The 61,113-nt window shown below is 53.5% G+C and overlaps 1 protein-coding gene across 1 annotated transcript; it reads right to left on the minus strand.

The window, feature by feature from the left end:
* Positions 1-4,778: 4,778 nt before the first annotated feature.
* On the minus strand, positions 4,779-34,413 carry Tgm2 (transglutaminase 2). Its single transcript, XM_042694497.1, has 13 exons — positions 34,357-34,413; positions 30,025-30,204; positions 25,853-26,095; positions 21,966-22,084; positions 19,561-19,689; positions 18,920-19,097; positions 16,483-16,618; positions 15,834-15,937; positions 14,389-14,631; positions 12,186-12,464; positions 8,461-8,621; positions 7,228-7,364; positions 4,779-6,539 (listed from the first exon to the last, which is right to left on the minus strand). Exons 1-13 carry the CDS (start codon positions 34,364-34,366, stop codon positions 6,389-6,391), a joined length of 2,070 nt encoding a protein of 689 aa, XP_042550431.1. The 5' UTR covers positions 34,367-34,413; the 3' UTR covers positions 4,779-6,388.
* Positions 34,414-61,113: the final 26,700 nt, after the last annotated feature.

The following is a 61,113-nucleotide window of genomic DNA, read 5'->3' on the forward strand; positions in this document are numbered from 1 at the left end:
ATTGGATGCTGGTGGCTCACACCTCTAATCCCAGCTACTCAGGAGATCTGTGGATCATGGTTCAAAACCAGCCTAGGCAGGAAAGTCTGAGACTTATCTCCAATTAACTTCCAAAGAGCCAGAAGTGGAGCTGTGGCTCAAGTAGCAGAGCCACTATCGAGTGAAAAAGCCAAAAGAGAGAACAAGGCTCTGAGCTCAAGCCCCAGTACCAGCACACACACACACACGTGTGTGCGCGCATGCACACACACACACAAAGTGCCAGAGTTCACCTCTTCAAAGCGTGAGATCCAGTGACTCTAAATATATTTAGGATGCCTTCAACGATCACCATGATCTAATTTTTGAACTTCATCATCTTCCCAAGAAAGCTCTCATTAATAATCAGACCTGTCTCCTTATCCTCTGTCCATGGCTACTTTTTGTGCCCTTGTCTATTCTGGGTACTTCATACAATGTATGCTAAAGTCCCAGCCAATATTGTGAATGTACTTTTTTCTTTTTCATTGCAAGATAGTATTCCAACAAACAGATAGACTGTTTTATTGTTGTTGTTAGTCGTGGAACTTGAACTCAAGGCCTGGGCACTGTCCCTGAGCTCTTTCCCTCAAGGCTAGCACTCTACCATTTTGAGCCACAGCTCTACTTCTGGTTTGTGAGTGGTTAATTGGAGACAAGATTCTCACAGACTTTCCTGCCTGGGCTGGCTTTGAACTGTGTTCCTTAGATTTCAACTTCCTGAGTAGCTAGAATACAGGTGTAAGCCACCAGCACTCAGCCAGATAAATCATTTTTATTTACCCATTCATCAGTTGATGAATATTTGTATTGTTCCCCTTTTATTTGTCTGTGCATCTGTGGTGTAGACTCAGGACTTCCGGTTTACTAGACAGGTACTTCACCACTTCAGCCCCACCCCAGCCTTTATCACCTTCTTTATGGCATTCTTTGACTCATAGAGGTTTTTCAATGTTTAACAGTTTGATTTATGAGCCTTTTCTTTGAGGTTTGTATCACCTGCTCTATTTCTTATCCTGGGTGCTATTCCCCTGAGTCAGGTTTAGGGTGTGGAAACTCACCCAGCTGCTAAGATCTCTGCATTTTTCTGCACAAGTAAAACTTCAATAAACTGTTTTTTTTTTCCAAGTATCACAATGTTTATTGATAGATACAAGTATATAAAATCAGGGCATGAACATGACTTGATAAAGTAAGTAGACTTAATTTCAATACTATGATAAGAGGGACCAATGAACTGTTTTTTAAGTGCTGATAATATCAGCGGTTTCCTCCACTGGCTCATTCTGAGGGCTGGGGTGGGGCATACAAAGTGTCGGTGCATAACATAACAGTGCTTAGTACCAAGTCCCGCTCCGCCTTCACTTCACCATGCTGGCCCCCACTCTCTCCCTCTGTGGAATGGGCCCCTTCCCCAGGGCCTCTGGTGAGACAGGACACGACTTGGTGATGTGGACAGCCTCCCCTCTGCCTCCAGGAGGCCCCACAGAAGCGTGGGTCTGTGAAACAGTTAAGAGGAGAAAGAAAACCATGAGATCCTGATGGAAGAGACACAGATTGCAAGTTCTGGGAGGGTTTGGGCACATGCCAGGAGCGGGGTGTGGGGCAGCCTGGGGGAGGCCAGCAGGGCCGGCCAGGCCTAGGAAGGCATGAAGGGGGAGTCTCAGAGATGGCCTGAGGGTGCCAGGCGCTTGACGTGGGTAGACCAGTGCTCAGCCTGGGCCTGGCTGGGCAGAATCAGAGACCAGACCTGCCAATCCTCATCCCGCACACCTCTGGGAAGCCCTGTCTTCCTGCTTTTGCCCCAGCGACCCCCTCCAGACCCTTTCTCCCCAGGGGTCCCACTGAGGAAGACTTCTTTGCCTTCTCCCTGCACCGGGCAACTCCGCAACTGCCTTTCTCAGGCCTCCCCACTTCCCACCCAAACCCCAACATTCTTTCCCTTCCCGGAGCAGCAAGGAAAGTCAGTCCCAGGCCTTCTACTCTGCAGGGAAGAAGGCAGGAGAAGGTTTTGGGGGAGCCTGACACTCATCCCACTAGGAAACAGATTCTCATTCAAATCTCATGTGTACAGAAGACACGCACAACTGGACCATTTCCCACACTGGACACAACCTTGTGGACCAGCATCCAACTCAAGACTCAGACCAGTGTTAGCAGCACCCCAGGGGCCCCCAGTTCCTGGCAGCCCTTCTCCAGTGTTACCCACCCTTCAAGGGAGCCCCTACCCTGACTTATCACATAGCTTGCTTTTAAAAAGCCTGGTTTCCCTTGGGGAAGGTAGGGAGGGAAGGGATGGTAGGGGGAAAACAATGGAGGGGGTAACAATGCTCAATAGGAAGTGTACTCATTACCTTGCTCATGTAACTGTAACCCTCTGTATAGTATCTTTACAATAAAAATAAAATAAAATAAAATAAAAAGCCTGGTTTCCAGCTTCCCATGAACACAGTCCCTGGGGGCGGAGAGGACTCTGGTGACCAGTCTTCATGTGTGAGGCTGGGCTGAGAGGTGGCGATGCTGTGACCCGCTTTCTGTTCCTATGATGTCACTTCCGTGAGCAGCCACACAACTTCCACATCTATTCTTCAAGGGCTGGACTTTTAGATTGTTCTCAGCTTTGGGACATTTTGAGGGAAAGCTTCCAGGGACATTTTGGCTCATGTTTTCAGGAGAAAGTGTAGGCCTTTGTCTACTTGTCCATCCGGGGACTTGAACATTATGTTTAAGAGGTGTGGCAACTGAACACCCCTTCCAGTGTGTGTGTAAGTTCCCACTGCTCCACATTTCCCCTGACCCTGTAGCTGTGCATGCACGTGTGTGTGTGCATGAGTGTGTACATGTGTGAATGTGTTATAATCATCGGTGGCTTAGAACATTGGAACTTTGGTGGGAGTTTCAGATGGTATTTCCAGAAAGCTCAGGAGCTATTCAGCACATGCTCTTACACAGACAGAGCATGTATAAGGTAGGCTGGGCTAAATGCATTTTCAACATGGTATGTTTTTAAATCTCATTTTGCTTAGTGCCAGACCTGGACCTTGAAGTCAAGGCCTAGGTACTGTCCTGGAACTTTTTTTTCTCTCAATGTTAGCCCTCTACCACTTGAGCCACAGCTCCACTTCTGACCTTTTGGTGCTTAGTTGGAGATAAGAGTCTCACTTACTTTCCTGCCCAGGCTGGCGTCGAACCACCATGCTCAGATCTCAGCCTTCTGAGGTCTGAGGTATGAGTCACAGGATGCCAGCTCAACATGGTATTTTAAACTCGCAATGGATTTGTTCTGCTCTAATTCATCAGAAGTAGACAAGTGAATTTTTTCTTCTTAATTTCCCTGAGAAAACTGACTTATCACATTATAGCTTGCTTTTAAAAAGCCTGAAAAAAAAATAAAATAAAAAGCCTAGTTTCCAGCTTCCTGGGAACACAGTCCCTGGGGGCAGAGGGACTTTAATTTCTGCTTTAGTTCCGAGGGATGGGATTGAACAAAGAAAATCCAAAGCTAAAATCATGACTCTAAAATTGGATACAAAAGTAAATATTTATTAAGATGACCCCATCCCCCTGCCAAAAAGAGAAAAAAGAAAAAAGAAGTCATGACAAATTGTTAGAGATGTTTAAAGCTTTCAGATTCTTCTGTACTTTCTGAGGCTAATCCCAGTAAGGCTTTGTGTCAAATAGTTCCTGCAAACTGAACTCTCTCCCTGTTTGGAACACTCCACATCTCCCCACGACTGCCAATCCCGGGTGCATACAAGCTCATCTCCTAAACTCATCTCCCAAAGCTTATGTGTCCTCAGTTTAGTAGGGAACAGGCCTTGCTTACCCCCGCCTCCCGCCATGTACCCCCTCACACCCAGCACGCAGCCCCTCCCCCAACTCTCTCCTGACCATCTCCTCTGCAGACCTCAGCCTGAGGAGGAGACCAGCCTCCTCCTCACCCTGGCTGAGGCCACGTCATGTTACAGAGGACCACACAGCAGTTACTCCAAACCTAGCTGGCCTGGTTGGCTTCCTGGCTTCCACCATTTTCTAGCTCAGTGACCTTGGAGTTGGGTGATCAATCGCCTGGGCCACAGAGTTAAGTATCCCTGGAAAGAAGGAACTGAAAAGATCTAAGCCATAAGATTCCCTAACCAAGAAATGTTCTGCATAGATACAGAACCTGGACATCCAGAGACAGACAGTCAGACAACAGTAATCCTTGCATCAGACAAGCAGACCTCCAAAAAGGTGCAGGTACAGTAGTCCATCACACCTGCATGCTATAGTAATATGGGGCAATACTGGTCTTGAGACACATAGATTCACTAATTCACATTTGTTTGTCTCTACTTAAGAGATACTTGAGGATTTCAGATAGGATGGGGGAAAGGACAGAACAATGCAGGACTGAAATTCACAGTGATAAAGCGTTGGCCTATTTCACAAGCCTGCCGGGACCTGGGAAGAAATCAGAGAATGCTTCATAGAAGAGGTGACTTTGGGGCTAGGCATTGTAGGGTGAGTAGGAGTTTACCAAACAGGTATGGACAAAAGAAGGACACATGTAAGAGCTAGGAGGTAGACAAGTGCATTGGGCATTCCGGGGAGATGGACATTCACTGTGGCCCAAGCACCTGTTGTGGGTGGAAGGGGCTGCAGATGGATGGAGTCTGTAGAGCTTTGAGTGCTCAGAAAGCCTTGGGTAGGTCTGGGTGTGATCGAGCCACCCACCCACTCACCCACCCCATAAGAAACTCACAAAGGACGAGGCCAGGCTTGTTTGAATGTGAAAAATACTCTTATTTCAGTGCTTGCTTTTTATGGCTTAAAAGCGCATCTCCTGCCTGCCTGGAACCCCAAAGCTTTGGTACAGCTGTAGAGAAACAGCGTTGTGTTTCTATGGGACAGACATGGGGGGCTCCTCTGGCTATTCCTCTCGCTGTGAAGCAGAAAGTATTAGAGGCATTGGCGTGATCCCCCCGCCCCCTGCTCCCCAGCCCCCTCTCTGGGATTCTGGGCACCCTAGAGACCATGACCACCCCATGAATTGAGATCCTGCACTCTTCCAGTCTGAGGGTGGGGGCCTGTCATGCAGCCAGGGTGGGTTTGAGCTCACAGCTGCCGCTCCTGGGCTGTGAGCTTGCTTGGGGGGGGAGGGGGCGGAAACGGGGACAGGGCTGTGTTCCCGAGGCTGGGCTGGGTAGATGTGCTGGTTGGTGGCCAGCACCCGCAGCTAAGGCCCTTGGGGTACCCAGGCATGGACATGAGCATCCTGTGGGTAGGACGGGGCCACCTAGGGCTCTTGCTCCCTAGAACTAGACCTGGAGGGGAGGCTGCAGGGTGGGGCGGGGACCAGCATGGTGGTCGCAGTCTTACTCTGAGCTGTCTGGGCCTACAGAGGAAGGGCCTGCGTGGAGCAGGGAGTGGAGCCCGTGTTTATTTTTTAAGGCTAGGCCACATGGGGCATCAGAAACACAGGGCCCAGAAGGCGATGAGCCACTTCTGTTACTGCTAATCATGAGAACAAGGACGCTTTGAACAGGGAGAGTAGATTGTGGCTAGACTGGAGGCTCACACCCGGGGCGCTGATCCCTAGCTTCCTACCCCGTCAGCCTCTTCCCTACCTCTTTGCCTCAACTGGGCCTTATGAGATGGGTTCCCCAATAGCCAGGGCTCTGGTCCTCTCAGGTCAGGGCTGGTGTCACAGAGAGAGCACTGGACTGTGAGTCAGAAGACTGGCTCCAGCCCAGGCCCTACATCCTCCACCCTCGCCCATGCCCACAGCCCCTGGGGCACGGAGCAGCTGCCTCCCTCTCTGAGCTCAGCCTCCTCATGCAGGAGGCAGCTCCCTGCCACCTCTGCTTGGGCCCCTGTGAGCCCAGTGAACCCAGGAGGCATCTGGCCCAGGACAGGACCATGGCGATGGGGAGCTGGGTGGGAGGCTGGGAGCCAGGGCTGCTGGCATGGGAGGGGATTGGACCAGGCCTGCTCCCCATCCTCATCCAGCTCTGCTCCCCAAAGGGCCCATGGAGGCTGGGGGGTGCCCGCAGGAGAGGCACAGGCCACCTTCTGGAGAGTTGAGCTCTTCGATCCAGCTAGTGGCACTCTACCCCTTCCAGCCCCCTGCAAGGGGCTGCGGAAGTACTCACACAATATTGGCGGGTGATCAAGGGCATTCCAAGGTCGACATAGCCACCTGACACAGAATATTCCTCACAGCTAAGGCGGGCAGGCTCAGAGTGCAAGAGGGGCCAGAAATACATTCCCAGCCAGACACCCCCACGGCCCCACCCCGCCCTAGGGGCATCGGGTGCTGGCTATCTTGCGAGAAGGGCTAGGTAGAGGTGCAGGCTCTCTGGGGCTTTGGTGGGCTGGGGCGAGTCCCTTAGGCGGGGCCGATGATGACGTTGCGATAGCCCTTCACGGCCTTCAGCTTGTCACAATCGAAGTTCACCACCAGCTTGTGCAGGCCCATGTCAAACGGCATCAGGTCCACCCTCACCTTCACTTCTTCCCCTGCTTCTACAGGGTCAGGGCTGTGGAGAGAGGAAAGGGTGAGGACAGGGGTCCCAGATCTGGTCTCCATGGCAGCGTGACGTGTGACCGAGCGGCCAGGCTGCGTGGGAGCTGAGCACCCGGCCTTGGAGAATGGAGTGGGATGCGCAAACAGAACAGCGAGCCTCATTCACAGCCCTCCACGGGGCTCTGCTGGAATGTAGCACAGGTATATTGTGTGCCGTGTGTTAGCGTGTGTCACTGTGTGTGCATGTGTGTGCAGCTGTGTATGTGTACATGAATACACGCGCATATTGTGCACACACCTGTGAATGCGTGTACAGGTGTGCACAGGCATATGAGTGTGTGCATGTAGGCACGTGCACACACATGCCCCGTGTGTCAGGAGTCAATAAGCAGTGTATGTCTGTGTGTACGGACATGAGTCTATGAGGGCACACCCACACTGATGAGTGTACATGCACACACACACACACACACGTGCCAGCTCCCTGACTGTGGGTGCCATCTCTGTCTGAAGGTGGAGCTTGGGGACTGAGGTCTGTGGTGAGGTGCCGGTAGGGGCAGCTGGGGGAGGCTCGCGTGGGGTGGGAGGTGGGTGGGGTGGTGGATGGCACCCAGGCTGCAGGCCGAGGGCTAGGAGAGGAGAGGAGCTGGGGATGGGCTGGGCTAGAGCCCAGGGGCTGAGGGTGGGTGAGCAGCACTTACACCTCCACGATCTTCTGCTCCTTGATGAGGCCGGCTCCCTCCACCGTGAAGATGCAGCCCAGCAGGGGCACCGTGAGTGGGTTCTTCAGGGCTACCTCGGCCACCAGCTTGCGGTTCTGCTTGGGTTCCCCCAGCATCTGCGGGCGGAGGAGGAGAAGAAGGGGGCAGATGGTAGGGGCAGGCATGGCGCAGGCTCAGCCCCTGCTATTCCCCATCATTTGGCCTACTCTTTGCTAAACAAAGCCCCGCCCAGCTCTGTCCCTGCCCAGCTCCACTGCTATGCCTCAGTTTCCTCATCTGGAAAAAAAAAATAATAACCCACCAGGCCAGGTCTCTTCATGGAGCTGCATTGTGGCTCCATGGGACTCAAGGATGGAGGTTCAAAGCGTCTCCCTTGTTCTAGGGTCTGGGCACCATGCTAGTCTCTGCCCCTTTGTCACGGTGTGATCACTGTGACCCTCTCTGGCCTTTGACTGGTTCATGGGAAAAAGATGCTGGAGAGGTGTTAGTGAGCTCAGACACACAGCACCCTCACAGCCTTCCTCTGAGTTTCCTTTATTCCTAGCAGCTGGGTCACTGTGGCGAGGAGATGGCGAAGATAATAAGCAATCAGGTATGGAGTATTGGTTTGTTTGTTTGTTTGGGGGCACAAGGTCTCATTATGTAGCCCAGGCTAGCCTGGAATTCTTGATCTTTCTAGTGCAGGGCTTATAGGCATGGACCACCCAGCCCAGCTCTCAGTCACACTGTTATCATGCCCTTCTAATGAGCTGCGGATGGTTCTAGGTGCTTCCTGTGGACCTGCTTAACGCACTTAGAATGCTAAGACACCTCAAGTGTTCTCATGAACCCCACCTTACAGATGGGTGCACGGAGGCCACAGAGGTGAAGCCATGTGCCCAAAGCCCTCCAGGCACTCAGATGCATGCTTGTGTGTCTAGCCACCCTTACCATGTCCCTGGTAGCACTGCCCAGTGCTTGGGGTCCAGCCCCACATCTCAAGCCCTGTGATTCTAGATCCAAAATCCCACATGAGGGTCCCATCTACTTTGAGAGTCCAGTAGTCATTCCTAGAAGCCACAAGCCCCAGTGTGGCCTTGAGATGCTTTTCTTCCATGAGGGCTTCCTAGGACTTGAGGAGCCCGGGAGAGGTCAAAGGTCTTAAGGCTGTGAGGACACGGGCGTTGCTGCTCTCCCAGTTCTGGGCTGTTCTGGCACCTAGCCTGCCCTTACCCGGATCTTGATTTCAGGATTCTCCAGGTAGAGGTCCCTCTCAGCCAGCAGGTAGTTGTTGGCAGCTGGTTCGATGAGGAGGCCTCGCACCTTGATGAGGTTTGACTCAGTCAGGTAGTCGCTGTATTTCTCGTAGAGGATGCGAAGGGGAATGCTCTTCTCTGCAGAAGGGGAGAGAGAGGGTGCTGTGAGGACTGGATCCTTGCTGCCTCCTTGTCTCCAGAAGCACAGAGAAGAAAGAAGACATTTAAGGTCATAGCACAGGCTCTCCAGGGGATGCCCAGGAAGGCGCAGGGAAATGTGGCAGCACAACAGGTAGGGAATACTCCAACTCACCCAGGCCAGGGTTCTAGTCCTTCCTCTGCCCTTTCTAGCAGGTAGTCTGTGCAAGCCTCCTTCCCTCCCTCCCAGGAACTGGACAGTGAGGGTCTGAGAAGGCTGGGAGACACCTGGCACTGTGGAGCTGCCGCTTGGGGGAACAGAGAGGCAGCTGGCTGCGGGGCACTGTGCTTCTTGGGTCTTCTGCTTCATCTTTGCAATAGCCCAAATGGCACTGTGTTTGCAAATGAGGAAACTGAGGCTTGGGCAGGTGTGCCCACACCCACACACAGCTGGGCTGGCCATCGGGATCTTCAGTCCCCAGCAGCATGACCACCCTGCAAGCGAACCTACCTTCCTGGAGCTGGACCTGTTCTACAAGGGCAGAGCTGGCTGCACAGGAAGTACTAAGCACTGGGGACCGCTCCCAGCCCCCACCCCCCAGCTCTGTTCAAGCTCTGGCTAGCTGGGTGGCCCTGGGAAGATGGATGGCCTCTCTCTCGGTTGCCAGTGACCTCCGGCACCTGATGACGAGGAGAAAGCTAGGGCTGCAGCAAAGCCACACAGCGGTGAGGGGCAGAGAAGGAAGCGATTGGGCCAACCCCTGGGCTAGACCACAGAGCATGGTGTGGCTTTAGCCTCCTGCCATTTTCTGGCCAGAACAACTGAGACCTGAGGGGCTGGCGTTGGCAGAAGGCAGAAAGGGACAAGGGAAGGCGCATGGACTTAAGCCTGGCGCCTACTCAGAGACCCTGGGCAAGTCCCCTCACCTCTCTGTCGTTGTCCGGAGCTGTGTGGTCTGTCCTGCCCTCCATGCCAGGACGCCACTCCCGCAGCCCAGCCAGTCACCACTTTTCATGTGTCATGATTTACACGTTGCTTTTCTTTCAATGAACTGGTTTTATATGTTAGCCCTTTCCCCCTCCCTCCTTTTAAGGAAACACTTCATCACTACACGCAGCAAACACGTGTCACTCACTCGTCACAAGCAGAAGGGACCCTGGGAAGAATAAACACATGTGCAGATAGCCATGCTGCTGCTGCCGGCTGGAGGCTCAGAGCCTGAGATCCGAACTTCCAGCGACGGAAGACGATTAGCAGGGACCAGGGAGCCAAAGCCCAATTAGCCCCCACTGGGTCCGATGGCCATGGCGCACTCCGGAAAGCACCGCTCCGGCCTCCCCAGCCCTGTCAGGCCAGCGTGTGTCTGCCCAGCCTCTGACCAGTTGACGTAAGCTGAGGGCGAAAAGCAAACGTCTATGCCAAAAAACACAAAAGGAAGGTTAAATCGTGCATTAAAAAAAAAGACAAAAAGGGAGGGACAGTGACCAGCTCAGGAGCTGGCGAGCAAAGCGGAAACCCTGACCAGCCTCTCAGGAAAGAAGCAAACATGGGCCTCCAATAGCTGACTTTTCCAGGAGGCTGAGGCTGGGCCAGGCCTGGGCCTTGCAAAACCACCATTCACAGCCCAGTGACCACAGTTTGGCCTCGGGCCCCAGGCTGGCTGGGAGGAGGAAACAAATGTGGCTGGCCTCAGTCACTCCTTGTTCTAGAAGGTACCCTAGCTATATTTCCACTGACCTACCTATTTGGTGAAGTGGCGAGGGATGGGGTGAGGACAAAAGAGGGAGAATCAGCCCCCTATGGAGACTATGGGTGGGACTAAAGCACTGCCCAGCTGTCCTGGGCCTGGCTTCCTGTAAATCCTCTCATGGAAATTCCCAGATCATATCATCAAAGTATGAGGCTGCGTGGGAGAGTCTGTCTCAGGTTGACTTGGGCTGTGGACGGCTTCTTGGCCCAGGTCTACTTCCAGCCAGAGGGACATAGACAGGACCTGTGTCCTCACCTCCCTCTCTCTGCAGCTTTGTCCCCAGAAGGCAGGGCATCCTCTGCCGAGCACCCCCCCCACCCCGGGATGATGAGAACAGAGATAGGCCCAGGTGAACCCTGTAGAACAAGGCCGAAGCGCCACGGTATCTGGGAGGCAAAGGGGACCCCACAGAGGTATCTCAGGCCCAGGCTCAAGTTCCCCTCATGATGCACAGTGCAAGGAAGAATGATTGAGCTTGGACAGAGCAGGGGTGCACAGAGATGGAGGGGGCTTGCGGGTCCTTTAGAGACAAGCAAATGGTGACCTAAGGCCTCAATGAAGAGAAATGCCCCAGGGCCACAGCCAGCCACTAGGTGGCAGCAACAAGAAGCAGGTTGTCCGGTCCACACGCACCTGTCCAGAGGGACCTCCATGCCATCAAGGTGGCAGGGACCCACGGAGCCCTGCGCAGCACCGGAAAGGCCCTGGGGTGTCTCAGACTCCCCTCTGCTCAGCGGGAATGAAGCCCCCACCACCCCTGCTGCAACACTTCCCAGGTGTTTCCTGAGCACACATCTGCTCTGAGCCTTCACAGGTGCCAATCAACCAGGTGGGCGCATTGCCACTGTGGCTGGGCTATGGGAAGCTGGCAGAGGCCGGAGTCAGGCAGGTCTGGCTGGCTCCAGCACACCCTAGCCCTGGTGCCGAGCGAGGGGCTCTGCTCCCCAGGAGATGGCCATCACAAGGGCTCTGCCCAGGCCCCCACAGAGGGTCTGCTCTAGAGAGGGGCCCAGGAGAGAAAAGCCTAGAGGTGGCAGGTACATAAAACACCACAGATCAGGGCTCCAAACCCAAGCTTGCTTTCCACCAGCCCTGAGGCCAGGTTTGGGGCCAGAATAGAGGAAAGGAGACATTCCTGGCTTGATAGGGAGCAGCAGAGGAGAAAGGGAGGATCACGTTCCCCAAAGAACCCACTGTGTAGTGCTCTCTACCCTCTCTGCGCAGATCCTCGTTTGGAGGAAGAGGTGAACACCTAGGCAAACAACCTCCAGTGTTAGATCCTGACTCCCAAGAGGCGGATGGGGACACTGAGGGTCATGAAGGTCACAAGAAGATGAAATGAAACAAGAATACGACATTTGCATTCGTGGCTCACACCTGTCATCCTAGCTACTCTGGAGACTGAGATCTGAGGATCACAGTTCAAAGCCAGCCTGGGCAGGAACATCTGTGAGACTCTTATCCTTCAATGAGCAAAAACAGCTCAGAGATAGCACCTAGGCTCTGAGGGCCTACACGTGCACACGTGCACACGCACACGCACACGCACACGCACACACACACACACACACATCCCTACAGTTGCTCCGCAGCCTGGTTCAGACCTCAGACCTGCCACTTCCTCACTGTGCCACCTGGGGGAAGTTACTTAACCTCTCTGTGCCTCTGGGATACAATCCATGTCCATCTGCCACAGGCATTCAATGCCTGGTGTTCCTAAAGCACTGAGTGGGCACCATGCCAGCATCCATGAGGTGCCCAGGGTGATTCCCACCACACCATTAGCCCGCCCGCTGGGACCCCAGAGCCTTACCACAGAAGGGCTCCAGGGTCAGATCGAGCGGGTCCATGGTGCCACACTCGGGCCCCAGGACCCCATTGTAACTGACAATGCGGGCACAAAGCAGGAGGCGTGTGTCACGGCTCTCGGAGGCGTTGTTGGTGATATGGGCGAAGACGTCGAAGTCGCTGCCTACAGCCATGCTCTGGCCCACGCGGATGCGCATGTCCACCCCCTCCTGTACCTCCACCTTCTCCTCGAGCCTGTTCAGGTGGTTTGCCTTCGTGAAAGCCTCCCTCTCCTCCGGGGAGCCTGCAGGGAGAGGAGAGGAAGAGGGAGCCGTAGGGGAATGGGTGGGCCCGGGCCAGCTGGCTCTCAGAGCAGCCCGGAAGGAGCTCCCTTCCCTGCATCTCTGTACCAGAAGGGAAAAGAAGATCCGGTTCATTTCTGCACATGTGAACTGTGTGGAGACCCAGCACCACACAAACTTTCCTCTGACTGCTCCTTCCTCAGCATGTTTTCTTTCTCTTTTTTTAATTTTTTGTCAGTCATAGGGCTTGAACTCAGGGCCTGGGCGCTGTCCCTGAGCTCTTCAGCTCAAGGCGCGCATTCTACCACTTGAGCTCAGGGCTACTTCCAGAGATAAGAGTTTCAGGGCCTTTCCTGCCCCGGCTGGCTTTGAACTGCAATCCTCAGATCTCAGCCTCCTGAGTAGCTAGGATGACAGGTGTGGGCCACCAGCACTGGTCCTTAGCATGTTTTCTGTTGCTGTAGGAGCCAAGATGGTTTTATCTTTAAGCCACACCCAGTGCCTTTAACAGTCCCTGACACACAGGAGGTGCGAATTTAATACAAACTTTCTTGCCTCTGATTGTTTTCACAGGGATTCCTTCCACCTGAAATCTGTTTCCTCCTCGTTTCTACCATTCATTTCCTTGCATTCCACTTACTATTCTTCTTTTATTTTTTCCCACCTGTGTTATTGGGTGCATATGTGTTTTTCTATCAAACCAACAGCTCTGCCAGGCCCTTGCAGTTTATACTTGAAATCCTAGCCACTCAGGAGGCAGAGACTGGGAGGACTGTAGTTGGAGGATAGCCTGGGTGAACAAGAACCCTATCTCATCCCGTAGCTGGGCACAGTGGTGCACACCTGTCATCTCACTATGGTGGGAAGTGTAAATCGGAACATCACAGTCTGGGCCAGAAGAGGCAAAGAAGCAAGAGCTTATCTCAAAATTAACCAAGAGCAGCAGAAAGATGCCTCCTTCTGTGTTGTGATGAACCCATCTCATTATGGTTAACGTGCGCTCTCTCTCTCTCTCCCCATTGCTCTTTAGCCTTCCCTATCCTCCTGCAAGCTCCCTCCTCCAGCTGTAAGTCAGACTCTGCAGGAAGGAAGCCAAGCTCCGGGAACTCTCCTCTAGATCTTTGCTGGACCTCCAAGTCCCTCGGCACAGACTCAGCAAGGAAAAGCATGGGGCTAGCCATTGGGAGTTTCAGATCCTGTTTCTGATGTACTGTGTAACACATAATAAACAGCACAGACATTACTAACTTTCATTTTTTTTGTCTTTTTGGTGCCAGTCCTGGGGCTTGCGCTCACGGTCTGGGCACTGTCCCTGAGCTTTTTTATTTATTTATTTTTTCTCCTCAAGGCTGGCATTCTACCACTTCCAGCTTTTTGGCAGTTAATTGGAAATAAAGTCATGGATTTTCCTGTCTAGGCTGGCTTCAAATCACCATCCTCAGATCTCAGCCTCCTGAGTGGCTAAGATTACAGGTGTGACCCACGGACATGTCTGGCCTAACTTTCCTCTTGATGCATACTTTCCTGTACAACACTTGCCCTTCGTAGTTTTACTAAGAGTTAAACCAGCCCCAAAAAAGTGAGGCTTGAAAAAGACCAGACTGGGAGGGAGAGGGGGAAGTGGAGGAAGTAGAGCTTCCTTTCCACCTCAGCAGCAAGTACCTGGAATTACAGATGTGCACTCCAGCACCCAGCTCCCACGGAATCCACGGCATAGAGAACTATTTTCCTCAATATATCACACACTATGACTCCCTTCCTATGTCGACACTGTTTCTAAGGAATTTCCTATGATCCCTGGTATATACTAGTTGCACACACGCATGCACATACGGGCACAGGTCTATAAGGACCGGCAGCCCGGCTGAGCCCCGGCTCCGGTCCTCATCCCCAGGAAGGACTCCAGGCTGCAGGCGTGGCACCCACCTTCTGGGTACTTATAGGTGTGGGTGATGTCCTGGCGGTCATCGCGGCCCACGCTCTTGGTGCTGATCTTCAGCCCCACCACCAGGGAGCGGTTGACGGACTTGTGCAGGGAGCCGTCCTCCTGCCGGATCCAGTCCACCACATCGGCGTTGACCTCGGCGAAGACGAAGGGGGCATCGTACTTGGTGCTCAGGTCGCCCTCTTTGATGGCGCGCACGGGCACGGGGCCACAGCAGTACGTCCCTGACAGAGGAAAGGGGGGGGGGGCGGCAGTGTCACCCGACCCAGCAGAGAGCCTCAGCATCCCCGGACACAGCACTTAGGGCCTAAGTCCAAGGGGTGCTGATGATGGCACAGACATAAAGCTCTTCGAATCTACTGAATGTGAAACCAGTATCTGACACACAAAGCAGCCCTGCGCGCCGGGACACCCCCATGGACCCTGGAAACCGGTGTGAGGAGGCTCTGTCTCATTCTGGCTGAGCTGGGAGGGGAATGCGTGGGGCTGCGTGGACAGGAGTGCTGGGTCAGCCCTCTGTGGCTCCCACTGTCTCCCACTGTCCCAGTTACCACCAGAAAACCAGAAGTGGCGCTGTGGCCAAAGTGGTAGAGCACTAGGCCTGAGCAAAAGCGCTCAGGGAAAGCACCCAGGCCCCAAGGAAAGAAAGAAGAAAAGAAAGAAAGAAAGAAAGAAAGAAAGAAAGAAAGAAAGAAAGAAAGAAAGAAAGAAAGAAAGAAAGAAAGAAAGAAAGAAAGGAAGGAAGGAAGGAAGGAAGGAAGAAAGGAAGGAAGGAAGGAAGAAAGGAAGGAAGAAAGGAAGGAAGGAAGAAAGGAAGGAAGAAAGAAAGAAAGAAAGAGGAAGGAAGGCCAATTTCAATTTGTGCACACACATGCTTACATAGCATGCATGCACACGTGTTTGCAGCACACACAGGTAACTGTACACATATGCTCACATGTGCACACAAGCCCACCTGGCATGTGTATGTACTCACACACACCACAATGCACACACAACACACATGCACAGCACACACAGTGTAGCACAAAGCATGCACTTGCACATAACGTGCACAGGTTCATAAACACGCACTCACACACACAGACCACACATGTTCACATAGGGGTGTACCGATCATGTATCCACACCACACCGATGCATGCACATGCTTGCAGGACATGGGTGCACACGTACACAAACGTGCACTTTGAAATTGCCAGAGGCTCTGCGTGAATGAGAATCACACTTGTTTTAAAAGATTTTTTTTCCTCATAAATTCTAGAGGAATCCTGTTCGGAGAAGAGAAACAAGGACTCCCTGCACCCACGCCGCTGTGTGCCCCGATGGGGTCTTGGCTTGGAGCCCCAGCTCTGCCACATTCCACCCGCGTGCTGGGGGCTCTCCATGCCACTCCTGAGTAAGGGGCAGAGCTAGGACTACCCACCTTCGCTCTTCTCCTGGGGCGTGGGGTCGATGGCCTGCCACCCCTCATAGCCAGGTTCTAGGTCCGGCCTGGTCATCCATGACTCCACCCAGCAGTGGAAGTTCCTAGTGGAGAACCGAAGCAGCGCACAGGACTTAGGGCTAGCTCAGTAGCAGACCATCACCTGCAGGGCCCACCCAGCCTGGGCCTTGAGCCCCACGCCCTCCTGGCTGCCCGCGCCTGTGGGCAGCATCTCCCCTCTGCTACCTGCATCCTTTCTCAGGTCGCCCCTCTACGCAGCCTCCGTCACTCCTCCAGCTGGCTGACTCCCAATTTCTTGGCTCCATCCTTCCTTTTCCCCATCGTGGCTTAGGATACCTCCCCACTCACCTAGACCACCCCCAGTCCCCTGCCCTCAGCCACCCCTGGAGAGCAGTGTCCCACAGCCCCGTCTCCAAAGCTGTGAGTGACAAGCAGGCACCCTGGGAACCAGCCCAGGCTCTCCACCTGACACGGGACCACCTGGCCACCTTCCAGGGCAACTCCCCGGACTTCCTCCTGCTGCTGGGGGTGGGGCAAGCATGGCCCCCTCGGCCCATGCTCATGTCTGCCTCACCTCCAGGGCACATTTCAAACCCGCCCCTCTTCCCAGAAGCCCAGCTCTCCTCACCAGATCATCTCGCTCTTGTTGCTCTCAAGCTCCCCGAACTCGTTGCGGAAGTACTCAATGAGCAGGTTGCTGTTCTGGTCGTGGGCTGAGTTGTAGTTGGTCACGACCCGGGTGGGGATACCGAGGCACCGCAGAACTGGGGGAGGAGGAGAAGGGGTTCCACACACCGCCAAGGGCCGCGGTCTGCCCACCTGTACCCAGGTGCCCCTGTGCCCCTGTCCAGGCAAGAGGGTGAGCACAGCCGCTCTTGGCTGAACAATGGTGCTTGCCTCTGGTCACCCTGAGTCCACTGTGTCCCTCTTTCATCCTTCTAAAATGCAAAGCAGATGTCAACGCTGCTCTGGCAAATCTCCAGTGGCTTCTGTGGCCCTGGTGCCTGTTCACCTCCTCGCACGCTTTGCTGCAGCCTCATGGACCTCCAACACCCCACACACCTGCTAGCCTCAGGGCCTTGGCACGTGCTATTCCCTCCTCCCGGAAGGCAGCCTGGCCTCACCTAGGCTGCCTGTGGTGTGCCTTCATTACAGGATACAGGGCATTTCTATCATTCAGCGATGCAAGGATGTGGAACAAACAGATGGGAGAAAACAGTCCCAGTGGGGGCAGGCCAGGGTCCTTGTGCTGGGCGGGTGGGAGCCCCCCCCCCATCCATCTAAAGCACTGTGGGCTCAGAAAAAGGCCGAAGCTGCCTTGAAAGGCTAGAAAATGTAGGATATGAACTAGCACCTGCTGACCAAGCTCAACTCTGCAGACTTTGCCTCCACGCAGGGTGCTAGAAGGACTCCCAGGGGGTACAACTGGTGAGGGAGGGGGCAAGGGAAAGAGAACTTTTAATCCTCCCTGCATTTTCTTTTTGGTGGGGTCAGGGCTTGGATCAGAACGCAGGGCCTTGCCAGGCAAGGGCTTTATCATTGAACTACAATAAACCTTTTCCCCCTCATGCTATGACACTATAAAAGTGAACTTCTCACACTAAGCCAAAAGAAAGCCCGGATCTAAAAGGTAAAATGAGAAATACCCCTCCCCTCCAACAAAAACCCCCTCCCCACAGTGTGGTGTCATGGGTGGGACTGTGTTTTGCTGGAAGCTGGGGGAGAGGGGAGAGGCGGGGCAGGGTGTGACCTTTGCCCTCTGGAGGCCACTGGCCAGCACAGAGCTTCCTGGAGGGTCCTGGGTTGCAGCCAGGCCATGTATGGGTACTGGCTGTGCACCATCACCTCCTGCCTGGTCCCCCACCACTGCAGCCTCTGCCCAGGAGGGGGACCCCAGAGTCCTCAAGGGAGGCATGGGTCCTGACCCCTGACCCAGGCTGGTGTCCCAGAGGTCTTACTGTCCCATGCCAAGGCCAGGAAACTGCCCCAACCCCAGACACACTGGGCCCAGAGCCTGCTGGGTGACCTTGAGCCAGCCACTTCCCTTCTCTGAGCCTTTGTTTCCCCCCTGAGTAAGAGGAGCTAAGAATAGCAGCATGTTCGGATGTCCTGGTGATTCAGGAAAAAGCCATGGGTGTGGGCAGTGTCTTCTGCCCAGGGCAGTAGCTGGAAGGCAATGGGGAACAGCAAAGTGCCCCATGTCTGAGGGAAAAGGCAGTCCAGTCAATGCCCAGTGAGTCATGCATGTGAGAAAATGCCCAGGGAAGCAGTTGAGAGGGCTGGAGCACTAGCACCCCACTACTGGACTAAAAGGCACGTTTGGGTCCCAGGAGCTCCTTGTAAGTCGGATCTATGAGCCCCGTCTCCACCGCCTGCCTGAGGACACAGACTTGCAAACACCAATTCTCTTGCTCAAGTCCTCCCAGAAGTGAGGTTAGAGGCCAGCTGTGCCTCCCACCCACTCAGTCCGGCCAGGGCCTGAGTTGAATGAGTTTTCCCAGTGGCCCAGGAGAACAAGGATGCATGGGAGAGCCAGGCTGTGCGGTTTCTCCAGGAAGCCCGTGGGAATTCCTGGGAGGAGGCCTTTTAGGCCTCTCGGTGGGCAGGGTCTGGGTGGGGAGTTGGCCCAGAAAGGGGAATTCAGAGTCATCAGGGAACAGGAAATCAGGGCTGAGAAGGTGGGGGAGGTGGCGAGCAGGGGAGACGGAGCCAGGCACTCCACTCAGCCTGTCAGTACGGTGGCCAGGCTTCGGGGCTTCTGGAGACCCTTGTCTGGGATTAAACACAGCCCCAGAAAAGCTGAGCCCTCCACATCAGCCCTGAGCCCGCTGACGTACCAGGCAGTGGAACAATGTGTTCTGTGCTGGAAATCGTGGGATTGGACACCCCTTCATGCTAAAGGCCGCGATCGGGTCCCCCTTCATCCTACAGGAGAGGACTAGCCCGAGGCAGGAGCAGAACCGGGGTCCCCTGGTTCCCACTCCGGGGCTCCCTGGCGGGTGCCAGCCCCCCCACCCCCTATGCTGCCCCCCCCCCCCCCCCGCCACACCCAGCAAGCAGCGCACCTGTGCAGGCCACGGCGGCGAAGACCCAGCACTGGCCATACTTCACGTGCTGGCAGCCATGGTCCTTCCAGCGGCGCAGGATGTCCACGCTGCCGATCCAGGACATGGGGCTCACCCCGTCCCCGTAGTTGTTATCCCAGCGCCCCAGGAGGACGCCCTGGTCGTCATTGCAGTTCACCTGCAGTGGGCGGGGCCGGGTGAGGGCGGGGCCTCGCGGGGTGAGGGCGGGGCCTCGCGGGGTGGGACTCACTGGGCAGAGGAGGGGCCTTTCCGGGTGGGTGGGGCCTCGAGGGGCGGGGCTCGCCGGGCAGGGGCGGGGCCTTTCCGGGTGGGTGGGACCTCGAAGGGCGTGGCTCGTGGGACATGGGCGGGGCCTCGCACGGTGGGCGGGGCCAGGAGCATTCAAGGACAGGGCAAGGTCAGAGGCAGGGAAGGGAGGTGCAAAGGCACCCGGGAGCTACAGGTCATGGGGCGTGGGACCCAGGACATGGCTGGGGCTGGAGCCCAAGGCTTGGAAGCCAGAAAATGGGAGCGTGGAGGAAGCGCCGGGCCCATCCATGGCTTGTCCCCAGGGCTGGGGACATGGTGGCCCCTGACAAGCACCCGCAGCAGAGCTCTCACAGCCCGCATCCCGCACTCACCATGGCGCTCACCACCCGGCCCAGGTAGATGGGGCTGCTGCGGCGCGCGCAGTCGCGGCCAGAGTCCTTCAGGAACTTGGGGTTGACATCCAAGAGCGTCAGGCAGGTGTCCAGAATCCTGTCCTCAAACTGTCGGAGAAAGCACGAGGGGAATGGGGGGGCGGGGAGGACTGAGAAACCGCCTCCTCCAGGAAGCCCGCCTGGCTGCCTCGCCAGCTGCAGGTGCCCTGCTACCTTTCACCAGCCACCCGGGAGCCCCGAGAGGCCAGCAGCTGCCCCCGGCCCAGAGGGAGTGGGGGGACAGCAAACAGGACAAGCGTGTGATGGGGACGGGAGAGGGGTGCACCTGCCACCAGGGCCTGGCCGTGGTGACCTGGGGGGGGGGTGGGAACACACCGGGGACAGTGTGCTCAGAGCCCCTTAGGGCCCTGCCCCTGCCCCCTTGCCCTTTATCCAGCCAATTCAGTGCCCTGGAAAACCTGACTCACCCAGATTCCTGACCACACAGCCCCCTCCTCCCTCCAGACCTGGCCCCCGCACCGCTGCGAGGGAAAGGAGGCGGATTGTGTTTCAGCCTCACCCAGAGGAGAATGTGGCTTCTGCCCACAGCTCTCGGGGACGTTCATAACTGCACTCTGGACATCCTCTTTGACCTCATCTCACCACTCGCACCCACATTCTGCCTCAGGGCCTTTGCATCTGCGGTTTCATTTGCCTGGAATGTGCTTCCTCCTGCTCTACTGCTCACTGGTTCTCTTGAAAGTTAAGCGTTAGGTCTATCAGATTCGGAAGCCTCTCCTGTCACCTTCCATGGCACCGTACAGCTGACCTGTCAGGACTCTCCTGCCCGCCTCGGCTTTCGTCTTGTGGTCTAGTCTTGGACTGGGACTTGCCACAGCCACCCTCTGTGGGGCAGAACCTCTCCCAGGGCTTGAACTCTTTTGTGGGTTCCATCTGACTAAGGTTCAGGGCTCTGTTGGCTTTTCTGCCTCATTCCTTGGGGCACCCTCCCTGAGTGGGAACATACTTCTCCATCAGAACAAACAGCTTCCCTTCCCTGAGTGCCACCCTCACGGCACCCGATGCCTACTGTGAAGTACACCCACCTTCTCCCATGACAAACTCCTACTTGCTCTTCAAAGCCCAGCTCAAAAACTCCCTCCTTAAAAAGCCTTCCCTGCTTGCCCTCCCCGCTTTCCCTCTAGGTCTTTCCACCATGGATTATGAAGCATGTCCAGGGCAAGTCCCCCAGGATGGCACAGGGCTGGGTTCAGGGCAGGATTTAGGGAAGGCCAGGGAGACTTGGCTTTGTGCCATTTGTCTCCAGGGGACACAGGAGCCCGCGGCTTCCCGGTGTATTCTGCGCACCACTCCTCCGATGTCCCACTGCAGGCTCCTGGCTGCCAGGCACCTGTTTTTGCCTTGATCCTTTACGAGGAAGCTGCAGTCAGCTGGAGCCTGGGACCACCCAGAGCTTCCCGAGGGTCTGGGGGCTCCTGGAGGCCCGGACTTGTGACTCCAGCCCACGGGCTGCCGGGAGAAGCTGCGAGGTGAACCCGCCCGCCCCCAGACATCCCCAGGCCAAAGGGGCCGTAGATGCCCAGGTTCTGCTTTGTGAGTCTTTGCTGGGCCACAGAAGAAATGAGAGCTCTGGTGGATGGAACCAACCTCATTGGTCTGTCTGTCTGTCTGGGAAACCACAGGACAGGAAGGAGCCATCTGGCTGAGCCCAACCCAGCCTAGATTACAAAGTCATGCCTGGGTTTACCCACAGATTTGTGTGGAATGATAAACAGTTGTTTCTTTTTAGCTAGTTTGTGCCAGGCTTGTTTGTTACTGAGCAGGAGCTGGCTGATACATGCAGACTGGTGGTCACTGAGCAAGCAGGATCAGTATCCCTGGGAATCTGGGAGAACTCCCTCCCACCTGGTCCTCCTCCCCCCCCCCCCGCCCCACCCCCCCCCACACCAGACCTGCTGAGTTAGAAACTGCTGCCGTCTGTGCACTTGCTTTTGCAGCATCTCCCCAGGACTGCAGTGCACTGCAGGTTCAATACTCATCATGACAGACAAGGGTTCTAAGCCTTCCCTTGTCGCACTCCTCACGCATGGAGAGTGCTCTCCAAGTGTGCATATTGGACCAACATAATCCTCACCGCCCCCCCCCCCCGAGTGTCCCAACCAACTTCACAGCTCCAGAAGTCTCCCCACATTCTCTCCCCCCACCCTTGAATCCTTTGCTGTGTGATCTCAGGCCAGCCTCCAACCTCTCTGGGCTTTCAGCCATTTCAGGATCTTGGCATGTCTGACAGGCTCAGCCAGATGGTGCTGCCACCTGATCATGCCGTGGTCTCTGTGGCTGCCTGACGTCCCTCCAGGTGGCCGTGAGGGGCAGGCGTGACCTACCTGCCCAAAGTTCCACGGCACACTCTTGATGAACTTGGCTGAGCCCTGGTAGATGAAGCCCTGCTGGCTGAGGACATACTCTTGCCGCTCCGCCTCTGAATTCAGGTAAACAGCATCCGCTGTGGGCAGAGAAAGGAGCTTTGGCTCAGGGTCTGGTGGGGCCCAGGGCCCCTGCAAACATGGCAGCCAGGCTTCCAAGTCTCCAGGCCAGACAACCTCTCCTAGGACCTGAGACGCTTAGTTTGAAAAAGGAGTTGTCAAGCCAGGTGCCGTAGCACACACATGTAATCCCAGTTACTCAGGAGGCAGGAGGTAGGAGGATTGCCATCTGAGGCTGGCCTGGGTAAAAGCTTAAAACCGAAATGAAAACAAAAGGGCTCAAGTGGTAGGGCTACTTGGCTAGCAAGCCCAAGGCCTGGAATTCAACTCCTGGTACAGCAAAATTAACAACAACCCTAACAAGTCTAGTTCTATGTCAATAAGATGAGGTACCACCCTCCCATTTAGGGACCTGACAACCCACACAAGAGACTGAGCACTGAACTAGGAGCCAGGAAATCTGTGGTTCTAACTCTTGATTGCTCTTATGCTCCTCCGGGAGGTCACTCTGCCTTCTCCACTCACCTCGCAACCTCTCTGAGTTGGCCCCAGAGATGAAAGGTGGGTTGGGAACTAAAGCCCTGAGCCAGTGGGAAAAGAACAGGAGTCACAGTGGAGCGGAAGGCCAAGAAAGGCCACCATGGCTCCAGGGAGGGAATCCAGGAGTGCTTCCTGGCAGAGGAGAAATCTGGACAGCTTCTTGGGAAATGACCAAAGGTGTAGACCCTTGGAACTTGGTGGCCAACACTACATAGAAGACCAGAGAGCGCAAGCTGTGGCCACTGGCAAATTCAAAGCGCAGGGTTTGCTAGGACTGCCAATGGGAGAGTCAGGAGAGGGCTAAGGAAGTTTTGTTCTGACAGTCAGACTGGCTTTAGGGTGTCTTGCTTGCAGATGGAGAAACTGAGGCTGGAAAGGGGAAATCCAGAGGAGCATGATAACTTTAGCGGGCCCTGGGCCTCCTTCCTTTCTAAATTCAGTTCAATTATTGTCCACCTGGTCTATGGACAGATACCTTAACAGGATGTGCTTAAAACACAGGCTTTAATTAAAATGTTCTTTTTTTTTTCTGAGTTTCAAAGCAATAAGAACATCTTTCATGAGCTGCTCAAGTATGGCGGGCACGGGGCACTGGACACACTGTGCCTGCTGGAGGAATAAAAGTTGGCTAGAAGAAACCTGTCCAGTTACCAGGAGAGTTGGCCTGGAAAGGGGTGCAGCACCTCACTCCTGCAGCAGAGAGAAGAGGGACCAAGAGTCCTTTGCCCGCTGCTCTCTGACCACCCTGAAAATCCACTGACGTTGCTGAGCTGCATGGTCCTGGGCGGGCTGGGTAGCGGGCGTGGGAGAAATCAGGAAAGAGAAAGCAAAAGCCACCCAGGCTTCCCACGCTGGCGTGAGAACGTGGCTACGCGTCTGAAGGAAACCAAGATAGTGCCATCCCGGGTTCTGGGGGCCCAAAGCCTCAGCCATCTGCCACTCCCCTGTGGTCTCCAAGCTCGGGGACAGGAGGGTCCCCTTTCTAGGAAGAACCCACCGCTTTTCTACTCAACCAGAACAATTTCCTCCTGTCCCCACCCCAGCCAGCTCCTGGCCCCAGCCCAGCCCAACTTCCTGCCCCCCCCGCCAGACTGTCAGGATGGAGGTCACTTTAGTCCCTGTGGCCTCGGGTCACTCTAACCCATGGGGCAGGGCAGAGCCAAGGAGGAGGACGGGGGACAAGCCCGGGAGGAGGACTTCAAAACCCTGCTGAGGGTGGGGCTGCCACAGAACTACAAACTAGTGTGCCCCGGAGGCCCCAAGCCCCAAGCAAGCCGCAGCAGACCCCAGGGAGGCTGCATCTGTCCCAAGACATCACTGCAGGTGGCTTTGGGCCACGTGGCCAAGGGTGACACCCAGACCAGCCACCAAGGAAGATCCAAAGGCCATGGGTGGGACACTAATGTCAAGACCCCTAGGCCCTGAGAAAGAACAGAAGGCCAACTCACCAAAGCCCATGATCCTCACTACCTGAGCGGCAGACAGCAGGGAGCTTAGTTCAAGGACTACCCGTTACAAAAGTTCTAGAGACTCCATCTCACCTAATGGCTGAGCACAGTGACACATGCCTGTCATCCCCAGTGAGGCAGGAAGCATAAAGTAGGAGGGTTGGACTCAGGCCAGCCTGGGTAGAAAGCAAGATCTGACCTTGAAAGTAGCCTCCCAAGTACAAACTGAGGGGTGATACCCCATAAGGGGAAAAGTCTTTCAAATAGTGTCTCAGCTTCTCTTTTATTTTGTGAAAACCTCTCTGTACAGCTACTTAATAAGAATAATAAAGATGCTTTTGCGTCTTTTTTTTTCTTTTTGGCCAGTACTGGGGCTTGAACTCAGGATCTCGTGTGTCCCTGACACACGTGTGTGCCCCATTTTGTTTTGTTTTGTTTTTTTCACTCAAGATTGGTGCTCTACTACTTGAACCACAGCTCTGCTTCAGGCTTCTTTGCTGGCTATCTTGGAGATAAAGAGTCTCATGGACTTTTCTGCCTGGGCTGACTTTGAACCGTGATCCTCAGATCTCAGCCTCCCTTTAAGTAGCTAAGGTTACAGGTGTGAGCCACTGGTATCCAATTCATCTGTCCTATTTAGAAGTGAAAGTCAAAATCCTCAAAAGAGAAGTTTTTAAGAAGCATCCTGGTGAAGTAGATTATAACATGCCCCAAAAATAGAGAAGAAAAGAGAAAGGTTGGGCCCTTGGGGAATGGCTGCCCAGGGGGGGCAGGCAGAGGTTCTGTCCCCCGACACTGGAGGACACAGCTGGCCAGAGCAAGGAGGAGGCTGACTTCTGACTCCACCGCTTGTTAGTTACTGGGCGGGAGGGGTGAGGCGGGGAGGGGAGTCCCAGCCCCTGGCTCTTCCTGCCACTCAAGTGGCCTCAGCTCTCTCCAGCTTCTCCCTCTCACTTTCTACCAACTCCCCCTCCCCGCCCCCCCACATCCATAGTCCACTTATTGAAGGAGCTTCCGGAAACACTTAGCCTCTCTGAGCCTCTTTCCTGCCTGAGAAAGGAGGCAACTGACCACGGTCCCTTGGGACACTTGGGTAGCCATGGAGACAGCATATGAACAAGCAGTTAGGTCATCAGGCTGAGTGGTGTGTCTAATCCCTTCTCTCCTGTGGCTCTCTTAATCCTCGCGGCCCTGACTTACCTGGGGGGACTTGAAAGCAGGCCTCACGAGCAGAACGAAGGAAGACAGAGTTCCTGGCTAGTGCTGGATCCCCCTTCCTGATGGGGGCATCTGAGATCAAGGTCAGCTCCACTCGGGTGCTATGGTTGAAAGCCTTCCCAAGGCCTATGCATGTGGGGGGACCTTAATCCCCAAGCACCAGTGGGAGGCCGGATCTCTAAGAGGTGATGGACAGAGCGACTCCGTGGTCATGGAAACCACTTACTTAGCGCCCGACTTCTATCCCATCCACTCTCTCCCCATGTGGGGTCTCCTGCCATACTATGGTACGGCAAGAAAGGGCCTCCCCACCATGAGCCATGAGCCGGGTGAACGCCTCGCGTGTATAAACCACCCAGCCTGCGGTATACTGTGACCGCAGAAACATGGACCAAGTTACCTAGTTCACAGCACTGGGGGAACATCCAGGTCTCAGACCTGGGTGCTTTGGTAGCTGGGTGCTTCCCCTGAGCCTGTCAATCCATGGGGATGACCAGGGCATTTGTGTCCAGTCCACTTGGATGCTGCTTCTGCCGTCTCATTCCACCCCTGTGGCCTCCGTGGCCAGACAGTGTGGCTTACCTGGGCACCAGGCATTGAAGAGCAGGGTGAAGTGGCCCAGCACGAAGCTGGAGCCCTGGTAGCCGGTGGAGGTCTCCAGGCTGAGGCGGTACAGCCCGATGGGGGCCTCAGCGGGCGTGTAGAGATGCAGGGAAAGGACGTTGTCCTGCTGGTCTGCCACCGAGGCTGCCCAGCCGCCCTCGCTCACCCCATCCGACAGTGGGAAGCGAGCTTTGGTGCCGGCCTCCTCGCTGGGAGCTGGGCCTGCGGAGACAGAAGGTGGCCGCCATAAACCAGGGGTGCAAGGGCAGGACACACATCTGGTAGTGGCAGATGTAGGGGGGAGAGGGGAAGTGTCCATGGTCTAGGGTCAAAGCCTAGCTCCCAAACTAACCACTGTTAGAACTTTGTAAGAGGTTCTACCTCCCTGAGCCTCGGCTTCCTCATGTTAACCCCGGCCTTGCAGGGTGGTTTCATGGGTCTGCATGAAAAGCCACAGGCACACAATAGATCCACAACCAGAACTTGCTGGAAGCGGGGCCAGCACAGCCTGGGGAAGAGGCCCGGGTGCCCTGGCCCTGCCCTGGGTGACCTTGGTTAAGACCATCCCCTCTCCAGGCTCAGTCTGCCTGTTTGGGGTCTGGGCAGGAATCAGGCCAGATGCTCAGCAAGGGCCCCTGTCCAGCTCAGGCCCTGTCCAGCCCGGTCCCTCCTGCTGCTGCACCTGCTTCCCCCTACAGATAGAAACTGAATCCTGAGGACAGGGAATGTGGCAGGCCCTGATGTGCCCTGGGGGAGGGTGCCCGAGGGCTGGCGAGGGGCTCCCCAGGGTGCCTCTGCTGGGGGTGGCTCTGGGAGGTTGGTCCCACACCTCATGAAGCGCCTGAGTGTGTCCTGCTGCCTCAAACTGGGGGTCAAAATGGAGACCTAGAGAGGAGGGCTCCAGAGAGACAGAAGAATTTGCAACCAAGATGGCAACTGCACTCAGTCTGGGGGCACTGGGCTCCTCCCTGCTGCACTGTAGCTGGGTCCCCCAGACTCCCAGGTGAGGGCCTGGCCCCCCGCGGGCAGGTCTGAGTCACAGCAGGGCTGGGTGGGACTGTCATTTCAGACCTGGGCTGAGAGCAGACACAGCGCGTGTTCTCTGCCCAGCTGGGCCGATGCCCGGGATGATTTATTTTTAGTCCAATGTCCCTCCCTGCCGCTCTGCCAACCACTGCATACAATACCAGGGCCGGCTCACCCAGGGGCTCACTCCCAGCCCCACGGCCCCTCCTCATCCAGCCCAAGTACAAATACAACTATGAACTGACAGAACAGGCACAAGCCTTGGGAGCCCTGTCTGGCTGCCAGACAGCCTGCAAATGCCCTTTGCTTTCCAGAGCGGACACTTGGGAGTGCAGCCAGAGAGGGCTACTCAGAGTCCAGCTTCCCACCTCCAGCCACACAGCCCATGCTCTGGGGGAGTCTCTGGGCCTCTCTGATCTGTGTGCTACTCATCAAAGCAGAAAATGGGCTTGGGCTGTACACCTGGAAGACGTGGCTCTTCCTACGTGTGAAACTAGCTCCTGTCCATTGACCTTGACAAGTCCTTCAGCTTCCCTATGCCCAAGTGCAAAATGCGCCAACTTCCACGATGGTTGGGAAGCTCAAAGCAAACAGGGCTGCAGACCGTAAGTGCTCCGTCGATGCCAGCCATGATCATGTGTGATTGTCACCACTGGCCCCTGGCCTGCCCCATTGGGAGTTGGCAGAATGTGTTCAAAGCGAGGACTGTCCACCGGCTCCCAAGCCTCTCACGTCCCAGGCCAAAGCAGATGGCGTGCAGACATTTCTTCCTCCAATGAAATCCTTCACAGATGTGCGGGCCATAGGTCACAGTAGGCTCAGCGATGTCCCTCATCCCAGCACCATCATGAATGGCGCCTTCTCAGAGATGTGCCTGGTCATTCTGGACACAGGCCAGGCCAGGTTCCACAGCCACCGTCTCTGTGGACACAGCACCCCTGGGGCGGGGGGTCAGGAGACATACTTCCCTGCCTCCTCCTCCTGAGCAGTGATGCACACATAGGTGTTCATGCACACACAGCATGCACACACATACTCACATGCATGTACCCGTAGACATGCATGCGCATATATGTGAATGCACCTTTCCCCCCAGATGCTCTATGGGGTGATGGGGACAGGCTGTCCCCTGGCCCCACATAACTCGTGTAAGTGAACCTCGTAACTTCCCACAGCACTCTTGGTGGACCCAGGGGCACCACAAGGACCGCTAGCTCCAAATGGCTTCTGGAGCCCAGGGGGTCCTTGCTAGCCAGGATGGGCTGGGTGAGGCTGCCTCACCAGGTTTTCATAACCCCTTGGGTTGACCTCCCCGCTCCTTCCCCTCTCATCCCCACCCACTACCTCCCCAAGTTTCCTGAGCGATAAGGCAGCTTGTCCCTTTCACAAGGTGATGTTTGTCCAGCACAGTTTGTGTCCATCCGGCACAGCTTGCCAGTCCCTGAACCATCTGGAAAATACACAGTGTCTGCACGGCAGGGTCAGTTTGACCAGCTCTCTCCCCTCTGTGAATCTCAGTTTCCCTAGAGTGCGAGCACACGTTGATGGCCAGCCAGAAGGTTCCAGCGCAGCACAAGAGCACAGTGTCCAGCCAGCCCCAGGCTGGGCGCCGACCCAAGCTAGGCCCACGGGTGGGGGCTCCGCTTCCTGACATTGTCCCTTCGGCAGCTTCCGCAGCCCTTTAGGAGGGTCCTGGCTTGTGGGAGAGGGAAGATGCTGTGGGTGGGGGTGGGGTGGGGTTGCAGGAGCTGTGGAAGAGACCGGGGTGGCCAGCACTGGCTTGAGATCAGCTGGACACCAGAGAACAGAGATTAGGCTGCGGTGCTTGCAGATCTCTGTCTCCTCCCAGGGCTGAACCTGGGGCCCTGAGTACCTGCCAGTCAGAGGCCCAAAGGGAAGAGAAAAGAGAAAAGTGAGGGAGTCTGAGTGTCCAGGCTGCCCAGGCTGCATCCACTTCACAGAGGAAGTGCCTGGCAGGCATTTGGGGTTAAATGTGTCTGTGGTGGTAGTGGTGGTGATGGCGGTGTGTTTTAGTGACAAAAGCCTTCCCTTTGGAGGGGGAGGGGGGCGGTCAGTATTTGAACCCATGTAGGGCCCCTCACTGTGACGTGACCTTCCTGAGCCTCAGTTTCCCCACCTGCCAAATGGGCCCTTTATTCTTCCAAGCTGGAAGGATTCGGAGGAAGTACGTACGCCTTTACCATAGGCCTGTGAGTTCTCACCGTCCCAAGCCGAACTCTTCTACTTGGCAGAGGGGGAAACGGAGGCTAGGGGACTGGAGACTTGCTGGGTCCTCGCAGCTAATAGAAAAGTCTCTAAGGTTGCTGGTATGGCATGCCCACTGGGAGAGGCAGGGCAGGGAGGGGAGGGGGGACGCAGGGGACATCCTGTAGCCTGTGGCTTCCATGATTAGCTTATCATACCACCCTGATGATGGGGCCCCAGCGAGGCGGCTGCAATTCCTGCCTGCTACCTTCTCACCACCAAAGACCTCAAAGAGGGCTGGCCCTTCATGCCCTTGGTCTAAAGCCCCGGCCAGGTGGCCTCTTGTTGACCCCCAAGGGAGTGGTCTCATTCCTGCAGAGTCCAGACAAACTGATTTGGCCCTGCAGGCTACCTTCTTAGAACAGTCAACAAAGGAGTTTGGGCTGGGTGTGGGGTGTAGGGCATGGGGCAGGGTTAGGCTGGTTGGGGCTCTGTGTCCCTGGCACCATCTCTGGAGCCACTGCAGTGACACCAACAAACAGCCACCCATGTCCACAGGCCATCCATGTCTCCAGGGCAGACCCTCCCCACTTAACAGCCAGTGTGAATACTGGGCAGGCATTCACAGACTCCGAGAGGCTTAGCAACTGGCCAATGTCACACAGCAGGCAGTCAGCCAACCCACTCAGGATTCCAGCCAGCTGGACTCTTCCTCCCTTGCCCAGATCTGATCTGGGCTGAATCCCAGAGGCCTGATAGGTGGTGTGGATTCCGGGAAGCACTGTTGGAAAGTTGTTTTGGCAGGATCTAGCTGAAGCTGAACCTTTATGGCTGAAGGCCACGCCTCACCACTGGTGACAGCAGGCTTGCAAGGACCCAAGTGTCCAGACGGGACAGGGCAGGAAGCCATCGGTACCCACCGGTCACGGCGCTGAAGGTCAGGCTGTCCACACCGGCCTCGTAGCCGCGGCCCTCGAAGTATAGCGTCAGCCAGAAGGCCTGGCCCCGCCGAACCACCAGCCTGTCTTGGCACAGGTCGGCCGTGTGGTGGTCGCGGCCGTTGGCCTCCAGCTCCAAGTCACACCTCTCCAGGACCAGTTCTGTGGAGACAAGAGACGAGGAGATGCATGACCTTGGTGAAGGCCGGTGGTCAGTGGACCATGGTGCCCAGTGACGCAAGGATCCCAAAGGCTCCCTGCCACTGACCCTTGCTGGACGGCGGTAGTCCATACATCACAGCCTGGTCCTTCCTGATTGTCCCCACTCATGGCCACACAGGGCTGGCTGGAGGACCAAGTTCTTTTTTTTTCTTTTTTGCTAGAACTAGGACTTGAACTCAGGGCCTGGGCACACTGTCCCTGAGCTTCTTTTTGCTCAAGGCTAGCACTCTACCACTTGAGCCACAGCACCACTTCCGGCTTTTTCTGTATATGTGGTACTGAGGAATGGAACCCAGGGCTTCATGCATGCTAGGCGAGCACTCTGCCACTAAGCCACATTCCCAGCACCCATTCTTTTCTTTCTTTTCATTATACCACAGCACAGACCACCAGGAACATGCCAGCAACTCAGCGTGTCTGGGCTTCGGTTTCCCCATCTGAGCCCAGGCCAGGTACAGCAGGGTCTACCTCACAGGGCTGAGGCGAGCATGGAGTGGATCTCAGTAGGAAGCGTGCACTCTGCTTGTGTGTGCAAGCTCCTCTGAGCTGTCCAGGGCTTTGCTACGGCTGACACGGGATGATCTGAAACAGATGCATTGCACAGAACACACCACCAGACCCAGCTTCCAGCCCACAGGAAGATAGCCCAGACTGAGGGTCAGGACACACAGAACCAGACCCAGCTTCCAGCCCACAGAAGATACCCCAGACTGAGGGTCAGGACACACAGAACCAGACCCAGCTTCCAGCCCACAGGAAGATACCCCAGACTGAGGGTCAGGACACACAGAACCAGGACATGGCTAACAAAATCCAGACTCTGAAGAGTCAAAGGATCCAGTTTCTTTCTTTTTCAGTACTAGGGTTTGAACTCCTGGCTTTGGGCTTGCCAGGCAGGTATTCAACCACGTGAGCCACACCCCTCAGCTCTTTTGGCTTTGGTTATTTTTTTATTTTATCTTTTTTTGTGTGCCAATCCTGGGCTTGAACTCAGGGCTTAGACACTCTACCACTTGAGCCACAGCTCTATTTCTACCTTTTTGGTGTTGACTTGGAGATCAGGGTCTCACAGACTTTCCTGCCTACACTGGTTTTGAACCACAATCCTTAGCTCTCAGCCTCCTGAGTAGCTAAGATTGTAGGTATGAGCCACTGGTGCCTGGCTTGCTCTGGTTATTTTTGATATGGAGTCTTGCTTTTTGCCCAACCTAGCCTGAACTACAATCCTCCTATTTATGCTTCCTGACATAACTGGTATATCAGTCGTGAGTCACCACACCCAGCTTTTTCTGTTGAGATGGGGAATCTCAGAACTTTCTATCCAGACTGGCCTTGAACCTCTATCCTCTCCGTCTCAGCTTCTCAAGTGGCTAGGATTAGAGGTATAAGCCACCACACCAGGCTACCAGGGTCTGATTTCTTTAACAAATAAATTGTAAAGGTGGGAGGGGGGGGAGGGTCTAAGAGATTTGAAAGGAAACGCTCTAAGGGAAAGTGGAGAGACATCTCCACCCACTTCAGTAAGTGCGTTAATTGGATCCTGCTTTCCAATACTATTTCAAAACATCCGGTATGCATATGGGACAACTAGAAATTTAAACAATTGTGGAATCATGATGACATGAAGGGCTTTGGTAACTTGTTTATGTGTACAAAGGAGAGTCCTTACGCTCTGAAGGTACTCACTGACATGCCTAAGATGATATGATGTGGGATTTGCCCCCAAATAACAGGGAAGGGGCTCAAGAAGGACAACACCTCAGGTTGGAGAGCAACATAGATTTACCATACCCATACTCATCTCCCCACTTTCATGTATTTCCAATCATCCCCATACTAAAGAGTTTAAGAAAGAATAGACATCTTGGGGTTTTCTGGTCCTACTTTTCTGTTCTGCTGTGCTGTGGCTGTGTGATCGTGGCCAAGTATTCCTCCCTCTCTGTACCTTCTGCTCCAAGCCTCTTGCGAGTGCTGTGAGGCCTAGAAGATGATATGCCTGGACACCCTTCCCTGAGATCCAGCCCTGGGAAGGAACATGATGAACCAAAGTGCTATAGTTTCAGAGAGCCTTGAGGATCTAGACAGGCTCAAGCGACAGGTAGGTGAGGGCCTAATGCAGGGGCGGGGGGGGGGGGGGGGGGGAAGGGGGGAAGGGGAGGGAGGAGGGGTTCCTCATAAACCCTGGTCAGGGTTGGAAAGCCCTTGGGTGGGGTGGGGGGGAGGCAGAGTGGTGGGCCAGGAGAGGATGTATGGCTCAGCTAAGCCAGGGGTAGAGATCTGCCCCGGGCCCCCTTCCCCCGCTCACCCAGGTGTGCTCCCTCTGTGTGAGATCCCTACAGCCAAGACACTCGGAGTTCCTGGAGGATGTGGACAACCGCAGCTAAAGCTCACAACAACCCCCACTTGCACTGCACGAGTCTCCAGTCTTCCCTGCGGTGGCCTCACGCTAGCTCAGAGCTGGCTCCACGCCTACCTCTGTTCTCCCCGTCATTTCCTGGTCATCCTGGGCCTGAGGGGAAAGCCCATCCCTGTGTCATCCCAACAAGAGAACCCTGTGGGCACAAGGAGACACTTCTGCTGGTTTGTGGGGCGACAAAGCATTGCCCTGAGAAAATCTCTCTGTCTCTGTCTCTCTGTCTCTCTGTCTCTCTCTCTCTTTCTCTCTCTCTCTCCCTCTCTCACACACACACACACCCCTGGGTGCTTAGGCAGGAAAGAAGCTGTCATTTCCTGGGAGACCTCGAGGATGGCCCCGCCCCAGTCCGTGGAGATGGGGCAGTGGGACGTCTGCTGGGGACAGGGCTGAGGCCTTTTGAACTAGTGGGGCCCCTTGGGAAGTAGCTGTGGTGGCACAGAGGATTCAGGACATTACAACTGGCGCTCCTGGGCTCCCCAGACTCCCCGCACCCTCTTTTTGACAGGCACGGGGTTAAGAGGCTGCAATGGGGGCCACTTGCTGACATAACACAGTGTGTCAGTGCGTCAGCCCCTCCCCCCCACCGAGGGGCCAAGGCCCTTCCCGCCCCTCTGCTCCCTGTCCTCTCTAAGGCCCCTCTTGGGGGTCATAGTTCGTGCAAAGGTCATCCTCAAAGGACTCGCAGCCAGCAGCCCCCTGGGATTCCAGGCCAGAAGCCATCGATTGTCCTGGGAACACCCTCCATGGTAGAGGTCCCTCTGCCACCCAGCACAGTGGCTCATGCCTGGAATCCTAGCGACTCAGGAGGCTGAGCATCGACGTTCAAAGCCAGCCTAAGCAGGAGAGACCATGAGACTCTTGTTTCCAATTAACCACCAAAAAGTGGCAAGTGGGGCTGTGGCTCAAGGGGCAGAGCACTAGCCTTGAGAAGAAGAAGAAGAGAAGAAGAAAAAGCTCAGAGACAGCACCCAGGCCCTGAGTTCAAACCCCAGAACTGGCACACGGAAAGAAAGAGAAGAAGAAGAATGAGAAGAAGGGGAGGAGGAGAAAAGCTCTCTCTCCCTGGGACCAGAGACCACACCTCCATGTATGCACGCACGTGTGTGCAGAACACAGAGAGGAAATTAACCCAGTCCCTGCCACACTGCTCTGGGCTTCGGTGGTGTGGCAAGGGCTGGCACCTGTGCTCACCAGCGGCCAGGAGCTGGTGCAGAGCTGAGGGCAGTGGGCAGGCGGGAGCACCCGCCTGTCCCGGACAGGGGCCTCCTCTCTGCCAGGGCCTACAGATCCGCCAGCCCTGCCCCGCAGCCCCCCAGAAGGCGCCAGCATGGCCCCCTCGGGCCTGCGGCTCCCTGGGCAGCTGTCCGGGCCACCTTTGTGCCACCCTGCGCATGCGGGGACCCAGCTCCGCCCCTGGCCGGGGGAAGGTGACAGCGGTGGCCAGGGCAGAGCCCCGCCACGGACTGCACACTCCCGCCTTGCCTGTGGCCCGTCCAGGCGGGCGCGGGGAAACTGAGGCCCTGGCCGCTGGGGGCCGCGGGGGGCAGGTGGCTCTCTGTGACTCCCACCGGCCCCAGGCCGCTCCTGACCCCACTGCCCGGCGGGCCGGGACCGCCGAGGGACAGCCGGCGAGGAAGGGCGGACGGACGGACGGACGGACGGACTCGGACACTCACCCTCGGCCATGGTCGGACGGCAGCGGCAGCGCGGGGACCCGGGGGCGCGGACCAGCACGGGCGCTGCGGCGGGCCCCGCGCGGCCCGCACTTATAGCCGGCGGCGGGGCGGGGCCGAGGGCGGCGGGGGCGGGGGAGGCCCGGGGCTGGGACCGGCCCGGGACGGACGGGCGGGCCGGGGACCGCGGGCGGGGCACGGGCGGGGGCGCCCCCTGGCGGACGGACCGGGGACGGGCGGAGCGCGCGGCGGGCAGCGGACGCGCCTGGCCTGGACGGCATAGCAGGTAAACAGAGACCCCGGGACCCCGGGACGCGGAGACACAGACGCATCGGGACCCCGGGACGCCAGGACGCGGTGACACAGACGCATCGGGACCCCGGGACGCCAGGACGCGGTGACACAGACGCATCGGGACGCCAGGACGCGGTGACACGGGTGAACCTGGACCCCCGGGACTCCCAGGATGCTGTGACATGGGTGCACAGGGGTCCCGGGACGCTGGGACGCGGTGACACGGGTGCACGGGGACCCCAGGACCCCCAGGCGCGGTGACACGGGTGCACAAGGACCCCTGGACGCCAGGACGCGGTGACACAGACGCATCGGGTCCCCTGGACGCCAGGACGCGATGACACGGGAACATCGGGACCCCAGGACCCCCAGGACACGGTGACACGGGTGAACCTGGACCCCCGGGACTCCTGGGATGTGGTGACACGGGTGCACGGGGACCCCGGGACCCCAGGCGTGGTGACACGGGCACACCGGGACCCCGGGACGCCGGGATGCAGTGGCACGGGCACACCGAGACGGCCAGACCAGGTGAAGCAGAGCGGCTGGACACAAGGACACTCAGAAGAGACATGAGGCTGTGATGGAAACTCCGCTGAACACCTGGATACACAGACATGAACTGGCAGCCAGGTGAGGTCAGGACAAGGAGACACACACGCACACACACACACACACACACACGCACACATGCACTCACATGCACACAGATATACTCAGACAGAATCTATGAGACAAACTTGGACACAGGCTGGTGATGAGGACCAAAACCAGACTGAGTCCCCAAACCCGTCAGGACATAGAAACACGTGGCCAGGACTCCACTACAAGCAGGTGTCTACACACACAATCGTGCACGCACACACCCCACAGGTGTGGATGCAGGTACACAGACAGTATGGGGCCCTGCTCACCCACAAAACAGCCCCTTGGGCTGGCCCTGGAATCACCCCATTTTACAGCTGTTGCTGGAACTGTTCCCTGCAGCTGGTGAGGCTCAGAGAAAGCTGGCAAGTGGCCATCAGTCAAGAGGTCAAGGCCCGAGTTCCCACTCCGCCCCCAAAGGCTGGGTGGCTCTGGAGGCCATCTTGGCCCTCCATGGATCCACTTCCTCTTCTGGAAAATGAGGGGCAGGAATCCCTTGCTTGCAGGCTTGAGAGGGACTCAATCGAAACGCCTGGGAGTGGATGTCTCCTTGTGCATGGGGTGGTACCTGGGGTCCTGGAACATTGGCACAGACATAGTGTCATCGTTCCTGCCCCAGGGAGCAGGGACGGTCAACTTCGGGGAAGGAAGCCTGCTGTTTCCTTTCCTTTTCACTGGAAGAGGACTCATTCTTCCCTCGTGATGTCAATTTGTTTCCTTCCTTCTTTCTTACTTCCCTCTTCCCTTCCCCCTCTTTTTCCTTCCTTCCTTTCTCTCTTTCCTCCTTCCTTCTTTCCTTTCCCTCTTTTTCCTCTTTCTCTCTTTTCCTCTCTCTCTCCTTCCTTCCTTCCTTCCTTCCTTCCTTCCTTCCTTCCTTCCTTTCTTCCTTCCTTCCTTCCTTTCTTCCTTCCTTCCTTCCTTTCTTTCTTCCTTCCTTCCTTCCTTCCGGTATTAGGGCTTGAACCCAGGGCCTGGGTGTTTTCACTCAAGCCTAGTGCTCTACCACTTGAGCCATACTTCACTGCCAAGTTTTTGCTGGTTAATTGGAAATATGAGTAGCATGGACTCTCCTGCCTGGGCTGGCTTCAAACTACAGTCCTCACATTTCAGCCTTCTGAGTAGTTAGGCTTACAGGCGCGGGCCACAGGCATCTGGCAGTTTATCTGTTTTAAGGGCTGCCGTGTCTAGGTAGCCACACCAGGACTCTCCCTTTTCCCACCCAGGTGCCCAATCCTAGCCAGCCCTGCTACTGAGCTGCAGGATGACGGGATCCGGGCCCTGGCAGCCTGCTCTACCTTTGCTGTCCCACAGGTCTGGCTCTGTTCTACCTCACACTGTGGAGAGGCACACAGCCCAGCCCCAGGTGTGAATGCTGCCTTCAGCACTGCACAGTGCCGGAACCTCTGCACCTCAGTTTCCTCATCTGTAAAGTGGGCGATCACGGTGCCCGCCCACCACGGAGGGCGTGGTGGGGGCTGAGTGCAGCAATGCCCGGACAGGATATAGAGCAGCAGCCAGCAAACACTTGGTACTCAATGTGCGCTGGCTGGGGGAAATCCCTTCAAGTTTTTTTCTGGTGTCCAGCATGAAGCTGCAGTCCTGTCCCTGACCCCACCAGCTGTCCCCCGCTTCCTTCCTCCCCCACTTTCCACAGAACTACAGTCCCCTGTGCCGCTGAAGGGTGAGCAACCCCAGGACAGGATCAGTCGGGCCACAGCTGGCTTCTGAGAAAGTGGCTGGCAGAGGCTGGCCCCAGAGACCCAGATCCCACTCCTTCCCACGGAGCCTCAGTTTCCCTCTCTGTTCTGAAGTCCTGGGAGGCCCTGCCTTGTCTACTTCACTGGGAAGTCAGGATTCAAAAGTGTTTGGGGGAGAACCGGAGAGGAGGACTGTGGGCTCGAGGCCCATGGATAATGATGTCAGGTGCCCTTTGCCAACCCCTGCAAGGCGCGTGCTGCTAGTGGCGGTTAGAGGAGGAGGGTGGTGAGGTCACTGAGGCAAGCTACCAGGCCTCTCTGTGCTCGTTTTCCAAACTCTCTGAAATGGGTATAATAAGTCCTCACTACTGAGCATTAGAGATAATGTTTGTTCAGTGCTGGGCACACAGTCAGTGGTCAGTAGATGCGATGGCAGACTTCTTTCTGATAATGTCTTCGAGAGCAGCCCCTCCTCCTCACAGATGGGGAGACTCCACCGTGGAGGGAAGGCCAGTGGCACACAGTGCAGCCTGCTGGGGTCCTTGGAAGGAAGCCCTGTTCCCGGGGTCACTGGTGCCACCACCCCCACCATTGGAGAGGATTTTGGTTAGAGACAAATGCAAGATTTTAGAACTTGAATAACTCGTGGCCAGACAGGCATCCCATATAAATCTCACAGTATGATTTTTGTTACGTGTACACACACATATGTGCACAGTTTGGGGGTGTGTGCACACATGTGTGTGTGTGTGTGTAGTGTGGCTTGAACTCAGGACCTGGGTACTGCCCTTTAGCTTTTTCACTCAAAGCTGTTGCTCTACCACTTGAGCCACAGCTCCACTTCCGGTCTTCTGGTAGTTAACTGGAGGTAAGAGTCTCTTCGGGACTTTCTGGCCCGAGCTGGCTTTGAACCATCAGCCTCCTGAGTAGCTAGGATGACAGGCATGAGCCACTGGCACCTGGCTTTGGTCACCTGTTACATGAGGAGTGGGCTCTGAGAGGCAAAGGCAGGCCCCACAGTCAGATGGCTCAGCTCAGAGGTCTGGGATTGCTCTTCTGTGAGCCTGAGGTCAGCCTGGTCCCTCTGCCCCCATGGGGAATCCCCAGGGGCCTGTGTCACAGTCCTCCAGCCCTGACCAGCATGGCCATGTCCAGGCAATGGCTCTTTGGTGAATGTTTGTTGAATGACTGAAGGACCTAGGCCAGGCCCTGGGGTTATCCTGGGAGCCTTTCAGACTGGATTTTTGGTGCCAGATCCTCCAGTCTGCATGCAGTGCAGGAACCTTTGTTATGAAAGAAATGTGAGGTATGATGGGGACAGGAGGGAGAAGCTGGGAGAGGGGGAAGGGTGACATTGTCCAAAAAGAAACACACTCCTTACCTGGCTTATGCGACTGTAACTGCTCTGTACATCACCTTCATAAAAAAAATAAATAAAAGAAAAAGAAATGAGGGCTATGAGCCCAAGCTACCTTCTTACCATAGCAAGATGTCCACTGGGAGACAACGTAGGCACAGATTTAAACCTGGGGAGGGGGCGTGGTTTGGGTAACAGAATAGGAAGACCTTCTGCAAAGCCTCAGAAGGCAAGCAGTTTTTCCCATCCCAGATCAGGATGGAGGTCTCTGAATGCCAAGACAAGGTAAGGAATTTCCAGCCCTGCCCCTCCCTCAGGGCTTGAGATTCTCGAGAAGCTGTTCTAATTGGATGCAATGGGTCCTTGGTGGGCCCGGGAGCAGGCAGGAGAAGCTGGAGAGCAGACTGTGGGCAGGTGGGGGCAGGGGAGGCGCTGGGTGAGGTGCTCAGAGGGGAGGGGAGCAGAAGACCCCGTTCTTGTCACCTCGGAGTGGCATGGGGTAATCTGCATCGGTACCCCCCATTTGCACATGTTTCTGGGGTACATGTGTGCTGGGAGGCAATTGGGTGGGGTGGTGGCTACCCATCTCAAATTCCTTTCTGCTGGCCATGGGGAAATATCTAATTAACTGTGAGTCACAATCGCCAGCCAGACGAGGGGATACTCCCGTCCTATCTGATCCTCAGTTTCCTCTTCTGTAAAATACGGAAGTGATGGTAGCCATGCTTTTGAGGGTCACACACTTGGTGAGCAATTAGCAGGAAGGGATTTTGTGATCAATCGTGGAATGGAAAGAGAGGCCACCTAAGTGTGCCCTCCTCTAAGACATCCTTCCCCCCCACAGTCCTGGGACTTGAACTCAGGGCATGGGTGCTGTCCCTGAGCTTCTTAAGCTCAAAGCTAGCACTTTACCACTTGAGCCACAACTCCAGCTCCACTTCTGGCTTTTTCGTGGTTCACTGGAGATCAGAGTGTCACAGACTTTCCTGCCTGGACTGGCTTTGAACAGGGATCCTCGGATCTCAGCCTCCTGAGTAGCTAGGATTACTGGTGTGAGCCACTGTCAGATCCATTTCTGTGGAAAGCCAGGGCACAGCTTATGAGCGGTTGTTGGTAGGTGCCCAGGAGGAGGGTAGAACAAGTGTGAGTTTTCTTTTGGTGTGAAGAAAGTATTTTGGGGGTGAAAAAGATGGCTCTAAACTTAGATGGTGGTAACAGCTGCACAGATCCGTGAATATATGAAAAAACATGTTAAATGAGTGACTTACAATGTGTGAATTACATCTTAGTAACAGCTTTTTTAAATGGTGGATTATCAAAGAGATAACTCTGGGAGACTGCAAATATGATCCCACACTTCCATTCTCAAATTAAAACCCCAAGAGAAGCATTTACCCAGGAGATGAGATATGTACCAGAGACATCTTATGTTTGTTTGCTTGAGATGAAGGCCCAGTAACTCAGGCTGACCTTGAACTCACGATCCCAGCTACATGGTTTGCTATGGAAAAAAACCAACCACAACCTAAGTGCCCAGCAGAAGGGATGGATGAATAAGTCATGTCTGGCAACATTACTCAATGGCTAAAAGAAAGGTAAAGGTCGAACCAGGGGTGGAGCTGAGTGAAAGAGTACTTGCCTAGGGTGCAAGAAATAAAAGAAACTGGGCACTGATGGCTCATGCCTGCAATCCGAGCTGCTAAGGAGGCTCAATCAGAGGATCATGACTTGGAGCTAGTCTGGACAGCAAAATCCATGAGACTCTTACCTCTGATTAAACCAGAAAAAAGCCAGAAGTGGAGGTGTGGCCCAAGTGATAGAACACCAGCTTTGAGTAAAAACAAAGCAAGAGTGAGAGTCCTTGAGTTCAAGTCCCAGAACCGGCACAGAAAAAGCAAGAAAAGAAAGAAAAGGGGAAAAGGAAGGGAAGAGAAAAGAAGGGAAAAGAAAGGGAAGGAAAGAAAAAGGAAGGGAAAGGAAAGAAGGGGAAAGGGGAGGGCGGAGGGGAAAGTAGGAAAAAGGAGAGGGAGAGGGAAAGGGAGAGGGAGAAAGAGAGGGAGGAGAAGAGGGAGATGGAGACGGAGACGGAGAGGGAGAGGGAGAGAGGGAGAGGAGGTGGTCCTCTGGGTAAAGACACATTGAGAATACCAGGCCACAATGTTGATGGAAAAAAGATTGCAGAACATGATGTGGGTAAGATTCAAGGCGGTTCATTTTCTGAGGGAACAGACAAGTAAACATCTATGTTCTGTGTGCAAATGTAAACACAGAAGACAGTTTGGAAAAATCCACTGGAAGCGGGTGGATGGGGAGTGGGAGCGAGCCCATGCTTGCAGTGAGGACCGGAAGAGTTAATTAAAGGTGTTTTTAATATTCCCTGGGAAGGAGGAACATTTCTAAGGGGAGAATTATTATGTATGATTTAGGTAATCAACCATTCATTTTAAGAAAGAAAAACTTAGCCAGGAGCTGGTGGCTCATGCCTATAATCCTAGCTACTCAAGAGGCTGAGATCTGGGCTGGGAAGGTGGCTCAGTGGTAGAGCGCTTGCCTTGCATGCATGAGGCCCTGGGTTTGATTCCTCAGCACCTCATAAGCAAAAAGAAAAAAGCCGGAAGTGGTGCTGTGGCTCAAGTGGTAGAGCGCTAGCCTTGAGCTGAAGAGCTGAGGGACAGCACCCAGGCCCAGAGTTCAGGCCCTATGACCCGACCCCCCCCCCCCAAAAAAAAAGGCCTGGGGAGGAAAGTCCATGAGACTCTTATCTCCAATAAACCACCAGAAAGCCAGAAGTGGTACTGTGGCTCAAGTGGTAGAGTGCTAGCCTTGGGCTGAAAAGCTGAAGGATAGCGCCCAGGCCCAGAGTTCAAACCTCACAACCAACAAAGGAAAGAAAGAAAGAAAGAAAGAGAGAGAGAGAGAGAGAGAAAGAAAGAAAGAAAGAAAGAAAGAGAGAGAAAGAGAGAGAGAGAGAGAGAAAGAAAGAAAGAAAGAAAGAAAGAAAGACTTGATCTGTACTTAGAATTGAGCTTTCATAAAGATGGAAATACTTCCAAAATAACAAAAACCACAAACTTGGATAAAAGAGAAAGTAGATGTACAAAAAATAACTAAGGTTTTACCTTTCAGGCAAATACATATTTATGTCAATATTGGCACAGCATAACCCCCTACCCCCAGAAGAGCAGCATGAATAAAGAGGAGACTCACAGATTTCCCACATCTAAAGTGTGCAATTAGCCCTGTACACTGAGGTTCTGTTTACCTCACAGCCCTGTTTAGGTGTTAAAATACTTTTAGACTACCTTACTTCTCCAGGCCAAAGTCCAAGAAAGTGCTTTAAAGCTCTCACTTTGTATAAAGGAAGATGCAGAGAGGTAAAGCCAATCATCCAAAGTCACACAGCATGGAAGAGGTGGAGCAGAGCACTGGAGGCTCTACTGCTCTTTTTTTGATGCCAGTGCTGGGGCTTGAACTCAGAGCCTCACTCTCTGGCTTGATTATTTTCTCAAGGTTGGTGCTCTAACAGTTGAGGCACAGCTCCACTTCTGGCTTTTTGGTAGTTCATTGGAAACACAAGTCTTGCAGACTTTTCAAAAACCACAGATCACAGCCTCCTGATAGAATTACAGGTGTGAGCCACCAGAGCCTGGCTGAAGGTTTTTCTTTATCATTGAAGTTGCTAGAATCACATAAGGATGGGAAAGCCTGGGTGCAGATGCCAAGCCAAGCTCCCAAGGCCTCATGGGGCTGCCTGGGACATAGGGGACTCAGCGAACCCATCCTGCAGCTTTTCTCTGCACCCATCCTCTCCGCCTGAGTCACTGGCTCTGTCTGCCAGACACACCCAACTCAGTCAACAAGTGCTGAACACACTTTTCTTTCATGGAAATAAATGGCCCTCTGGGGGGCAGCGGCTGAGCTTGTCCAACTAATGCAAACACATGTTTGCTCAACTGACCACTGGCTGCTTGTCCTGCTGTCTGGTAAACCACTGAATGATCATGTGTCTGCCTGAAGCAAGGCTGCACCCAGTGTGGCACACTTGGGCTGAACTTGATCTTCACATGTGAGAAGGGCTGCAGCCACCACAGCCCCAGTCCCTTCCCCAGGAAGGGAAGTTTGGCTCCTGCTGGAAGAGCAGGGCTCAGTGTCTGGGATCAGAAGCACCAGCTCATAATAGGCAGCTACAGTCCAATGATTTGCAAATTGCTTTCAAATGAACTGTTGACAGAGTGTGGATTGTTCTGTACAAATGTCCCAGTGGTGTGTGTGTGTGTGTGTGTGTGTGTGTGTGTGTGTGTGTGTGTGTGTGTGTGTCACCTTTCTGGGCAGAAATCTGCAAACTTCCCCACATCCTTGTAACTGATTTTTAGCAGGGAGGTCATTACACTGCCCCAAGCTGAATCTGTGTCTAAAGACACAGTCTAAAGAACATTTCTCATCTAATTCTCCCAGAGACTCTGAGGGGACTCAGGGTCTCTGATCTTCAGTTTGCCAAGGAAATTGAGGCAGAGCCTCAGTAACACGCCCAGAGCCACAAGTCGATTTGGAGGCATCAGTCTAGACCCCAGTCTCAAGGAGAGCTGCAACCCTCTTTCTACATCTTCTGTGGTTTCCATGGGAAGGGGTGCTGCTTCCCAGGGAAGCTGTGGGAAATGTCCACCCATGCTTGGCCTCAGTTTCCCCCATTTGTGAAAGACAAGGTAGGACCAAGGACACATTCTGCCTGGCTCTGGTGTGTGCTTCTGCATGTGGGGACAAGGAAAGTGAAGTCATCATACCTTCTCTTCTGATAAGGAATTCCGAGGGATAGAGCTGGGGGTCAGGGCAGTCGGCCTCTCCCTCAGCCCCTCAGGCGTCATGAGCATGCAGGCAGGCAGGTTGACCCCAGAAAAGCAATTTGCAATCCTGGCTTTCTTGAACTATAAAAGAAAAGAAAATCCATGTCACTTTGGATTACCATCATTCCTTCTCGTGAAAACCTCCTAATGCACCCAACCCTCTCTCTCCACCAATATTTTCAGAATGTTCTACCTTCTAAATAAGATCTGACAGGCCAGGTTTAAAAAAAAAAAAATTTAAGCTTTTAAAAGTAAAGTAGATCAGATTAACTCTGTTTCCTAGCGGTGGGGGTCAGGCTGCTGTCATTGGCTGAGGGATGGAGAGGTGGAGGTGTGCCTGGAGCATCCTCTCCAATCAGGACAGTTCTTGTGTAGGCTCCACCCTCCTGCCCCTCCCACAATCATTTCCTGCGTGTCTATAGGCTTATCATCTGAGAAGGGCCCACTGAAGCTTCACAAGGGTCCCAAAGCTTCTCACCCCAGAACCTTACTCAAGGTTCTTCTCTCTGCGCCTCAATCCCCTCTCTACTCCTCTGTCCCCAAAAATGGGGCAACAGAGTTCCTACCTCAGAGTTACATCAAGGAATGACGTTTGGCTTGGGGAAGCCACACCCATTTTGGCTATTATTCTTACAGTAATTTCCAAGGGCCTCCATTCTACTCAGCTGCTCCTGGAAGTCAGCTCTGGGGAGTGGAGGTGGTCATCGGTATCATGTGCTAGGCCCTGTGTGCAGATTCAAGCACATTGTTGCTCCTCTGCTTCATTGTTTCTGGGCCCCTACTGGCCTGGACACAATGGATGACCCCCATCACCCAATTTCTGGACGAGAAGACTGAGGTTCAGAGAGCAAGGGGAACAGGAAATCTGGAGCGGGGCTGGTCCCTGGGCCCATCAGGCTGTTCACACTGGCTCTGCTGCCTTCCCTGTGTGACCTGCATTCTGGAACCTCCTGCCATTTGCTGCACAAGGAGTCATTTGCTCCCCACACCCAACACTTACCTTTTCTTCCAAAGTGGCTCTGAGATCCTCGGCTCCAAGACCCCCGCAGAGCTCCCCTGCTGGAGCCCAGCCAGGTCCCCTCAGGAGGCAGAGGTCCTGGGGACTCCGGTCTTCCGATCTTCATCAACTCTCTTTCCCAGACTCACAGGGAGGCAGAACTCCAGCTCAGCCATGGCCAGTGGCTTTTGCTAAATCTGTCAATGGCTCCGCTTTCACAGATGAAAAAAGTGGCTGCCCCACCAATGTCTTGTTTTAAAGTTTTATTTTATTGTAAAGGTGCTGTACAGAGGGGTTACAGTTACATGAGTAAGGTAATGAGTACATTTCTTGTCGAGCTTTGTTACCAATGTCTTTTTTTTTTTTCTGTCAGTCCTGGGGCTTGAACTCAGGACCTGGGCACTATCCCTGAATGTCTTTAGCTCAAGGCTAGCACTATGCCACTTGAGCCAGAGCGCCACTTCCGGCTTTTTCTGTGTATGTGGTACTGAGGAATGGAACCCAGGGCTTCATGCATGCTAGGCAAGCACTCTACTACTAAGCCACATTCCCAGCCCCACTTTTTTTTTTTTTTTTTTAATTACAACACCTGGGGTGGGGAGGGGTGGGAGGGAGAGACAGAACTTGTTGGTGAGATGGGGAAACTGAGGCTCCATATATACTTCTTTAGCCCAAGTGTGAAAAGGAATAGAACAGAAGTGGCTGGGGCTCCCACCTTTCTTCTCTGAGTTCCTGTTCCCATTTCTGCTCAACAGCTATGCGGGTGAAAGTGGACAACCTCCCATGAGGGCTTTCGCCATGGGTCCCAGGCAGGGCAGCCCGGGAGAACCTTGGAGAAGCACAGCTGGCTGCTGTGACCTCAGGCTGGACCAGGCAGCCATGGCCCGGGGGCCTGGCGGGTGCAGGGGTGGGGCCAGATGAAGTCTTTGATCTGCCCTTCAAAAGGGTATGACCCCACGGGGGCCCAGCCTCGGCAAACACTGCACACTGGCACTTGGGAAGAGACCCAGGGCCAATTTCAGGTGGGAGCAGCCACATTGTGTGACAGTCAGGACTACCTTGGAAGTTCAGTGTAACCTCAGGGGCCTGGAGAAAGATCCAGAAATCTCACAGGCTGCAGATGGAGGATCACATATTTGATCAGCAAGCAGGGAACTTAGCCGGCTCTAGGCCTAGTTCTGTGCCAGGCCCCGTGGGAGACAGAGAACTGAGGTCAGCCTGTTTTCCTTCCGTGACTCTGCCGGCACATCTGTGCTTTCCCCATAATTGAGAGTGATGCATGCTCACTGTTTGACATTTGTGAAGAACACAACAGCCAAGCGAGGATGACAAAACCACCCCAAAGGTTGCCAACAGAGAGAGCAACTGTTACCACTTTGTATCTCCCCCGTGTGGCTCTCTCCTGCTCAAGCAAATACAAACTTACAGAGACCAGCATTTCCTTTCTAAAAATGGAACCACTCCATCATCCAAGAAAGCTGAGTATCTACCCTGTGCCAAGCGATGCCAGGCAATGAATACTGTCATGAAAGTTGGCCTGTGAATATTGATTTGTTCGCTGCCTATTTTCAGGGTGCCTCTGACAATTTTTCAAGTGGCTTCTATGTGTGCAACATCTTCTTTGACTGACTATAATTTCACGGACTAGCTCAACCCTGATTGGCCCTTCCCCTTCCGTCACACACTTAGGTTAGTTCCCATTTTGTCGCTTCTCTTCACGATGGCAGCCCAACAACCGTTGGGCTGGCTCAATCAGTACTATTGCAATCTATGTTTGTGTGCCCTCTGGTACTGCAGAGGCCAAAGGGTAAGCATGGCATTTGCCAGGTTTGAAGATCAGTTAGATGGTGTCCACCAAGTGACCTGTGTAAGATTTTAAGGATGAAGGTAAAGAGCATCCTTTTCCTGCTTTTGTAAGGGTGTAGACTTTTTGCATCCAGGTCTTACGTTGAGTCACCAGCTCCTGGGTGATGAGCGATGGATTGGGGCATCAAGCACATCCGATTCCTTGATTAAAACTCAGATGATGGCCAGGTGCTGGTGGCGCACATCTGTAATCCTTACCCTCAGGAGGCTGAAATCTGAGGACTGTGGTTCAAAGTTAGCCTGGGCAGGAAAGTCCATGAGACTTCTATCTCTAATTAACCACTAAAAAGCCAGAAAGTTGAGGTGTGGCTCAAGTGGCAAAATGCTAGCCTTGATCAAAAAAGGCTAAGAGACAGTGCACAGGCCCTAAGTTCAAGCCCCAGTACTGGCACAAAAACAAACATACAGAAACAAAAAGAACTCTCAGGTGATAAATTCCTGACAAGCACCTGGGATGTCACATAGCCCCTGGCTCCCTGGGCAGGCTTGTTTTGTGGTGACATCTGAGACTCATTCCTGGCCACTTCTCTAGATCTTGCCATGATTTTGCAAGAGCTGGGCTTCCTGTGTGAAATCTCTTTCCGTTTAAAGTAGTAAATGTGGTTTTCTGTGCCTGGCAGCTGAACCCTGAGTAACAGAAGCTACTTTACCTCTGAGCTTGTCAGTGGTTCCTTCCTTATAACAAATTTCTTCCCAGGGAATCTTTAGGCAAAAAAAATTCACTTTCTCATTTGTTCAGTTTTTGTGAAATATTATGATCGTACCATAATCCACCCATTCATATTGTGCAATTAAATGGCTTTTTAGTATACTTAAGAGTTTTCAAACTAGTACCATCATTCAATTCTAGGACCTTGTCTTCACCTTAAAAATTACTTCTAAAATGCTGAGCATTAGCAGTTCAAATCTGTAATCCTATACTCAGGAGACTGAGATTTGAGGATCCTGGTTTGAAGCCAGCCTGGGCAGGAAAGTCCTTGAGGCTCTTATATCCAATTAATCACCAAGAAGCCAGAAGTGGAGTTGTGGCTCAAGAGCACCAACCTTGAGAAAAAAAGCTGAGATAAGGGACAGCATGCAGGCCTTGAGTTCAAGTCCCAGTACTGCCACACAAAAAGAAAGGGAGAAAGAGAAAAAGAAAGAAAAGAATGAAAGAGAGAAAGAAAGAAAGAAAGAAAGAGAGAGAGAGAAGGAAGGAAGGAAGGAAGGAAGGAAAAGAAAGAGGGGGGAGGAAAGGAAGGAGAGAGGGAGGGAGGGAAAAATGACCAGCCTTGATGATTTCAAGCCTTGCAGCTCTACTTGTTTAGTAATCCTTGTCTTTAAGCCTGTAAAACACAAGCCACATATCTCCATTCAATAGTTGCAGTTGGTCTACAATAACTGCATTCTTGCCTGAAAACCCTTTCCTGTAAATCTGTGGTTGGAGATGGTTTTGTCCAGGGAGCAGACAGGTTGCACAGGACGAGAAAGTGACTGGATCATTGAGTCACCATGTTTACATTTCCACTTCTCTGTCAGTAAGCACCTTTTCCAGTGGACAGCTACCAAACAGCTCCTGGAATCTCCTGTAAAAAAATTGTTTGGTGTTGCCATGTACGAAGACTGAGAGTGGAGTTCCTTTTGGACTTTTATCAGGTGAATGTTGGAAAGCTGTATAGGATGTGGGACAAGTTTCTGATGCGTGACACTGTGCATCACAGGATGACCAGGTCCCTGTTTTTCCACCTCAAATGTCACCTGAAATGCCCTCAATCGTTTTGGCCACCAAAGATGGCCTTAGACCGTGTCCCCTAGAGACATGCTGATTTAAGCCCTCTTGTCTTATCTCAAGCCTAGGTGTTGGTGTTCAAGTGCAAGCCCCGCACTGATGGACGTGCACTCTTCTGCTCCATCTTCATTTTTTTATTTAAATTGTTTTTATTATCTTTAAGTGGTTGCACAAAGAAGTTCCTATTCTACAAAGCAGTACATGAATACAAAGTGTCTGATAACATTGTCACTCATTGCTCGTAACCTACCCTGTTCCATCTTCTTATCTTCAGTTCATCTGTCCTGCTGGCCGAGGTCTGTGGACAGCTTGGTTCTGATTACCCAGGTCTTATTAGCCCTTACAGTCCCACGATAATGTGTCTCTTTTAACGTGATTGACAGCCAGACACCAGCAGGCTCGCCCCTGTAATTCCAGCTACTCAGGAGGCTGAGAGCTGAGGATAGAGATTCAAAGCCAGTCTGGGCAGCAAAGTCCATGAGACTCTTATCTCCAGTTAATTACCAAACTGCTGGAAGTGGAGCTGTGGCTCAAATGGTAGACTACCAGTCTTGAGCAAAAGAAGCTCCGCACTCAGGCCCTGAGTTCAAGTCTCAGAGCATGCGCATGGTCTCCCTCCTCCACCCCCAAGTGATAGACATACAGAACAGGATCAGATTGGGAAGCTAGCCCTGAGACATTTCAATGTACTCCAGACCTTGCAAAGGCCAACAATGAGCTGACCTTTGGCATCTTCTGGCTTCTGGTTATTTGTTAACCTCATGGGACACGGCTCATGCTTCATCAACTTGTCCTTTGGAGCCCATGGGGTGGAGTGGACACAGCTAGGAACAGAGAAGTGACTGGCCCAGGGTCACTCGGTGACTCAGTCTGAGCCCGGACCCAGCGGGCTGCCCCCGAGTTGACCTGCTCCAGGGCCCAGGGGTTTGAATTCTTCTGGTGGCAATTCAGAGCAGATCATACAGCTCAGCTCTGTCCTAAAAAGGGGTGGAATCCAGGGCCTGCCTGGACCCAGCGCACAGTGTCCACAGCCTATTTAGGCATTTGGCTTGATGCCGCAGGATGGGCAGGAAGCCAGTACTCACGGAGGGGGCAGGCAGAGTGGCCTCATCTGACTTGACGCCCAGCAGCTGCCCATTTAGGCTTTGGGGACAGGGTGGTGGCGGGAACCCCCAGATGGGTTTGTGTTCAGGGCAGGGGGACATGATCTCTGATCTCCTCTATCCTCTGAGCTCAGTTTTCCTATCTATAAAATGGGATCAATCCCTCCAGAGGTATATTACAAGAGTCCAACAAGAAAGACGAGACAATTAGGCCTTCTGGAATATTCCAAAGATGTTGCCTTGTTCTGAGATGGGAGCCTTTGAAGGAATAGGAGCCGAGGAGAGAAGTCACCTCTGTGGTCTAAGGGAAGCTCTGGAGGCTTGTGGGGAAGAGCAGGCATTGCGGACAGCCTCAAGGCCCTGCAATAATCCAGGCATGAATGAAGAGGGAGGCAGGAGGGGAGGTAGTGGAAAAGTGTCAGATTGTAGCTGTCTTGAAGAGTGGGTGTGAGACAGACCCGCCAAGGATGAGCATGAGGGTTCTGAGCCAGAGAGGGAGTTGTCTTTGTCTAGGCTTGGGGAGGCTGGGGAGGAGCTGGTTTATCCGTCTGAGGTGTCAGTTGCCTCAGACAAATGGGAATGTCAAGTTCATTATGGTTAATGAAGAGCCCGGCTGCACCTCCCTGATGATGGGGTGGCTTCCATACCACACACTTGGCCCTTTGAGACACAGTGACAGGCAATGTCTGTATTGGAAATGTCTACCCTGCAGCCTCAGTGTCCCCTCCTTCCCTTCTTCCTCCTCTTCTCCTTCTTCCCCCTCCTCCTCCTCCTCCTCCTTCTTCTTTTTGGCCAGTCATAGGGCTTGAATTCTGGGCCTGGGCCCTGTCCCTGAGCTCTTCAGCTCAGGGTGAGTGATCTACCACTTGAGCCACAGCACCCTTTCCAGTCTTCTGGTGGTTTATTGGAGATAAGAGTCTCATGGATTTTCCTGCTCAGGCTAGCTTTGAACCACAATCCACAGATCTCAGCCTCCTGAGTAGCTAGGATGACAGGCGTGAGCCACCGGTGCCTGGCTCTGCTCTACTTCTTGATGCACAGCCTCACTTCCCATCAGCCTCCCCTACCAATGCTCTAGCCCAGCCCCAGAGCGTGCTACTTCTCCAAGATGGCTCTGGGTTACCCTGGAAAGCCAAACAAAGGGAGCCGCAAGGGCTCAGTGCAGCCAGGGTTTCAGTCAAGTCATGCCCGCATCCCCTACAGCAAGTACAAATCCATCCACATTTTTCTGGGTGATGTGGAAATGGATGAAAGTTGGTATTCTGTAGCGGGCAGAGGGCTTCAGAGCCATCCTGGTGGCTGGAAGGGGAGGAATTTGTAAGGGATGAGTCCATCTTTGAGGAATGGGAAGTAGGTGAAGGCAATAAACCAGAAAGATGATAGTTGACTCTTCCCATCACTGGCTCAGAGACTGACTGCTTCTGAGCTGGTTTCTAGATCCAGCCTCAGTTATTAATGATTATGAAACCACTTGGAAAAAGCTAGATAATTCTTTATTCTTTATTATATTTATCATTTCTATCATTTTTTTTTTTTTGGGTCCGGTCGTGGGGCCTGAACTCTAGGCTTGGGCGCTGTCCCTCAGCTCTTCAGCTCAAGGCTAGCACTCTACCACTTGAGCCACGGCAACACTTCCGGCTTTTTTCTTTTTTGCTTATGTGGGGCTGAGGAATCGAACCCAGGGCCTCGAGCATGCAAGGCAAGCGCTCTACCACTGAGCCACCTTCCCAACCCATCATTTCTATCATTATTTGGCATTACTATTTTGGTATTATTATTACTATTATTATTTGGGTATTGTTATTTTAGCACTCGGCCACTTGAACCACGCCCCTAGCCCTTTCATGTTTGAGGTATGTCTTACTGCCTTTGCTAGGGTAGCCTCAGACTATCAATCCTCTTTCTTCTATCAACTGAAAAATGGGAATTGTAGGTGTTAGCCTTTCCTTCTCCATCTTCTTACCCAGTCTGCCACCTTAGACCTTTGGCAAAAACAAAACTGCCTTTCCCTGAAATCAGGTGACACAGGCTTTTACCTGAAAACACGTTACACAGGCTTTTACTCATATGGCAGCCCCTCCCCAAAATGCAATTTCCCTTTCCCTTGTTTGTGCAGCTACAACTGTAAATATTAACCCCTTCCACAATGCAGTTTCCTGCTCTCACATTCCACGTGAACCCAGCCTGATAAAACTGTGCTGATGGCCCCGCCCAGCTGCTACTCTCTGCCCATGAAGTAGCCTGTCAGACTGCTGACATTAAAACTCCTTTTCCTTTGCATGTGACCACGTGTCCATGTGATTTTCTTGGGGGAAGACTTTCAATAGGGATGCGCCATGCCCAATGGGGAAAGACCCAATAGTTTTGAGTCCCAGCTTCCAAGCAGAGGAGGGAAATCAAGACCCCAGACATAGTTAGTTGCTTTTCCATGTCACCCTGCAATGCCTGTCTAAGCTGGGGCTGAGACCCAGTCTTTTCTTCCCGCACAGGTACAGGGGGCCACCATTGTCCTTGCCCATACTGTATGAATGCACATTCACAGGTTCTCTTGTGCCAGGACTAGGGATTGAATTCAGGGGCTGGGAACTATTCCTGAGCTTTGTTTTTGCTCATGGCTGGCATTCTACAGTTTGAGCCACACCTCCACTTCCAGCATTTTTTGCTGGTTAATTGTAGACAAGAATCTTCTGGACTTTTCTGGCCCATTTGTCTTCAGACCATGATCCTCAGATCTCAGTCTCTCGAGTAGCTAACATTCCAGGTTCCCAGCTCCCAGCTCTCTGGTCTCCCACTGCAGCCAATCCTCTCAGCACAAGTCCCCTTGCCCAACCCATGTCCCCTTCCTTCCTCCCTGGACATTCTGTTGGTCCTGCTGTCCATCTATCTGGCATTATTCATGTCCCATCAACTGGATTTTCAGAGGATGGGACTGGACTTTTGGTCTCTATAAGCTCATGGACCAAAGTGAGAACTAGAGAGTATTTACTAGTCCCAAATACTCATCTCCCCAGTCTTCCTAGAAACCTCTGGACATAGACACTATTGTTAGGCTATTTCATAGTTGGGTATATCAAGGCCCAGAAAAGGTTCAAGGGTGTGTCTAGCATTCAAAGAAGCTGCCACAGGGGCCTTAATCACAAATCTCCAAAGTCTAGAAATCTTGCCCTGTGGCAATTGATTCCTATGGCCACTGCTCCAGGCAGTACCCCCTCTCTCCCTGCCCACTGCCCCCTGCCCAAGGTTCAAACCACTCCCTGGCCCTGGCCCAGGAGAGCCAAGCTTCTTGGGGAAGTCTCCTAGGAAGATATGTAGAGGCTAAAAGTAGAGGAAGCCAAACTGGGGCCATTGTGGGTGTCAGGGAGAGAGACTGGTCAGGCCAACCTTGCCTCTGCTCCTCCCATCCCCAGCTGAGACTTGGTTGGGCCCGGGGCTGAGCCAAGCCCTGTGGAGCAAGGAGGGGCAGCCCCCCAGGGAAGACAAACCCTGGAAAGGAGGCCTCCTCCCTTGGCCAGCTCAGCCTGCCCAGCCCTGCTAGGGGCCTTGGTGGCAAAGCCATGTCCCCTGGGCCAAGGCTGGACTAGTCAGGTTCTACCAGCCCTGCCTTGAGCTCCAACCTCTTTCTGAGAAGAGAACCCCTGTGCCATCTCGGATCACAGGATTTTTAGCCCTTTCCTTTCCCCAGAGGCTGAAAACAGGAGGAAGAGCCCCAGAATACACAGGACTTCTGAATTGGTCACTTATCAAGTCGGGAAATGGAGTCGCTGTGGAGGGACAAGGACTCAGTAGCGATGGTAGGGCTGGGGCTAGAGTTCCAATCTATCTGACTCTCTGGCTGGCCTCTTACAGCCCTGCAGGGCCTCCCAGAGGGGAGTGACATCTGGGGACCCCCAAATAACAACGTGCTAGCAGCTCAGTGCTAGTCCAGTCCCTGCAGGATGCACTCATGATGTCAGAAGCCACACTTCTCTCAGTAATGAGCAGATTAGCACAGGGCCCCTCAGGACTGAAACTGTTTCCTTAGAAAAGAAGGAAGCAAAATGAAATGAAAGTTTAAAACGAACCCACAACAGGGAGTCCTACTCATCACAGACGACACTTGAACCACAAACTGAGATGGGAAAGCTGGAGGTGTCCATCCTGGTGTTGTCAACCATCCATCCATCCATCCATCCATCCATCATCCATTCTTCCATTCTATCAACTTATCCATCCCTCCATCCATCCTTCCATTCTTCCATCCACTTTTCCATTCATCCATCCATCTACCCTTTAACCCACCTATCCATCCATCCATCCATCCATCCATCCATGCATACATACATGGATACATACATACATGCATACATCTGATACCATCTAGAGGTCTCAGGTCCTTTCTCTCCACCAAATAAAGAATTACAAAGCAAGAAAAGTGAAAGCAGATAAAAAGTTTATTTGAAAGTGGAAGTAAGGCTCCAGGGAAACTGAAGAAAATCTTTTAGCTGTTGGCAGGTAAGTACTAATCCCCAGCCAGAACTTCCAGCCATATAAGGTCTTGTCTACCTGCTTTCCCAGCAAGCAGGAGAAGGAGGAGGAAAGGAAGAATACAGTTTTTTGTGCATAAGAGCAAGAAACTGGGCCCAGAACTCATCAGTAGCCTGATGGAGACTATGGAGTCTCTCTTTTAGTGCCCTTTTGGACGAGTCTCAGTTGTTCCGGCATCTGATTGGATCACTTCACCCTTTACCCCAAGGGAAGGGGACCTGTCCCTGTTTAGGTCTGCTCCAGGGTCATTAGTGGAATTGCTTCAGTCAAGGCTTATCTGGGTTTCCTAGTCTTCAGGAAGAGAAGAAGGGTGATTATCTACTTCCAGGGAAGAAGAGGCATTGTCTCCACCCACCATGCTGCTGGCTCTCCCTGTCACATCTTTCCCTTTCTGCCTCCCCTCACATTCATCTATCCATCCATCCATCCATTCATCTTATCCATCTCACCTGTGTTTGACACCTACTTACGTATTCCAAGCCCTGAATGCTGGGCCGTTGGGAATCAACTGTCCACACGCCAATACCCATGCTCCAAGATACAGATGAGTCCAGACACCATCATAAACCTGCACAGATGTGCCCAGCTGTGTCCCCACTGAGGTACATGACCAACCCTGGGAAGGGTGGGGGTGGTGGCACTTCTAGGAGGAGGTGGCACTGGCTTGGCTTGAAGGCTGTGAGGAAAATGGAGAAAGGAAGGAAACAGGCCAGACTCGATCTCCACAGGCAAGGACTGTTTATTGAGATAGAGCAGTGAGGGGAACCACCTTCCCGCAGGCTTGGAGTCTGGGCAAAGAGGTGAGACAGGAGTTGGGTTTTTATGGGATCTGAGCAAGGAGTCAGAGGTTAGTGAAGAAGCAACTAGGTCTAGGGAGTGGGGAGGAGTTTCAGTTGGACCCACAATGGAATGTTTATGGCCAGGCTTAGGTACATTGCCTGGCCTACATCAGGCAGTCTGCACGTATCTTTGGTGGCTTGCTGATGTCTGTATGCACCTGGGAAAACAGGGCGGGGGGGGGGGGGGGTCAGACCTTCAAAGACAATGTAGAAGTTAGCCAACAAATGCAAATGGCAGGCCTGGACTAGCAAGAATTCAGCTTCCTGAGGGAACTGGCTGTAGGCACAGGGTGACAGAAAACATGGAACAAATGGACCAGATCTTCTTCTGGCTACCCAAGCCCTGAGACTCAGGTGTGTGCTCTGAAGGGTCAGGAAGAGGTAAATGGGATGCAGGGCCTGGTGCCAGGAAGCGCAGTGGAATGAGGAACTGGGGACAGGCGGTGTCTGTGGAACATGCCCGCACCCGGTTTTTGGCATGTCCACAGCTCAGAGCCAGGGGCACTGCTTTTCTGACTTTGTGTCCCTCCCAGAGGCTCTGCACTAGTTGGGATCTGGGTGTGTTGAGCCTGATCGGTCATGAGGACGGCCGTGTGGGCCTAGCTGGGACCAGGCATCTTGAATTCTTGTGTGTTTGTGGAGGTAAAGGGAGGAGGGGGGCAGAGAGGTGGGTGGGGTTTTGTCCATTGTGATCCGGGGTCAGAAGTGGAGTTGAGATCGGATCCAGGTGTCTGACTGGAGCTTGAGCCAGGTGTGAAAGGGGTCCTGGATGGGAGCCGGTATCTTAGGTAGGACCTGGAGCCAGGGCTTGTGTAAAAAGGTTTGTTAGGCAATGTGGTCAGGGGACACCAGAGCCAAGTGGACTGTGGGACAGGAAAGGGCAGGAGGCCAAGGGAAGTGGGGGAGCAGGTAAGGCAGAACAGAGCTGAATGTCCATACCTCCTGCACAAGTTGGGGAGGGGCCCCTGTAGATCCCCCAATGTACAGCCCAGGGCAATCAGACAGAGTCCCAAAGGTAGGCTGCAGGAAGTGAGTGAACAAGGGGAGCCAGAATGCTGGGGATCCGGAAGGATCCAAGGGGGTCTGCAGATGTCCAGGGACATTAAGCAACCCTCTAGGTTCCCAGCTAGTCTTTGTGGTTGCCTTGTTTTTCACAGAATGCTTCTCACAGTCCCACTTCTACACTTTTGTTCATGCCATGTACACTTATCCAGTCAATAGCCCCCATTGTATCCCAGTGTCCTAGGCTTGGAAACAGGGTCGTGAAGGACAGTCCAGCACTGGCCCTCCCTGTGTGGAGTGGAGAGACCGAGTGGGAGACAGACATTGATTCATCACTGGAAAGAGATACAGGCTCTGCAAGGAAATAGCGTGGCTTTCTAAGAATGGAGGAAGTTGACCAAGAGCATCCAGAAGGGGTTCCCAGAGCAAGTGACATTTGAGCTGAGAGCGGGAAAGGGAGAGGCTCAGTACTTCCTCTTGGTCTTTCTGTTCCTTTTTAGGATACTTGGACAATTGGAATCCCTTCCCTGAGCCTCAGTGTGCTCATCTGTACAGGTACAGAGGAAGCTTGGACTTTGCCTAAGCTTGGCTCCGAAGCCACTGAGAAGTGAGATCTGCTGCCATCACAGCCCTTTGCCCCCCTGACCTCAGATCCTTCCTTCCTGTGCCCTCTGTGGGCAGACTGTGATCTCTGGGCCTCAATCAAGCCCTGGAGGCCCCATTCATAGAGCCTAGGTTGCAAAACTACCACCCAGTTCCTGAAGAGGCCGTGGGCTCAGGCTCCCCCACAGCCAGTTGGCAGTTCTTGTTTTGGCAATTTCAGCAACAAGGCATGCTGACCCTGGGTCAGGCTTAGAGGGGATTCTAAAAACAGCTCCATTTCTAGAGAAAGACTGGCTTCTATGACCATGAGGCTGGGTGCTGGACTCAGGATTCTGGGGGTAGGAAACCTGTCCTGGTCACCAGATACAAATTAGCTCTTTGAGAGGTCTCTCCACCTCCAGTATTTACAAATAAACAAACATGCTACAGCACCGGGTAGTGACAAGAATATTGCAAAGGTCAGAGAAGGATAAAAAGAGGTTAAGTGAGACAGGGAGGTCAAGAGGTGATGTCTGAGAGAGGGCCTAGCAGAAGTGAGAGAGGAAGCTGTGGCTGTGTGGAGAAGGTGTACTGAGCAAAGGGAATGGAAATACAAAGGTCCTGGGCTGGGAAGGTGGCTCAGTGGTTGAGCGCTTGCCTTGCATGCCTGAGGCCCTGGGTTCGATTCCTCAGCACCACATAAGCAAAAAGGAAAAAAAAGCTGGAAGTGGTTCTGTGGCTCAAGTGATAGAGCACTAGCCTTGAGCTGAAGAGCTGAGGGACAGCGCCCAGGCCCAGAGTTCAGGCCCCACGACCGGACCCCCCACCACCAAAAAAAAAAAAAGAAAAAAGAAATACAAAGGTCCGGAGGCAGGAATGTGTTCTGCATGTGTGGCTGGAATCTAGCAAGGGAAATTAGACACTGAGTTGAATATCCTCAGGTTTTCATACCAGAGTGCATTTTTTTTGTTGTTGGTTTTGTTGTTGTTGTTTTTTATTGTTGTTGTTGTTTTGTTTTTTGAGACACAGGCTTGCTAAACAGCCTAGGCTGGTCTGGAATTCGCAACCTTCAGTCTCAGCCTCCTGAGTGCTGGGGTGACAGGAACAGGGCTACTGCACCTGCTCCTGGAATGCATAGTGTCTGTGTGTGTGTGTGTGTGTGTGTGTGTGTGTCTGTGTGTGTGTGTGTCTATGTATGTGTGTCTGTGTGTGTGTGTGTCTGTGTGTGTGTGTCTGTGTCTGTGTCTGTGTGTCTGTGTGTATGTGTGTGTCTGTGTCTGTGTGTGTGTCTGTGTGTGTGTGTGTGTGTCTGTGTGTGTGTCTGTGTGTATGTCTGTGTCTGTCTGTGTCTGTGTCTGTCTGTGTCTGTGTGTTCATGCACATGGACAAGAGACAGAGAGACACTTCATTTCTTTTCTCCTTCCACCCCCCTCCCCTCCTGGTATCATCAAGATTAAGAGGGAGAAAAACACAGATGATTAGATGATTTAAATGTGCAAGTAAAATAACACCTCAGTGAGCGCATTATGCAAATCTATTCAATTAACATCACAAATGAGGTAAAGTCACCCGGGCCAAGGAGCTAATTTCTCTGGGGGCTCCAGCTCCATTCTTCCAACTCCCTGAATGCCAGAAACTTCCCTGAGTGGAGGGAACTAGTGGGGGGGGGGTGCGGAGGAGAGACTTGGGTGCTGGAGGTTTGGAAAGCAAAGGGGCCTCCACTGTGCAAATCCTGGCAGAAGCAGAAACAGTCACTCACTGCCTTGCTTTAAAGGAGAGAAAGCCTGACCTGGAAGTAAGTGTGTGTGTGTGTGAGAGAGACAGACAGACAGACAGACAGACAGACAGACAGACAGAGATGGGCCATTCAGAGGTCCTCAGAACTTTTTTCGCTAGAAGATTCTTACTGTGACCCTTAGAAAGGTTTGAACTTCTGGCTGTGTCTTCCCCAAGCCTGTCAGCAGGGAAGGGGTGTAGTTCAATTCTTCCCATAAAGGGTCAAACTGCTCTATGGAGTAGGGAGATCAAGAGCAGCCCCAAACAATAAATAAATGGGTGGGCATGGCTGTTTTCCAATAAAACTTTATTTACAAAAACAAGCTGTGGGCCCGCCCTCCAGCTTCAGTTTTCTGATGTCACTAAAGGATGTGACTTTGCGACAGTCCTGAGGCCCTGGCCAAGTCCTTTGTCCCTCTGCCCCTGCTGCTGCTGCTGAGCACAAAAAGTCAGTTTGTAAACAAGGTCCAGTCCGTGACAAAGGGGGCTTTGGGTTCCCTGGTGGGGGGCGGTTCAGAGCCCTGTGAGGCCAGTCTCAGCAAGGCTCAGCCACTGGTACATTGGCAGGGCTACAGACTCTACCAGGCGTGGGGCTGGGCATCAGGAAACCAGTTAAGGCAGGTGTTATGTGGCCTACAATATTGTCACCAGCCAGATGGGCCCCTCATCTCATGCAGAGTAGAAATCAGACTCTCTGAAGCCAGAGAAAAGGAAGGTTATGACTAAAAAGAAACATAGCAAGCTACCCTGTAGGCCCAGCAATGCTAGTACAGATGAGCATTTCATTTTATAGGGGAATGGGCTTGAATATTCATGAGAGGTTTTAAATATTCATGTGTTTCCAGGAAAGGGAGACTTTTAGTATCCATGCACCAGCTCGCACACCACTCTTAAGTGTGCCTGTACCGGTGTTATTTGTGCTCTTGGGCAGACAGACATCTTACTACCTAATGAACTGACGATATGTGGTTTAACGGGGCCCAGAGTCAGTTGTGGGTTAGATTTGTCACTATGTGGATGGTGCCTGGACTTAACAGGTCTTTCTGTCCCTTGGCTTTTCTGTTCTGGTTTTTCAAGAAATGCACCTGCCATTTTGCTTTCTGCTGGTTCCCGGGTGGATTCATTTGTCCACTGGGAACATCCAAAGGACGACTTGATGGCTGGAGGGGGAGTCATCTGAAAAGTGTTGTTGTCTGTAGGTCTGGCCATCCCTGGTGGCTGGCGACTGGCTGCTTGACTAGCTGCAGGCTGCTTGACTAGTTGCAGGCCAGGACACCTCCGTGTGGCCCTCATAGCTTTGGGCGGGAACTGTTGTGGCTTCCCGACAGAGGGCAGCTGGGCTCCAAGAGAACAAAATGGAAACACACTTTTATGACCTCGGCCTGGAAGCCACGGAGTGTCACTACTACCACTCTTGTCTAAGAGGGCACGAAGGGAAGGGAGCATGGATGCCCACTGCTCAACAAACACCATATAAGATGGAGATGGGGCTGTGTTCGGAAAATTCCATTTGCCCACCACCAGGGCAGCCCCCTGGGTGAGGGCCCTGCAGTAAGATCTGGGCTCAGAATCTCCTTTCTCTGGCTCAAGGCCACACTGGCTCTGTCATCTCGGTTCTCCACTGCCCAGATTCCTCTCTGTAGATCCCAGTGAGCCCTTTCTGGTCTAAGCCCCCAGGCTCAGCTGTGGATTTCCTTGCAGAGCAGACCCTGAGCTTTACACAGGACCATGTTGGGAGTTGGATTAAGTAAGCCTCTTCCCCACAAACAATGAAGGGAACAAAAGCCAATAGTCCTCGCCTACACATGTTCATGACCCCAGCGCCAAGGCAGGAGCCTGGGCCAAGCACATGGAAGAAATGTTTAGACAGGACCAGCTGCGAAATGCCCTTCCAAAGTCAGAGGATGAGATTGTGTGTGACAGGCCAGAGGGTGGGTCAGGAATCCTGGCTGGTTCCCACACGGCAAGCAGAGACCCTCACAGAACAGCTGGTGGAAACAGGGTGCCGGCACAGGTCAGGGCACCGTGGGGTCATCCAGCTGCAAACAGATTGGAAGATCCCTGCCATCAGGGTCAAGGGGCTTCTGGGAAGAGGCTCTGGAGCCTGATCAGCCCCTGGTAGATTGACCACAGCTCCTTGATGTGGTTCATTCTAGAATCACACCTCTTACCCTTCCGATCTGAACAGGACTTGAACTTGGAGCCCTGCCTCCTTCCATGGACTGGTCCAACAGAGGTCTCCTGGTACTCTAGGTCCTGGGAACTAGGTCTAATTATGAATATTCACAACTGTATTACCTCACTCAACCCCATGATAGTTCTGAAGAAGAGGACTGGCAGTGCCTCACTGTGACTCCTACAGGGAGAAGACTGGGGCTAGGCCTTAATCCCCCAAAGTAGATGGCTCCGCAACGGTGGCCTACCCTGGAAGTGCTGCGAAAGCCCGGATGTCCCCCCTCCCGCCCCCCCACTGTCCCAGAAGTAATAACTACCAGTGCAGGAGTTTCTGGGAAGCTGTGAAAACAGGCTAGCCACCCCCAATCATCCAGGCAGTTAGAGCCTAGATAACTGACTCACCTAACACATGGGCAGGCCAAGGTTCAAAGAGGAAGCCAGAATCACCTCTTCTGGAGGATCTGAGGGTGGGGAAAAGCCGGGACTGGGTGGGTGTTGGCTGACATCACACTTACGGTCCCTTCCCCGGGGTACCAGGATGCATGGGAAACGGGGAGAAGCTGAGTTCAGCCAGACGCTCCCATGACTCATTCCTTCATCCCAGGGGCTTGATGGCTATGCCGGCCTCAGCTCCCCAGCTCAGCGCTGAGCTTCAGAGCTGAGGGGTCTACCCCTCCCACACAATGCCCAGGTCACCTTGTTCCTGAGTACTGAAAGCAGATGGGTAGACAACCATGCCAGTTGCTGCCAAATGGCTGCACTTTGGGAAGCCATTCATAATTACATGGGGAAGTAGGCACCCTTAGAGGAATTCAAGTCTAACAGGACAGAATAGAAGAACTTCTGAAATGAGACTGTCTGGGTTCAACTTCTGGTTTTACTGCACATGGACTGTGTGAACTCAGGCATATTACTTAACCTCTCTGACCTTTAGATTCTTCATCCACAAAACTGCCTTAGGACTGTAGAAAAGGTGAAATGACAAACTACAGATAAATTACTTAATAACCAATAGTACATACTCAGTGAAGAAGAGACCATGCTTTGTGTGAGTCTGAGGCAGGGGAGGGAGCATGGGTAGAGGAGCAGAGAGAATGAATATCAAGAAATAGCAGGCTTCACAGGAGTGGTAATGACATTTTAACTTGAAAATTGCAAGGAGACAGGCTGTGGAGGCATATGCAAATTTCATGCAGATAAGATGCAAATGAGCCTGCCTGCTCTTGCTTGGCACACCTGGATGTGGCTCAGTGACAAATGCTAACAGCACTGGAGGACTGATTACCAAGGCCAG

Source organism: Dipodomys spectabilis, unplaced genomic scaffold (genome assembly GCF_019054845.1).
Source record: "Dipodomys spectabilis isolate Male_0828 unplaced genomic scaffold, ASM1905484v1 ptg000175l, whole genome shotgun sequence".
Lineage (NCBI taxonomy): Eukaryota > Metazoa > Chordata > Mammalia > Rodentia > Heteromyidae > Dipodomys > Dipodomys spectabilis.

Excerpts from the sequence above, each read along its gene's own strand:
- Tgm2 (XM_042694497.1), bottom strand. Across the intron at positions 15,938-16,482 it reads AACAAGAGCGAGATGATCTG|GAACTTCCACTGCTGGGTGG; the intron begins GTGAGGAGAGCT and ends GTTCTCCACTAG. Across the intron at positions 14,632-15,833 it reads GCCCCAGGAGAAGAGCGAAG|GGACGTACTGCTGTGGCCCC; the intron begins GTGGGTAGTCCT and ends TTCCTCTGTCAG.